General features: G+C 48.6%; 1 protein-coding gene across 5 annotated transcripts; it reads left to right on the plus strand.

Moving 5' to 3' along the window:
* The first annotated feature begins 1,142 nt into the window (after positions 1-1,142).
* Positions 1,143-44,675, plus strand: SLC22A1 (solute carrier family 22 member 1). 5 transcript variants are annotated; one of them, XR_009738625.1, is made up of 12 exons: positions 1,156-1,677; positions 8,243-8,346; positions 11,078-11,232; positions 14,227-14,395; positions 14,882-14,996; positions 15,244-15,350; positions 19,494-19,708; positions 24,156-24,264; positions 33,567-33,679; positions 35,399-35,498; positions 37,883-39,379; positions 39,645-44,675. XR_009738625.1 is itself a non-coding variant. In XM_061428475.1 (11 exons), the coding sequence occupies exons 1-11, from the start codon at positions 1,282-1,284 to the stop codon at positions 37,989-37,991; spliced, it is 1,692 nt and encodes a 563-aa protein (XP_061284459.1). In that variant the 5' UTR covers positions 1,152-1,281; the 3' UTR covers positions 37,992-44,675. The 5 variants fall into 5 exon arrangements, 4 of the variants coding, with proteins under 4 accessions (XP_061284460.1, XP_061284462.1, XP_061284459.1 ...); XM_061428475.1 differs by lacking the exon at positions 24,156-24,264 and adding an exon at positions 20,584-20,692 and having other exon boundaries at positions 1,152-1,677; positions 37,883-44,675; XM_061428474.1 differs by having other exon boundaries at positions 37,883-44,675.
* The last annotated feature ends 12,733 nt before the right edge of the window (positions 44,676-57,408 follow it).

The raw sequence follows: 57,408 nt of genomic DNA on the forward strand, positions 1-57,408 counted from the left end.
CCCTGCGTCGGCAGGCGGGCTCTTCACCAGCAGTGCCACCTGGGAAGACCCTAGCACACAACCATAGCTTGGTCTTACCCGTGACCAGGAGCCACCCATAAGCCCGCCCAGAGTCACCTCATGGAACAGAAGACACTCCTAGGAAGTGTCAAGGGTTTCAGGGGCCCTGTGCCAAGAACAGGGAGGGGTGATGGAGACACAGTTCTATTATCTCACTCAGGCAGGAAGGGCAGCACCTGGCCTGGGTGAGCTGATGCCTTGGGGAGGTTTGCCCCCCTCCCTGCCCTCTCCCCTCCCACAGCACCCCAGTCGGTGCTCAGCTCAAGTAGGGAAGTAGTTTGCACAGCTGCAGCCTCCTCCTGTCTCACCAGAGCAGCTGGTGCACCGCTGGGCTTGGGGCCAGCTCCCTGTGTCCACGGAACAGAGAGATGAGGGTCCCGGGAACAAGAGGGCACCCGGCACCCGTTCATCTGTTATCTGTCCCTCTTGCGTGCGTGGAGGGGGGACCCAGCCTTAATGTTCTGTGTCCTCCCAGGCTGAAGTGGGGGAGGGGGAGGTGTTCTCTGCCTGCGGCCCTTTGATCTTTTCTACCAGCAACTCTGCCCAGGAAACCCATCAGGATCTGTGCCTAGAGGGCCCCTGTGGCCCACTTTCCTGGGGATTCAGGGTGGGTGCATCATGGTCCAGCAGCCAGGAAACTGCCTGCGGACAGAGTGATGCCAGGAGAAGTCCTTTGTGGGTCCCGAAGAAGGCAGTCGTTCTACCCTGGGATAAGGATGTAGGGAAGTGAGTCAGTCTGGGGAGCTTGGCTCTCGCATCGCCCATGGCCAGACCCTCCATGCACACTGCTTGAGACACCCCATCGTGAGTAGCAGGTCAATAGCCTGGCAGCCCGTGTGCTGTTTTTGTTTATCTGGATGATAAAAAAGCTTTCAAGTAGAGGATCCCTCTGGAAGAGCCTGAAAGAGACTGCTGGGAGGGTCATGGCCACCTTTGCTCTCTCCCTTGGCTCTGGGAACCCCAGTGCCACAGAATCAGGTCCTCAGCCCAGGTGACTTCCCCCAGCCCAGCAGTCTGACCAATCATCCTCCTCCTATCCCTGCCTGAAACCTGCCCTGTGGGTGAAAGATTGTTTCCAGCTGGTTGGCTTCCAAGGCCAAGATGCTTAGACAGCATTTCGACTTCAGACCAGCCCATTGCAGAGAAACCCACATAAGACCCTGACCCCGGGCCCTGCGGCTGCTGTGGTCTGCTCAGAGCGATGCGCGTGGAGGCTCAGTCATGCTCACCGTTGATGATGTACTGAAGCAGGTTGGGGAGTTCGGCTGGTTCCAGAAGCAAACCTTCCTGATCCTGTGCCTGCTCTCGGCCGCCTTCGCCCCCATCTATGTGGGCATCGTCTTCCTGGCCTTCACCCCGGACCACCGCTGCCGGAGTCCCGGGGTGGCGGAGCTGAGCCGGCGATGTGGCTGGAGCCTGGTGGAGGAGCTCAACTACACGGTGCCAGGCCCGGGACCCGAGAGCCAGTGCCTCCGCTACGAGGTGGACTGGAACCAGAGCACCCTCAGCTGCCTGGACCCGCTGGCCAGCCTGGCTACCAACGGCAGTCCCCTGCCCCTGGGCCCCTGCGAGCAGGGCTGGGTGTATGACACGCCCGGCTCCTCCATCGTGACCGAGGTAAGAGCAGGCCTTCGCTGTGGGGATAACGATGTGGGTTTCAGGGCAGAGAGGAAACATGATGAATCCTACAGGCTTCCATCCCACATCAGCAAAGAGGGAGCGGGGTCGTGTTCTCTGAACTCTGGCGTATCAGACTCCGTACTGGGCACTGCCGTTCCTCCCTTGTTCAATCCTCCGCACACTCTGGGTGTTAGAGGAAGGAACTGGGGCTCAGAGACACCATCGCCTGCCAGGCTGAGCTGGACTGCTTGGATGGGGGGCCCCCAGGGAGACTGGCTTCCTCACCCTTCTGCCCCAGTGGCTTCTCCACGGGCCTGCAGAATCCACCTGGGGGCCAGCGGCCCCACCATCAGAGATGAGAGGCCCCCTCCCTCCATTCACAAGCCGTGGACATGTGACAGCTCAACGCTGGTCTCTGAGGCGGTGTGGAAGCTGCCCTGGAGTCTGACTGAGTCTCAGCCACGCCCTGAGTTGGCTGAGTGTCGCTGTGTAGGTTATTCAGCCTCTCTGAGCCTCAGTTCTCTCATCAGTAAACCAGTGATGACAATGACCTGCTTCCCAGGGTTCGGCCGAGGACCGTGAAGATGCTGATCAGACAAGCCAGAGAGTGGCTGGGTCAGCACCCCTGGGTGTCCAGCACCCAGCTGCCCTGAGTGTCTCCTCCATGGCCCACAGGAGAGCAGGATGGCGGCAGAGCACTTGCCTAGATAGGTTAGTGGGTTATCTGAGCGTTTGCTTTGAGAATATCTCACTGAGAAGCCAGCAGATTTCTTTCCTTCATGGACCCTTTGGAAAGTGCTATTCTGTGACAAGAGTAAGCACTTGGAAACTGATCTCAAGGTCACTTGGCGAAGTCACAGGAGAAGTTTAGACACATTAGTCGCTCAGTCGTGTTCAACTCTTTGCAACCCCATGGACTGTAGCCTGCGAGGCTCCTCTGTCCATGGGATTCTCCAGGCCAGAATACTGGAGTGGGTTGCCATTTCCTTCTCCAGGGGATCTTCCCGACCCAGGGATTGAACCCTGCATTGCAGGCAGATTCTTTACCATCTGAGCCACCAGGGAAGCCATTTGGTGAAGCCACAGACCAGAACTATGCAAAGTCTGTCTGTTAGCAAACTGCTCACCTGAAGCAAGGTAGCTGAGTGGCCTGAGCAGCGCACGTCTAGCTGGAGAAAAGCGCCGTGTCCGCCCTTCCGGCCCCACGGCCCACTGTCTTGGGGGACAGGGAGCAGGTGTGGGTGCCCTTGCTCAGACGTCTGGTCTCTGAAGTGTCCTCCAACCACAGATGTCCAGGTAGAGGATCGCCTCCCAGGGATGCTGAACTGGCCGCTCTTCTAGCTGGAAATCTAGAAACAGACCCAGATGGGGACGTATTGTTCTCTGTGGCTGAGGCATACTCTGCTTGGAAAGGATCAGCTAGGTGCAAGAATTCATCCATTCACCCCCCCGTCTATTCCCTCAGTAACCGTGTCCTGAGCTTTTCCTTTGTTCTGGCACTGGGTATGATGCCAGGAGGGACACAGAAGAAGCCCGTGAAGTTCAAGGAGTTTGCAGTCTCCAGGGAGCCAGGAAGGGGTGGTGACCGTGAGAACAAGATCAGTGTCCCAGACAGGGAGGGGGACCTTACTATTCAGCTGGCCGCTGGGGCCTTCCAGCAGGAGGTGGCAGACTTTCTACATTGGATGTAGTTGATTGACAGTGTTGTGTTAGTTTCAGGCAAGGGGATTCAGCTATGCCATCCCAGGCTAAGTCGCTTCAGTCGTGTCCGACTCTGCAACCTCATGGACTGCAGCCCACCAGGCTCCTCTCTGTCTGTGGGATTATCCAGGCAAGAACACTGGAGTGGGTTACTGTGCCACCTCCTTGACTCAGTTATATACATGTAGATATCTATTTTTTTTCAGATTCTTTTCCCTTCTAGGTTATTACAAAATATCAGATATAATTCCCTATGCTACACAGTAGGTCCTTAGGACGGAGTATTTGAATGGGACCCAGGGTGGTATTTTGAGCTGCTAGGACAGCAAACAGGGTGCGTTGGGGAGTGTGAACCAAAGCTCAGGGGAGGGGGGCAGGGACCACGTTCAGGGAGCAATGAGTTGGTGAAGTGACTGGAATCCAGTAGAGGAGTCATGGACAGAATGGTGGCGGCTCAGCTTTGGGCCAGAGGGCTGAGATCTTACATCAGGTCACCAGAAAAAATGCTGGACGCCCATTAAATTTGAATTTCAGGTAAACAATGAATATTTATTTAGGATAATTAGGTCCCAGGTATTGCATAACATTTGATACTGACAGCTGAGGCTGGGAATTCAGATACTGCTGAGGACATGATTGCACTAAAAAAAAAAGTGTTGCTTATCTGAAATTCCAGTTCGGAGGGGCACCCCATATTTTTTTTGCTCTAAAACTGGCAACCCTACCTTTGTGCCAAGTGGCAGTTCAGGCATAGCAAGAAGACAGTCCTCACTGGACCTTGGGAACGGTCCAGGTGCTGGTGGAGAGTGGAGGTGATGCTCCCCAGAGGTGGGGAGAGCTTGAAGAGGCCGACACGGGCCCTGGCAGGACTGTCAGCCAACTCGGCTGTCACATGATCAAAAAGGATTGATTTAAGAGACGCAGACCTGGCAGGGGCTGGGGAGGAGGAGGGGCCCGATTTGCCAGAGGGTCCTGGCCGGGGAGGCAGGCAGCTGAGACCTGAGCAGTGAGGCTGGAACACAGGGAAGTAGCAGCTCATTCATGTGGGGAGCCTGGCCTGGGCAGGGGCCCTGGGGAGGGGACACAGTCCCGACTGGCTGACGGTGGTAACTGGGAGCAGTCTTCCAGGTCCTCGGGGACCCGAGCACTCTGGGGAGGACTGGGGGAGACAGGGGAGGGGTTGTGGGCTAGGGCTCACCTGGGGGCACGCTAGTGTACTGGGGGTGGGATCCAGCTGGAGGTGAGGAGGCGATGAGACGCGGGGCCTCAGGAGTGGAGGACCGCTTCTCCTGGACGGAACGCGCCTCCTCTGACTCACCCTTCCCACTGCTTCACAACAACTTTTGCCTCCTGCCCTCAGCCTAAGCTGAAGCTTGTTTGGGGGAGAACCTCCCTAGTTATTCATTTCTGCAGAAATAATCTTTCACATGGCCTTGCCTTGGACGTTGGAATTGGCTGAAGGGAACGCGACGAGCTGACCTCTCTGAACACCCAGCTCCCCGTCCCTCCCCACCCTGAGGGCAGAGGTCAGGGTCCATTTGGGGTAGGAAGGTTTCCCAACTCACCTGATCCCCGGGATCACCTGGATTCTGACCCATGATCTGCGGAGACAGAACCCACGGGAACCTGGATTCTAACAAGGACGTTGGGTGACTGTGTGCCACGTGAGCTTGGCCAGCCTGCTGCTCTACAGGCCATGTCCACCACACAGCCTGGCCCCGGAGAAATCCCCAGTGAAGTCCCAGCAGGGAGAGGGACCGGGCCTAGGAGACCCCACCCCATCCCGTGCGCCCCCTGTACAAACTCCAGGCTTTCCATCTTCCTAGAGGCACAGAGGGTCCCTGGGGACAGTGGCTGGGTCTGGGATCGCAGAGGGCAGGCAGGTGTCTGCAGACAGAGCCCCTTGGCATAGCTGGGGGCAGAGTTCTTAAGGGAGGCAGCATCAGTAGGGAAGGCCAGGCCCCCCTTCCTCCAGTTCCATGAGCTCCCTGGCTTCTGCACGCCCCCAGAGCAGGATGGCACGCAGGACATTTCAGGGAGGGTGGCAGAGATATTGTACAAAGATGCTGATTGCAAAGAGTAGAACAAACACCCCAAAACCATTGCCCTGTGGCTTTGGGGGCGTCTAGTATGCACAGAACATCGTCCTGGGTGATGTAGGTGGGGGCTCCAGAGAGGCCGCTGGAGAGGCTGACCTGGGCCAGCGAGATAACAGCTCTCAGGAGCGGCCTCCCCCGAGTTCCACTGACAGGGCCCAGGGCCGCAGAGAAGCCGAACAGCGGCAGGAGAAACTCCCCAGGGCGGTGTGCTTCCAGCTGAATTTTCAAGGGAATAAACACCGGGAGTGAGAGTTGGACCATAAAGAAAGCTGAGCACCGAAGAATTGATGCTTTTGAACTGTGGTGTTGGAGAAGACTCTTGAGAGTTCCTTGGACTGCAAGGAGATCCAGTCAGTCCATCCTAAAGAAGATCAGTCCTGAATATTCATTGGAAGGACTGATGTTGAAGCTGAAACTCCAATACTTTGGCCACCTGATGCGAAGAAAAGATTGAAAAGACCCTGATGCTGGGAAAGATTGAAGGTGGGAGGAGAAGGGGATGACAGGATGAGACGGTTGGATGGCATCACCGACTCGATGGACATGAGTTTGAGCAAACTCCGAGAGCTGGTGATGAAACAGGGAAGCCTGTCCTGCAGTCCATGGAGTCACAAAGAGTAGGACATGACTGGGCAACTGAACTGAACTGAAACATCTGGATCAGCCAAGAATGGGGGAGATGCTGATTGCCTCCAAGAGCTGAGCTATTCACAGGAGCAGACGAGATCTGGGCATAAGGCAGGTGGTAGCATGAGCTGATTGTTAGGTTCTGAAAGTCAAACGATAGCAGGGAGTTTTACCTTTTTGTTTATTTTTTTAAAGTGCTCATGATTGACCACTGGGCCAGGACAAGGGCATGGCTCATACATGCAACTCTAAGTTTTTACAGGAGATGGGTAGCAAAGCCTCCCAGGTAATAAAACACACCTAGACAGCATATTCAAAAGCAGAGACATCACTTTGCCGAAAAAGGTTTGTCTACTGAGAGCTATGATTTTTCCGGTAGTCATGTACAGTTATGAGAGTTGGACTATAAAGAAGGCTGAGCTCGGAAAAACTGATGTTTTTGATCTATGGTGCTGAAGAACACTCTTGAGAGTCCTGTGGACTGCAAGGAGATCCAACCAGTCCATCCTAAAGGACATCAACCCTGAAAATTCATTGGAAGCAATCATGCTGAAGCTGAAACTCCAATACTTCAGTCACTTGATGAGAAGAGCCGACTCATTGGAAAAGACCCTGATGCTGGGAAAGACTGAAGGCAGGAGGAGAACGGGATGACAGAGGATGAGATGGTTGGATGGCATCACTGACTTGATGGCATCACTGACTCGATTGATATAAATTTGAGCAAATCCCAGGAGATAGTAAAGGACAAGAAAGCCTGGCATGCTGCAGTCCCTAGAGTCACAGAGTCAGACGTGACTGAGTGACTGAACAACAAAAACTAAAGCCTCATTTAAAAAGTTAAATGGTTCATTATTTACTAAACCATGGGCACATGGTTTCTCCCTGCAGCGCCCACAGTGGCTTCATGATGGTGACAGGAGCAGCTCCACACATACCTTCCAGACAGGAGACCGAGGCCCCCCTACTTTCTGCCCCTCTGCACTCCAAGCGGGGATGCTTCTGCACTCGGGCCTCCTAGAGCGCCCACGCATGTTGGCATCACCACGAATGTGCCAAACACGGAGGGGCGGTCCCTGAACCTCACTCCCAATAACGCCCAGGCAGATCGGCTCGTGTCTTTGCCTCTGTCCTTCTGCCTCGGTTCCTCCCAGGCACATGGGACCCTCCGCATCTCCTGCCGCCTCTGGGTTCCCCCTTCCCCCGCATGCAGGGCTGCTCCCCAGAAGCCCCCACCAGCTGGCCTCTGCTTCTTTGCTCAGAAATTCTCATGTTGATACTCACAGTTCCATCAGTCATGACAAATTTACACAATTATTGGGTAGAATTTATGGAATAAAACATGTGATTCAGTTCAGTTCAGTCACTCAGTCATGTCCAGCTCTTTGCGACCCCATGGACTACAGCACACCAGGCCTCCCTGTCCATAGCAACTCCTGGAGCTTGCTCAAACTCACGTGCATCGAGTCGGTGATGCCATCCAACCATCTCATCCTCTGTTGTCCCTTCTCCTCCTGCCCTCAATCTTTCCCAGCATCAGGGTCTTTTCCAGTGACTCAGTTCTTCGCATCAGGTGGCCAAAGTATTGGAGTTTCAGCTTTAGCATCAGTCCTTCCCAGGAATATCGAGGATTGATTACTTTAGGATGGGCTGGTTGAATCTCCTTGCAGTCCAAGGGACTCTCAAGAGTCTCCTCCAACACCACAGTTCAAAGCATCAATTCTTTGGTCCTCAGCTTTCTTAATTAAGGGTTTTTACCAATTCTGGGAAACACGTCATATTTATTTTACATCATTTTCGTTTTTGGAGAATTACTTTGCTGTATTTCCTTTAGAAACCTTACCGTTTGGCCACCCTGTCCTTTGACAACTATCAGGGGTACCTGACAACAGACTCTTTAATTAGTGTATATTGAGGGTAAACCCAAGATAAAGATATTAGGCGTGTAATGACACTGCCTGAGATTCCCCAGAAACCCTGCAGTTGTCTTATGAAAATGTGGTGAAAGGAAAGGATGTGAGGGGCCCTGGGATCCCACAGTTTTGTGTCATGCGTTGACATTTTCTGCAGGGAAAACGGTAGGCATAGTTTAACTTACAAACAGTCTTGTGTGTTTTGGCCCCTCCGACCCGCAGTTTAACCTGGTGTGTGATGACTCTTGGAAGGTGGACCTCTTTCAGTCCTGTGTGAACTTGGGCTTCTTCCTGGGCTCTCTGGGAGTCGGCTACATTGCAGACAGGTATGTAAAGGTGGATCCGACCAAGCACAGCGTCAACACCATGGGGAGAAGGGACTTGAGCAGACAGTGGTGGGAGAAGTGGCCAGAGGGGATCTTTGCAGAAGTTGAGACCCGACACGGTAGGGAGTGTGGGACGATTTGGGGCAAGACGACGGAAGGAAGGTGGGGATTTAGGGGGGATTTCAGAGCCAGGCAGGTTGTGTAGCTCGATGCGGGGCTCAGAGGAAGGGGGCACAAAGCCAAGGATTATGCTTCTGGAAGATGGGTGGAGGGGGCAGTGCCATTTTTTGAGACAGAGAGGGTTAAGAATACCCTTCTTTGCAGCTTTTAGGAGATGTGTTTCAGAGCAGCCTGTGAGACAGAGAAGAGTTGCCAAGTAGACAGTTGGGTACATAAGGTTCGGGCTGGAGTTAAATATTTGGGATTTGCCACCAGTAATTGGTATTTAAAGCGATAAACCAAGTTTGAGATAAGCTAGAAGAGGGTATGCAGAGAGAAGTTCAACATGTAGAAGTTGGTGAGCAAGGACAGTGTCAGTGGAAGGCTGAAGATGAGAGATGAGGAAGTGGATTTGTGTGTGTGGACAGCTGTTTTTCCCCCCGCAGTATTTCCCTAAAGCATGTTAATCATCTTTGCATGTGGGAAGAAGGTAGAGTGAATGGTTCCGTCACTAATATTTTTAGTATTTATCCATTTATGTATCTGTTTTCAGGAGTAGATAACTGTCATTTAGAAGCTATATTTGTTTTGTTTCTTAAGTCTTGCGTCTGAGGGAGGTCACATGGTGTTCGTTTTTCTCTGACTCTTTCACTCAGCGCTTTACCCTCCGTGTCCATCTGGACTGTCACAAATATGTTCTTTTTTATGGCTGAGCACTATTGCATTGTACACACACACACACACACACACACACACATATATATATATATATATAATATGGTGGTGTTCCCTGGTGGCTCAGAGGATAAAGCATCTGCCTGCCATGCGGGAGACCCTGGTTTATATATATATATATGTATATATACACATCTTTATTCATTCAACTATCGATGGACACTTAGGTTGCTTCCATATCAGTTCAGTTCAGTTCAGTCACTCAGTCAAGTCCGACTCTTTTCGACCCCATGGACCGCAGCACGCCAGGCCTCCCTGCTGCTGCCCCTGCTGCTGCTAAGTCACTGCAATCATGTCTGACTCTGTGCGACCCCATAGATGGCAGCCCACCAGGCTCCCCTGTCCCTGGAATTCTCCAGGCAAGAACACTGGAGTGGGTTGCCATTTCCTTCTCCAATGCATGAAATGAAAAGTGAAAGTGAAGTCATTCAGTTGTGTCCGACTCTTTGCGACCCCATGGACTGCAGCCCATCAGGCTCCTCCATCCATGGGATTTTCCAGGCAAGAGTACTGGAATGGGGTGCCTTCGCCTTCTCCACAGGCCTCCCTGCCCATCACCAACTTCCAGAGTCCACTCAAACTCATGTCCATTGAGTCGGTGATGCCATCCAACCATCTCATCCTCTGTCATTCCCTTCTCCCACCTTCAATCTTTCCCGGCATCAGGGTCTTTTCAAATGAGTCAGTTCTTCACATCAGGTGGCCAAACCAAGTATTGGAGCTTCAGCTTCAGGATCAGTCCTTCCATATATTGCTTATATTGGAATATATTCCATATATTGCTTTCATATATTGGCAATTTAGCTAATACTGCAGTAACCATAGGGGTGCAGATGTCTTTTTTAATTAGTGTTTTTGTTTCCTTTGGAGAAACATTCAGACCTGAAATGGCTGGACTGTACGGTGGTTTCGTTTTTAACTTTTTGAAGAACCTTTGTCTTGCTTCTTCTGTTTTCCATAATGGCTGCCTCAGTTTATATTCCCATCCACAGTGTCCTAAGCTCCCTTTTTTTCACATCCTTGCCAACACTTACTGTTTATTGTCTTTCTGATAATGGCCATTCTGATAAGTGTGAAGTGATATCTCATTGTAGTTTTTTAAATGTTTTTTAAGAATTATTTTTAATTGGAGGATAACTGCTTTAGAACACCGTGTCGGCTTCTGCCCTGCGCCAGTGTGAACGGACCACGCGCGGACGCGCGTCCCCTCCCCCAAACCTCCCCCTACCCCACCCCGCCCCGCCCCCTAGGATCTCACAGGGCGCCCCTGAGCTCCCTGTGTTTACGGCGACTTCCCGAGTGGCTCTGGTTCGCATTTCCCCAATGACTAGGGATGTTGAGCATCTCTTCATGTGTCTGTCGGCCCACTTTACTCATGGAAATAGAAAGGAAAGACACTTTTCAGTGGTTATACTATTAGAATTGAATATTTCCCCAGAAAACCCTTATGAGCGTTGATAAGGTTAAATATGTGGATGGGGGGCGGGGATCTGATTTCTGGTGCACCCTGTTAAGTCTGTGAATAGTCATGCAATCTGCTAAATACAAAGATGATGAGAGGGGATGAGTCAGAACTGGGTGGGTCACTGAGGGAGACCCCTGGTCCTTGACTGAGAGTGGTCAGGATTCCTCTTCAGAGTGACTTCATTAAACCTGCAAGAGTTGCCGGTCGCTGTCACAGAGGGGGGGACCAGGTCAGCCTTGGAGAAGGGGCCTCGATGTGTGATGGACCGCACGATGCCGCAGAGAAGCTGTCTTGTCTCCCAGGAGAGAGCCTGCTGTCCCTCCGTCGCTGTGAGCACTCAGCACTCACCTCGATGTCTGCTTGCCTCTGAAGGTTTGGCCGCAAGGTGTGCCTCTTGGCTACCACTCTCACCTGCGCCAGCTTGGGCGTCCTGACGGCTGTGGCTCCGGACTACACGTCCCTGCTGATCTTCCGCCTGCTGCAGGGGCTGGTCAGCAAGGGCAGCTGGACGGCTGGCTACACCCTGAGTAAGCATCTGCTGGCCCGAGGTTTCCGGGCACTTTGAGAAGCCCGGGAGGTCAGACAGTGGGGCAGAATGGGACGAAGCCGAACGTGGAGGCGGCTTTTTTTTGGAGGAAGCCTAGAGAAAGTGTGGCCTCGCTAGCTGTACCTGTGTCTGTGTGATTGGAACCGGGTGTGCTGTCAGAATGGCCTCTTTCTGTCTCTCTTTGTTTGAGAGATACTTATATAACCACTTATATGGATCCTTGTTTCCATATCAACTAATCTGTTTGGGAAAGGGAGATCACATGTGATGTGTTTACAGTGATGGGAGTTGTGTAGGAAGGGGAGACAGGTGGGAGAGTGTTTTAACATTTTAAATATGAACGAACCAGCCTCTTCCGAAAGAAATACAACAAACTCCACTGATTTGAAGGACACTCAAGAGTTAGGCTGCAATTCATGGGGTCGCGAAGAGTCGGACACGACTGAGCGACTCCACTTTCACTTTTCACTTTCATGCCTTGGAGAAGGAAGTGGCAACCCACTCCAGTGTTCTCGCCTGGAATCCCAGGGACGGTGGAGCCTGGTGGGCTGCCATCTATGGGGTCACACAGAATCGGACACGACTGAAGTGACTTAGCAGCAGCAGCAGCAAGAGTTAGGGGAGAAGATATAAGAGTAAATAAAAGAAGCTCTTATACTTTGGCCGATTCATTGGAAAAGACCCTGATGCTGGGAAAGACAGAAGACAGCAGGAGATGGTTAGACAGCATCACCCATGCAATGGACATGAACCTGGGCAAACTCTGGGAGATGGTGAGGGACAGGGAAGCCTGGCGTGCTGCTGTCCATGGGTCTCAAAGAGTCGGACATGGCAACTGAACAAGCAAATCAAAAAAGAAGAGATAGACACGATGACGAAAAAACTGAAGTGTAAAACAATGTAATTCTATATACTATTTTTTCTTTCAAGTTTTCTATGAAGAGTAAGAATAGAAAATGAAAAATACTTCTGTAGAAGAAAGCGTAATAGCTGTCTATGTATCTCTCAGCCTATGCATGGCTGGATGGGTACATCAGACAGCAAGCAGTGAGGATGGTCCAGGTTTTTGCCAGGTCTTGCCATCTTTGAAAACGATGTCTTATGGCTTGACATTCTAGGAAATAGTTCACTAGGGCCAAAAAAACACCATGTTCCTCCCCCAAGAAACCATGAACACACTAGTTAAGTTTAGTGAGTTCAGCACATATTAACTGCAACAGCCCAGCCATCTAGAGGCTGAACGTGCAGTATTTGGCACCTGGTGACAAGGATTAATTTAAGGTCAAATCTACACCCAAGTCTGACCAGCTGTGTGGTCCTGGGCACATTCCATAATCTCTCTCTGCCTCAGGATCCTCCACGTGGGGACCGCAGTGCCGTGAGGTTGATGAAGGGCTCCAGGGGGAGCCCAGAGCCATGCCTGCCCCTTCTCCTCCCTGCGGTGTGGCTGTTGCCCTGTGGCAGGCACAGGGGCAGGACTGGAGATGCCGAGATAGGTAAAGCCTCCCATCCTACTCTCAAGACACCAGTCAGTCCTGAAGGAAATCAACCCTGAATAGTCATTGGAAGGCCTGTTGCTGAAGCGAAAGCTCCAATACTTTGGCCACCTGATGCAAAGATCTGATTCACTGGAAAAGACCCTGATGCTGGGAAAGATGGAGTGCTGGAGGAGAAGGGGGTGAAAGAGGATGGGATGGTTGGATGGCATCACTGACTCAGTGGACATGAGTTTGAGCAAACTCTGGGAGAGAGTGGAGGACAGACGAGCCTGGTGGGCTATAGTCCTTGGGCTACCAACCAACCAATGAAGTTGCTCAGTCATGTCTGACTCTTTGCAACCCCGTGGGCTACAGGCCAGTGCAAAGAGTCGGAAACAGCTTAGCAACTGAACAACAACCTCCGTCAAGGAGCTCCCAGGCTAGAGAGAAAGGAAGACAAACCCGGAATGCTACCTGTCTGTGACGGAGTGTGTGCTACCCTGGCTTGCATCCTTCCCACGGCTCCCTGGCTTGCTTGGAGGTCCCATACTCCCTGGTCCTGCACCAGGGGCTCCCCTTCAGTCTGCATGACCAACTCCTCCTCTTTTCCCAGCCGGGGACGTCTTCCTCCCCCACCCCCAAGCCTGCTCTTCCTGTGCCCCTCTCCCCAGCCCCCCATCTGCTTTCCTCTCGGAATACCTCCAGCACCACAGCCCTCTCGCTCTTCTGCTGCTCCTGCCGGGCCCCACCACCACCACCGCTCCGCTCCACGCTGGTCCACCCCCGGGGCACCCACAGGCAGCAGCGTGGTGGGGGGGCCTCTAGCAGACGTAACATCGGCTCACCCCTGTGCTGCGGTGCCTCTGTGCCTCCCGCATTGAAGCCAGCGTTCTCCTCAAGCCTACGAGAGCCCCTCAGGAGGGCGCACGGCCCCCATGACCCGACCTCACCCAGCGGTCACCTGGGCTGCTGTCCCTCTGCCTGGAGCTTGCTTTCCCATTCCAGGTTCGGTTAACTACTGCTCCTCATGATGGCTCAAATTTCCTCCACGAGCTCTGCTCCACTGCTCTCTGAAAATCTGTGACCCCCGGAGACTCCCCCACCCTCCTGGCTGTTTATGCTTTCTTCCCACATGGCCCGCATCATGTCAAGACCGGGTGTGATGAACACGGTGTGTGTGTCTCATCCACCACCTCTCACGAGGCTGTGAGGTTAGGAGGGCGGGACTGTGCCCACAGAGCTGGAGATGCATCTGAACACCTGTGACAGGGCCAGGTCCCTGGGGTGCACTCAAAGATGTTGATGGTGTTAACGGGCTCTCCCTGGGGGCTCATGGGAAATCCTCCAGCTAATCCTGGGGCTGATGGGAGGAAGGTTCTGGGCAGGAGAGCCCCGTAGGTGGAATACGGCACTGTGCAAAGGCGGGGGGAGCTGCAGATAGCAAATGGGGATTTTAAAGCGGATGGGAGCCCGTGGGTGACGTTTCTCCGTTTCAGTCACGGAGTTCGTGGGCCTGGGCTACAGACGGACAGTGGCGATCCTCTACCAGATGGCCTTCACCGTGGGGCTGGTGCTGCTCTCCGGACTGGCCTACATCCTCCCGCACTGGCGCTGGCTGCAGCTGGCCGTCTCCCTGCCCATCTTCCTGCTCCTCTTCCGCTTCTGGTACTGTGTCCCTGTGGGGACCCGTCTTCCCAACAGCCAGGGCAGCCCTACCTGCAGGCCCGGGGCTTCCAGCCACCCATGCCATCTGGGGTGCTCCGTCACGGGGTAGCCCTCATTTCCGGGGCGAGCCACGCTCAGCCACCCTTTAAAGAAACGTACAGTTTCTTTAAATTCACATCACCCAGAGAGGGGCCTGAGATGCTAAAAGTCAGACAAAAGTTCACCTAGCCACAAAGTAGGCATTTGCTCTTTGGTGAGCCAGTGAAGGAGTAGATGAAGGAATGGAACCATCTCTGGGGAGTGTGCCCATCAGACAGGAACACTGGCAGACCAAAGGATGAGGAAGCTGTGGTACGTATACACGAGCAGTATTTCTCAGCTATAAAAAAGAATGCATTCAAGTCAGTTCCAGCGAGCTTCTCTTTTGATCTTAACCTCAGACGGGCACTGGGAGAGACGCCAAGTGGGGATGATCTGCGTCCGCAGGTTTGTGCCCGAGTCCCCCCGATGGCTGTTATCGCAAAAGAGAAACACTGAGGCGATAAAGATCATGGACCACATTGCACAAAAGAACGGGAAGCTGCCTCCTGCTGACCTGAAGGTGACTCACTCGAAAGGGCTTTCTCCCCTCACTGAATGCTGGGTCGGGTTTATGACTTAGCGCTTGCCTGTGGGACTTGCCTGGGGAAGCCGGAAGGTGCTGGAGCTTTTCAGGGTGAAGAGTATGATGACCGGCCTCGGGGTGGAGACTGGTGGGGGGCGGGGGGCAGGGCGGGGGAAGGGCTCTGATGGCGATTCCTGATCACGGTGGCAGCCTGGATGCGGCTGACGCCCTGACTCTCTCCTAGATGCTGTCTCTCGAGGAGGACGTCACTGAGAAGCTGAGCCCCTCATTCACAGACCTGTTCCGCACGCCCAACCTGAGGAAGTACACCTTCATCCTGATGTACCTGTGGTAAGGGGTCTTTCTGAGGCCCTGTGCACTTCCCTGCATGCCCGGGTACACATCAGAGACAGTGGGTCAACTTATGGGGGGGTGGAAAGAGAGGCATGAAAAGGCATTTCCAGATGGCTTTCCGCTCAAAGAGCTCTTAAAAAGACACCTGTATTTGTCCTTTGAGGACTGCCCAGTAGAGGAAAGGCCTCGTTTTAGTAAGAAGAAATCTCCACGTAGAAAAGTTAGCAGTGAGCCGGAGGGAGGTGACAGGGTTGCCAGAAACCCCCTGTGTCAGGAGCCAAGTGCTGACTTAGCCCCGGCAGGTAGATGAGATTTCAGGGATTCCCCAGGACATCAGTACTTCCCTGGTGGCTCAAACAGTAAAGCGTCTGCCTACAATGTGGGAGACACGGGTTCGATCCCTGGGTTGGGAGATCCCCTGGAGAAGGAAATGGCTACCCACTCCAGTACTCTTGTCTGAAAAATCCCATGGATGGAGGAGCCTGGTAGGCTACAGTTCATGGGGTCACAAAGAGTCGAACACGACTGAGCGACTTCATTTTCCGGGCTGTCAAGGAGGAAGAAGCCTTCCTCACGTCTGAGGACTTGACAGAGCCTGCAGAAAGCACATGTGTGCTTTTTTCACACCGATTAGGAAACGCCTGTCCACGCCCAGCACGCCTTGCACACCCTGGGGCAGCGTCACCCTCCCCTGTGGCTTCCTTGAGATGGAGTCTTCTCCCTATTCCCTTGGGGGGCTGGCTCAGCTCCCCACCTCAGCACTTGCTCCTCCACATCCTGGTGGCCCTTCAGTTACCCCTGGAAACCCCTGGGCTGAGTGGCTGGGTTCCCCTTCCACTGGGGTCACTCTGCCACCCTGCCCTTCTTTGCCCTTCCGTGAAATAAGGGTTCCAACTACGAGGGCAGCGCCTGGCACGTAGCAGCTGCTCCGTAAATATTTGCGGAAGCTTGAATGAGTAACTAGTGTTCCACAGAGTCCATCCCAAGTTCTCTAGATGCTGGGTTCTCTCCTGGTCCCTAGGCCCCATGACTGTGAGCTGGCCCCGGGAGCCCTGTGCCCGCCGTGTGAGGGGCCCAGGAACCCCTGCAAGCGTGCCAGGTGCCTGGCGCGTTTCTCTTGATTCTCAGCATCCGACTCCATGGTGCCTCTTGGGTTGGAGGCCCGGGACCCCGAAGACAGAAAGGCTTGCTCCCCTCCTGTATCAGTCCGGGTCCCATCTCCACCCCAAGCAATCCTGTCAAGGCGGTGATCCTGTCTCCTCAGCTCTCTCACACCCCTCTGCGCAAGCTTTCCACAAATCCCACTCTGTCTTGAAAATCTATCCGGAATCTGCCATTTCTCATCGCCTGTGCTCTCAGGTGTGAGGATTGCAATCTCCCGTCCAGCTCATCGCGGTAGCCTCCTCGCTGGCGGTCTGCTCCCACTCCTGTCCTCCCCTCCCCAGGGCACAGGTCACGGATCACATCACCTCCTTGTCCACATCCTCATAGCCTCCCTAATCCACTGAGAAGAAACCTAGCTTCCTTCTGCGGCCTGCAAGGCTTCATGCCATCTGGCCCTGGACACCTTCTCTTACTGTACACGCCCCCTGCCCCTGTCTGCTCCATTCATTACAGCGACTCGGGGCGGGGGGCCCATCACTTCCTGGCTGCGTGACCTTCAGGAAGCTTCGTGATCTCTGTGACTCAGTTTCCTCATAAGCCCAATGGAGGCAATGATAGAAGCATGTTGGAAGAATTAATGTGATAATGCGTGTGAAAGGCTTAGAACTTAGGAAACGCCCAACAACGACAGACTGCTATCCACTCCAGTATTCCTTCCTGGGAAATCCCATGGACAGAGGAGCCTGGCGGGCTACAGTCCATGGGGTCGCAAAGAGTCAGCCACTTGGCGAAAAAACCATCACCTCTACCCGTAGCAGTGCGCACATGCGGTTTGTGGGTTCTGCCAAAAGATGGCAGCATTGCACATTGTTGATTGTTTCCAGTTTGGTTGGTCAGTAGCTAAGTCCTGTCCAACTCTTTGGGACCCCATCGGACCCCATGGATGGCAGCACGCCAGGCTTCCCTGTTCTTCACCATCTTCCAGAGTTTGTTGTGATTTGGGGTTTTTGTTTATTTGTTTGTACAGGAAAATCAGGATTCTACATTCTTTTCTCTTGGGCTAGTCACTTTATGGGTAGAAGATGACTGTTCCCATTTAACCACTTAAGCCGGCATAGAGAAGCCCCCCTCGCCCCGCCAGGCTCATCTAAACTCACCGAGTTGCATTCAGTGTATTCTTATTCTCTTGACACTTTGGATCAAACAGGAATAATTTAGAACTAGAAACAAAAGCATACCAGACTCCCCTGGGTGCAGCGTTATAGAACCAGGGAGTGAGTGACTGAAGTGAGTGAAAGTCATTCAGTCGTGTCTGACTCTTTGCAACCCTATGAACTACAGCCCACCAGGCTCCTCTGTCCATGAGATCTTCCAGGAAAGAATACCGCAGTGGGTTGCCAGTAATCCCCTTCTTCAGGGGATTTTCCCGACACAGGGATCGAACTGGGGACTCCTGCATTGCAGGCAGATTCCTAACCATCTGAGCCATGAGAGCTGGACCTTATAAAACCGGGGGCGGGGGAGTGGTGTAGTAATGAGAAATGTCCCCTGTGATCTCAGTTTTGGAACTGACGGGCAATTTGCATTTCTATAAGAAAGTAATTTCTTATCCACCAAAATCTCTTCCCACAGTCAGTACTTCATATCTGCAGGTTCTGCATCTGGGGATTCAATCAACTGCAGATAAAAAATATTCAAAAAAATTCCAGACAGTCCCCCAAAGCAAAACTTGAATCTGCTGCATGCTGGCAAATACTGACACAACATTTATTTTATGTTAGGTGTTATAAGTAATCTAGCGATGGTGTCAGTCTTACGGGGCTTTGCACATCCTACACCAATTCATATGATTTACACGAGGGACTCGCGCATCCTCGGGTTCTGGTACCCTGGGGGGTCCTGGAACCAGTCCCCCATGGTAGTGAGGAACGACTGTACCAACACAGTCATTCAATGTTCCAAAATTGTGCAGTTTGCCCAAAAGTGACCCACGGGACTCTACGTTTTCCCCTGAGTCAGAATGACCGAGCTGTGTGCCATGTTCTATAACATGGGTGTTCTTTCCTCAGATATGGGTGAATGGGTCGTGTGCCGTGGGACATGGGGTGAAAGAGAGGAAGGGAATATTGCTGGTTCCAAGATGGTGTGATGTGCGCAGGGGGCCCCCACTGTGGAGCTGGGAAGACTTGGCCGACCCCTCCCCCCGGCGGTACTCTGGATCCTGGCCCTGGGAAAGACAACTGTGGCAGCAATAAAATCTGCTCTTCACTGAGTGCCCAACTACGCCCAGCCCTTCTGGTCCACGGCCTCAGTGAATTCTCAGGACAGAGTCACAGCTGAAGGAACTGAGGCACAGAGAGGCTGGTTAACTTACTGAAGACCACACGGCTCAGCCAGCAGTCTGAACGCTGACACTGCTCACTCCCCACTGCTGTCTCCTGCCCTCCTTCCCGTTGGAGGCTTGGGGCATCCGATGAGATAGGGCCCGTGCAGTGTTCAGAGCAGGGCTGCCCGCAGGGGCACAGTATGAAGTAAACGGTGGTCGCTACATCGTTTGCCATCTCTCGGGAAACACGGGTCTGTCCTGTAAGTCACAGGCTCACAAAAATTGTGGAAGGAGCTTCTCAACCAGGAGGGCCCCTCCTGGATTTTGATGTCCCCCTGGTCCCCACTGCCTCTTCTCATATTATGACTTCCCTGGTGGCTCAGATGGTAAATTGTCTGCCTACAATGCGGGAGACCCGGGTTCCATCCCCTGGGTCGGGAAGATCCCCCTGGAGAAGGAAATGGCAACCCACTCCAGTATTCTTGCCTGGAAAATCCCATGGACGGAGGAGCCTGGTGGGCTACGTACAGTCCATGGGGTCGCAAGGAGTCGGATGCGGCTGAGCGACCTCATTTACTTTCTTACTTCTCATATTGGTCTAGAACATTATACATCCAGCGATGGACGCTTCCTTCCAGCTTGCAGGAGCCTTTATCCTCCCGGCCAGTCTCCGGGATCTCACCTTTGACCCGCCTCTCCTGCCCGCCCAGGTTCACCAGCTCCGTGGTCTACCAGGGCCTCATCATGCACGTGGGCGCCACCGGCGGGAACCTCTACCTGGACTTCCTCTACTCCGCTCTGGTCGAGTTCCCCGCAGGCTTCATCATCCTCGTCACCATCGACCGCTTCGGCCGCCGCTACCCGCTGGCCACGTCCAACTTGGCGGCCGGGCTGGCCTGCTTCCTCATGATCTTTATCCCACACGGTGAGTGGTCCACGCCCATCATGTTCCGGGTCGTTGAACTGTGGGAAGAGTTGGAACAGGAACAAAGACAAGGTGTTTGCCTGAGTCTAGAATCACTTTTCAAAAAATTTTAAGTAGAGGTACAGCATACCGACAATGAGCCCTTTTTAAGTGTTCAAGCTGATGAATTTTTTACCTGTTTGTATGCCTGGGCACCGAGACCTACGCCAAGATAAAGAACATGTCCAGCACCTTGGAAGGTCCCTCACCCTCCTTGACCACCAACGCTCACCACCCCTGCCCGGGTCACCGCAGCTCTGGTCTCTGCCATCGCAGATTAATGTCGGCTGTTCTTAAACTTCATACATTTGAACCATACTGCACCTATGCTCGGAGAAGGCAATGGCACCCCACTCCAGTACTCTTGCCTGGAAAATCACATGGACGGAGGAGCCTGGTGGGCTGCAGTCCATGGGGTCGCAAAGAGTCGGACACAACTGAGCGACTTCACTTTCACTTTTCACTTTCATGCATTGGAGAAGGAAATGGCAACCCACTCCAGTGTTCTTGCCTGGAGAGTCCCAGGGACGGGGGAGCCTGGTGGGCTACCGTCTATGGGGTCACCCAGAGTCGGACAGGACTGAGGTGACGCAGCAGCAGCAGCAGCAGCTCTGCTTTGTAGCACTTTCATTCACTTACCGTGGTGTCTGCAAGGGTCACCCACGTTGTCCACGGGGGTGTCGCTTGCACTTTCTCACTGTTGGGCAGCCTCGCATTGTAGGAATCCCTCAGTTACATCCAGGCCTCTGTTGACTTCAGGCCTCCTAAGGTCACCCTGGACCGCCGTACAGAGAATTAAAGTCCCATCCCTCTTCCTCCTTCTCTTTTCCCTCTAGAACACAAGCTCCGAGAAGCGGAAACATTCTCTGCTTTGCTCACGGCTGAGCTCCTGGGGCAGAGACGCCACTCTAAGTACATAGAGGAGCTTCCCGGGCGGTGCTACTGGTAAAGAGCCTGACTGTCAGTGCAAGAGACGTAAGAGACACAGATTCAGTCCCTGGGTTGGGAAGATCTAAAGTCATCCAGTGTCTGCCCGTTTGGATTAAGGCTGCAGGGAACATTCCAACACATCTTTTCGGGGACACTCACTCCCCTTGTGGGGTCAGGGGGCGGGACACAGGTTTGTTTTAGTAGATATAGCCAGACAGCTTTTCAGTTCACGCTCCCACGGTGGTGCATCAGCTTTCCAGTGGTTCCACAGACTCACCAGCACTTGGCATCATTAGTCTTTTCAACACCAGCCATCTTGGTGCCTGTTTGCTTGAGTCCATAATTCTTAGCAATCCAAGATAAGCCAAAGCAGAATCATTTGGGCAGTTTTAATTTGAGTACATACATTGCCTTTCTCATTTGTTACTTTTAGAAATGTTAAAAAAAATAGAGCAGATTTGCTATTTTCTCAGTTTTTATTGCTTGTGCTCTGCAGTTGTTGGTTTAATGAGTCATTTTGGCAGGCTTTGGGGGCAGGATATTATGAGAAACATCCCATGAAATCCCTATTCTCAAGAATTAGACTTTACAGAGCAGGCTGGAAATTTTAAGAGGTAGCAAAAGGTAGCTCAGGTTTTTTCCTCCCTCCTTTCATGAGTGAGTGAGTGAAGTCGCTCAGTCGTGTCCGACTCTTTGCGACCCCATGGACTGTAGCCCACCAGCTCCTCCATCCATGGAATTTTCCAGGCGAGAATGCTGGAGTGGGTAGCCGTTTCCTTCTCCAGGGGATCTTCCCGACCCAGGGATTGAACCGGGTCTCCCACAGTGCAAGCAGGCACTACACTGTCTGGGCCACCGGGGACAAAGAAGGCAGGAAAAGGGGCTGAGCGTGTGAAATCGGTTTCCCCCGTTTCCCCCATCTCCCTGTTTCTAGAATCCTGGTAAAGCTGAATGAACGAGTAGAGGTTTTCGTTGTTGCTGTTTTTTAAGTAACAGCGCCAAGTACCGAGAGGGAACCTGGGATCTGAGACCATTTGATTATCCCCTGGAAGAAGCTTGGGTACTGCGTCCTCTGTCCCACATCCTCCCAGGACCCTCTCCCGGCTCCCACTCTCGCCACTTCCCTTTACTAGTCCTCATCGCATTCGATGACGAGCCTTCATCTCCTGCTCCAGAAACTATTTCAAGTGCCTTCCATGTACTTGCGTGAGTGCATGCTAAGTTGCTTTAGTTGTGTCTGATTCTTTGTGACCCTCTGGAGCAAAGACGCTTTGGAGCCCACCAGGCTCCTCTCTCCATGGGATTCTCCAGGCAAGAATACTGGAGTGGGTTGCCATGCCCTCCTCTAGGGAATCTTCCCAACCCAGGGGTTGAACCTGCATCTCATGTCTCTTGCGTTGGCAGTTGGGCTCTTTACCAGTAGCACCACCTGGGAAGCTCCTCTGTGTACTTGACAGAGTGGCGTCTCTGCCCCAGGATCTCAGCCACAAGCAAAGCAGAGAATGATTCCACTTCTTGGAGCTTAAGTTCTAGAGGGAAAAGAGAAGGAGGAAGAGGGATGGGGCATTAATTCTTCGTATGGTGGTCCAGGGTGACCTTAGGAGACCTAAGTGAAGAGGGGATGAGCCATTTAAACAGCCGGGCAAGGAGGTTTCCAGGAAAGGGAACAGCAAGAGCAAGGACCCTGAAGATGGGGAGAGCTGGGCGCTAGAGGAGCAGCCGGACCCGCGTGAGCAGGAGACAGGGAGAGATGCCAGCGTGGGTTTTATCCCAAGCATGGCAGGAAGCCACGCGGCAGGACTGCAGTTGTAAGTGGTCCCTCCAACTGCTGGGGAGAGTGACCTGGGCCCAGAGGAGGCAGGGCGGTTCTCTGAGGGCAAGGATGCCATGCATGTCCAGTAGAGCATCTTGCCAAATCCATCAAAGCTGCGGAATTTGTGACCAATGCCCTCCTCCAGGTGTTCGAGTGAACTCCCTTGTCTTGTATCTCATAGGAGCCTTAACTGAAGGCTCTGCTTGGGCTCTCCTCCAGGCACAGGGCAGCCAAGACCTGGAGAGGCTGCACTGGCTGTGGGCAAATTCCGCCCCAAGGTCACTGGGTCTGCTCTCCCCAGAGCCTCCCGCTGGCAAGGGGATGGAAGCCTGTCTTCCTTGAGTAGCCAGCTCATGGGGATGAGGGTGAGATGACATGCTGTCTGTGACCCTGGAGGCTCTGTTAGTGAGCCGGCCTGACTCAGGAGCCACTTGTGGTTTGGGGTCTGGGTGAACACCCAACATCCAGGTGAAGCAGATGATGGTGCCTAATGGTTTGATGACTCCCCAGGAAGGAGAAGCCTTCTGGACCTGCTGCTAACTAAGATGCAGAGCCATCTGCTAGGAGGAGATGAGGGTTTGCATCCCTCATCCTCTCAGACCAGTGAAAGATGCTTGGGTTAAAAAATGTGTTCCTCTGAGGACTTCCCTGGTGGTCCAGGGGTTAAGAATCCAGCTGCCACTGCAGGGGACACTGCAGATCCCTGCTCTGGCAAGATTCCATATGCCGCGGGGCCATTAAGTCCAGGTGTCAGACTACTGAGCCCAAGTCATAGAGCCCACAAGCTGTAACTCCTGAAGCCCTCAGTATCAGACCTAGAGAGTGGCCCCTGCTCATACAACTAGAGAAAGCCCTTGCACAGCAGCGAAGGCTCGGTGCCATCAAAAATAAATAAATAAAACATAAAAAAAATGTGTTGGGAAATGAGTGCTGAGGATGAGAAATCTGGTCCACCAGCTCTAGGACTTCTGCCTGAGGGAACCACGTTGTTGAGGACCTACTGTGTTTCAGGAGCTGTGTCAGCAAGGACACTATTGCAAGATAATGAAAAGCCAGGACTGGTGGAGTGGTCATGATGCACAGTTGACATGTGTTATCTCTAAATCTCACCACCACCTTTAAGTTGGCTAAGATTATTCCCATTTCATAGCTGAGGAGACTGAGGCAGGCAGAAGTAAGCCATTTGCCTTGTCACTCTGCTGACAGGAGGCACAGCTGAGATTCAAAAAAGCACATTCTTTCCTCTGTACAGTGAAGTCTTCCCTCAAGTGTCATCAAGTCCCCAAATCTCTCAGGACTCAGTTTAGTGGGTGTTAGTAGTGGTCGCTGAGTCATGTCCGACTCTTTGGGACGCTATGGACTGTAGCCCGCCAGGCTCCTCTGTCCACAGGATTCTCCAGGCAAGAACACTGGGGTGGGTTGCCATTTCCTCCTCCAGGGGATCTTCCCAACCCAGGGATCAAACCCAGGTGTCCCGCATTGCAAGCAGATTCTTTACCATCTGAACCACCAGGCTCAGTTTACTGATCCAAATCTGGAGGGGTTGGCTAAGACAGCCTTTCGGGCCCTCCAGCTCTAAAGTCCAAGCTCCCAGTCACGGTGTCTCCTGGCACATCTGTGGGTACAGCCCTCTAGCGCTCAGATCTGCTGTCTGTCTCCTCCCAGATCTGCCCTGGTTGAATATCATGGTAGCTTGTGTCGGCCGAATGGGGATCACCATCGTGTTCCAGATGGTGTGCCTGGTCAACGCCGAGCTGTTCCCGACCTTCATCCGGTGAGTGTGTCCGGGGGACAGGGTGGCTAGCTGCTGACCTGGCTGTGGGCCAGCGGGCTCACTGAGGACCACTGCTGAAGATGCCCCCCCCAGGGTGGATGGGTTGGCATTGAGATGGGGGTTGGGCATCAAAGACAGAGCCCACACCTGATGCAGTAGAGAAGGTGAGATGGACAGTCTGAAGTGGACTCAGGGTCGCGTCGTGCCCCTTACGGAGGGCCAACGCAAGAGAAAAGACATCTGGTTAAGGGCAGTTTCTATTTGGACCGTGACAATCAGAGCATTGCCACACGCAGCATGCAGGTCATCCTGTAGAATCGTTGTTATCCGCCTTTCCGTGTGAGCAGGCCGAGGTTTACAAAGGGAAGGCGAGCTTCCCAGAGTCACTCAGCTAGAAAGCGACAGGGTCCAGGTAAGAACACGCTGCTTCGCCCCTCTTATTTTTTTTTCAATTGGAGTACGGTTGATTTACAATGCTGTGTGTGAATTTCTGCTGCACAGCCAAGAGATTCAGTTACACGTATCCATATTAATACATTCTTTTTCATGTTCTTTTCCACTGTGGCTTGTCACAGGGTAGTGAGTGCCATCTGCTTTGTTCTACAGTAGGACCTGGCTGTTTGTCTGTCCTGTTTGCACTCGTTTGCATCTGCTAGGCCCAACCTCCCACTCCATCCCTCCCCCCCACTTCCCTCTTGGCAACCAAGAACACACTTTTTTCTGCCCTTGGAGCTGGTATTTCCCTACAGTGACACAATACTTTGTACGAATACCGATGGGCCCAGATCATTCATTGTTTCAAGTCAGGTTTATTGAGGCAGAATTTTCTTAGAGCAAGATTCACCCTCAAAGGCACAGTTTGACGAGTTTTGACTCATTCATTTCACCAGCACCACGATCAAGGTGACACAGACACGTCTCCATCATATGCAAATGCGTCCTCCTGTCCCTCTGTGATCCGCTTTCTCCCCTCCCACCCCCAGCACCGGGCAACCCCCGATCTGGTTTCTCTCCCTATGGCTTTGCCTTCTCTTGAATGCTACATACATGAAGTGACCTGGAGTGCAGGCTTTTGTGTTTGGCTTCTTTCGCTTGACATCAGGGGACCCATCCACGCCGTGGCTTGTAATGCTCCATTCCTTCTTATTGCTGAGTGTGGTTTCCATGCGTGGAGGATGGACCACGGTGTGTTTCTCTGTTTCTCCGTTCGTGGAGGTTTGGGCTTTTCCCAGTGATTACGACACAGGTGCCAATAAGTATTCACTTACGGGTTTATGGGCTTCCTTGTGACTCAGCTGGTAAAGGCTCTGCCTGCAATGCAGGAGACCCCGGATCTATTCCCGGGTCGGGAAGATGCACTGGAGAAAGGATAGGCTACCCACTCCAGTGTTCTTACGTTTTTAGTGGCTCAGCTGGTAAAGAATCTGCCTGCAATGCGGGAGACCTGGGTTTGATCCCTGGGTTGGGAAGATCCCCTGGAGAAGGGAAAGGCTGCCTACTCCAGTATTCTGGCCTGGAGAATTCCATGGACTGCATATAGTCCATGGGGCTGCAAAAAGTCGGACACAACTGAGCAACTTTTGCTTCACTATGGGTCTTTGTGTGGACACACGTCTCCATTTCTCTTAGGTAAAAACTGAGGGATGGGTCATATAGTAGTTGTGTGTTTAAACTCATGAGAAACTATCAAAACGTTTTCCAAACTGGCCACACCATTTTCCATCCCACCAGCTATGTGAGACACAGGTGATTGCTCTGCATCCTCCCCGTCCTTGGTGTTGGAGGTGGTGGTGTTATCGTGACTTCGATTCACGTTGTCCTAACTACTGATAATGTTGATCACCTTTGCATGTCCTTATTACCATCTGTATCTTAGAAGGCTTAGTCTAAATGAAGAGTATTTTTATTGCAAAGGATTAACCCCCTTAAAGTTTAAATTCTGACCTTTGTTAGAGTTTGGCGCATTTCTGCAAACTCTTTTTTTTCCCCCACTTTATAAATTCTTTCTTCTCCACATATCATCAGACCAATGATGTCTAAGAACTATTCCAGCTCCCCATCCTTCTCTTACACCTGGGCAGCCCTCAGAACCCCTTCGTGAGCCAGAAGACACAGGTAACTCTGATTCACTCTTTGCTGCACATCCCTCATTAAAAGGCTCTGTCTCATCTGGAAAAGATTATTCAGAATGGGTACAGAGAGATAAAGGCAAATGAAGGAGAAAAATCTACAATTGGCAGTTCTGAGCCCAGAGTCTAAAACAGCTGGGCCAAACAATTCCATTGTCATGGCCACTGGACCCAGGGGACTGACTCAGAGTGTAAACTGCCAGAGGTCCTGAGTGCCTGGTCCAAGGCGGAGGAAGGCCAAGTGGCCCATCCTCAAGGGGCATAGCATCCATTTGATGAGGATTCTCAAGAACCAGGAAGGAAAGCCAGAGGTTCAGAAATAACTTTAAACTTGATGCATAGACATCACATGCCAAAGTAAGACAGTCATGAAAGTTTGGGTCTTTTCAATCAATTGAATCAAATCTAAATTGGAAAAAAAGGATCATTTCTGTTCCTTTATTACTTTATAATCGCTTCAGGTTGACACAGTTTCTATTTGGACCATTTTGACCCTGCTTCTTACCCACAGGAGGCTTTAGAGTTGAACAGCTTCCTCCTTCTAACTGTCTGCAACATACACTGTCAAGACCCACGTGTCACTTGTGCTAAAGAACCTGCCTGCCAGTGCAGGAGACACAAGAGACGTGGGTTTGATTCCTGGGTTGGGAAGACCCCCTGGAGGAGGGCATGGCAACCCGCTCCAGTATTCTTGCCTGGAGGATCCCATGAACAGAGGAGCTTGGTGGGCTACAGTTCTTAGGGTCGCACGGAGTCAGACACGACTGAGGCGACATGGCACGCACGCACGCATGCATGCTCGCTCTGCCTTGTATTGAAAACCATCCACCCGTTTTTACCTCTTCTCTGTATTATGCGCTCCTGGAACACAGAGACTACGTAGGGCTCTTGTCTGCGCCTCCCGAGACTGCTCTGTAGCCATACTAACCGGGCACCTGGCGCTTGCAGAATGAATGAATGAAGTGTCCCAGAGACCCGAATTTTCTTAATTTTATTTTTTAAGATGTTTATTGTTTTAAATTAGTTTTGGCTGCACTGGGTCTTCACTGTTGCATGTAGGCTTTCTCTAGTTGCGGCGAGTGGGGCTACTCTCCAGCTGCAACACACGAGCTTCTTGTTGCTGTGGCTTCTCTTGTTGCAGAGCCTGGTGGACTCTAGAGCACACTCAGTAGTTGTGGCGCACGGGCTTAGCTGCTCTGTGGCCTGGGGGATCTTCCTGGGCCTAGGATGAGACCGTGTCCCCTGCATTGCAAGGCGGATTCTGAACCACTGGGCCACCAGGGAAGCCCTATGAGTTTTAAAGATGGAAACCAGTTTCTCACTTCTTTTAGCTTCCGTGTGCTTATAAAATCTGTCTCTTTTTTAAGACTTATTCTCTTAAAATTATTTAAAAAATGGTGATTTTTTTTCCTCCTCTTGGAAACCACACTAAAGCCATTAGAAGAATGAGAAGAATATATGAGGGCATGTCTTTATTATTTACTACTACTGTGTGAGAATCTACATTTTTATCAATGAAAATTTCAACAAAAATAATTTAATACCAACAAAAAAGAAGGAGATGCAGGAAAAAAAAAAAAAAAACACAGCAAATGCCATCTTTGAAAGTAGGATGACCTTGAAAGAATGTGTAAGAAGAAGGGCTGCCTAGTACAGTGAATGTAAAAGGGTCTAGAAGACTCCAGGGAGGTCCACTGGGGCAGCAAATTTGAGACAAGGCCAGAGGTTTCCCAAGGTAGGAAGGGAGCTTGAAGGACATGACCCACAATCCCTTGCTGGAGGAATAAGATGGGCGCAGGGGCTGGAGGTACGTGTTTCCTTCTTTGGATGCTGTGTGGCTGGAGGGGAGGAGGGGCGGGCGAGCTGCGGGAGACACTCAGGAGCCTTGAGGGAGCACTGCGCTGCGGGCAGGATGGAGGGGAGAGGCCCTGCAGGGCGAGCGGTTCCACACTGTCTACGTCCTTTGTTCGGTCTCTCAGTCGTGTCCGACTCTGCGACCCCATGAACTGCAGCACACCAAGCTTCCCTGTCCTTCCCTCTCTCTCATGTCCACTGAGTCAGTGATGCTATCTAACCATCTCATCCTCTGCTGCCCGCTTCTCCTTTTGCCTTCAGTCTTTCCCAGCATCAGAGTCTTTTCCAATGAGTTGGTTCTTCTTATCAGGTGGCCAAAATATAGGAGCTTCAGCTTCAGCATCAGTCCTTCCAATGAATATTCAGGACTGATTTCCTTTAGGATGGATTGGTTTGATCTCCTTGCAGTCCAAGGGACTCTCAAGAATCTTCTCTAGCACCACAATTTGAAAGCATCAATTCTTTGGCACTCAGCCTTCTTCATGGGCCAACTCACACATCCGTACATGACTATTGGAAAAACCATAGCTTCGACTAGATGGACTTTTATGGCAAAGTGACGCCTCTGCTTTTTCATATGCTGTCTAGGTTTGTCATAGTATTCCTTCCAAGGAGCAAGCGTCTTTTAATGTCATGAGTAGGGATAACAGAGTCAAAGCATCTAATCATAGACAGCCCTGGCCAGAAAGAGAATTTCTAATAGCTTAAAACATGCCCTGGTCCCTGTCCACAAATCCTTCTAAAATAGCTGCTACAGGAAGAAATAATAGTGTTGAATGCTGAATCACAATTAAAAAAGTAACTTTCCCAGGAGCTACACAGATATATCATGAGATAAAAAGGAGAAAGGAAGAGGAAAAGCAAGTGACAAATGAAGAAAATGCATAGGGAAAATATTATCAGAAAGCAAATGAAGAGTATAGCCAAGTGTGCAATGACCAGGTGCAAAACAGTAATGAATTAGCCGTCTCTGTAAAAGAAGAGTGTAAAGCAGAGAATGCAAGTTCTTGGGAGAATGTGTGATAAGACAAGAGATGGAGTCAGCTCAGCCTAAAAAAATAAAAAGAAATATTAAAATATTTCACAAATGAAAACCACTTTGAAAGCAGTACAAGGGAGAATTGATAAAGAAAAGGTAAGATAGAACTAAGAATTGCAAAATAAGATTGAAATAAGCAAAGAGTTTAAAAGGCTTAGAGATTATACTTATAATGTCCCAAAGAAGATCATTGAAATAATGAAACCAAAGAACAAAGAACTTAAAAGAACTTCTGGAAATAAAAGAATGCTTGGATCTATGATTTGAAGGGGCATACAGTGAGAGTTACAGGAAAACTTGATTCTGAGCAATATTAGCAAATATTCCAGTTAAGTTACTGTGCTTCAGAGATAAAGAAAGACTTATGAGGTACCGAGGCTGAACGTGTAAGTCACATGTATCAGGAGAAAATCAAACTGATACCATTTGATGAAGATGGTGAAACTTGCTGCAATGATCCCAAGGAGAGGAAATGTACTCAAAGAATTTTATCCAAAATCTCATTCCCAGATAAAAACAACATCCAATTATTTTGTTCCTTAAAAATATGGTTATTATAAACTTTTTCCAAAAAAGCTATTAGAGAAAAAATTCTCAGTAAACACAGTAAGTGGAGTAATGCTTCAAAATTATTGATGGTGATCACTGAATCTGAGATTAAACCCCTCAGTTTCTGTTTTGATTACAGAATATAAATTGACAATACAGAAATGCTATAACTAAAATTGGACTGTAGCTTTCCAGGCTCCTCTGTCCATGGAATTCTCCAGGCAAAGATGCTGGAGTAATTTCCTTTTCCAGGGGATATTCCCGACCCAGGGATAGAGCCCAGGTCTCCTGCATGGCAGGCAAATTCTTTACTATCTGAGCCACCAGGGAAGCCCAATAACTTAAAACAGTTGGAAAGGAAAGAGAGAATGTTGGAGATGGTGTGATACACTGATTTTCTCAATACTTTTTCCAGGAAAAAATATATCACTAAAAGCTAATAAATTAAGTAGTTTTTAGGCATATTTTAAGAGATGAAGGCAAACAGTAAAAACAATGATATTATTAACTACAGCCAGTGCATGCAGGGATGATTTGAGGAGAAAGTAAAAATACACTAATTTTAAAGTTTTTCGTAATAGTTAACCAATACTATTTAAAGAAATAGAGTATTAAGTATATTCTCAAACCTTCCAAATTATCAGAAAAAATACACATAACCAACACAAATTGAGAAATAAAAGACACAGAAAACAATAAAAAACATGGCATGTGTTGAAATATTTATAAAATATTAATAAACAGTTAATGACAGAATTAAGAACAAACATTTCTGATATTTAAATAAATATAAAAAGACAACTCCTTTATTGAAAAACAAAAAGGCTCTAATTTCATTATAAAGCAAAATCCAACAATTTGCTGCATAGTTGCAGTATAACTTTTCCTCAGAAATGTTGAGAAGCAAGAAATGCACAAAAGCAGGGGGTTCCTCAGTGGCTCAGTGGTAAAAAACCCACTTGCAATGCAGGAGACTCCGGAGACATGAGTTTGATCCCTGGGTCGGGAAGATCACCTGGAGGAGGAAATGGCAACCCGCTCCAGTGTTCTTGCCTGGAGAATCCCATGGATGGAGGAGTCTGGCAGGCTGCAGTCCTTGGGGCCGCAAAGAGTCAGACACGACTGAGCGCACAGCACACACCTACTGGCTAAATGGAAACAAAAATGTAGCAAGAATCATGATTCTATCAGACAAAGTTGAATTTATGCAAAAATGTATTAAGACAAAGAAGACCCTAAATCGTAGTTAAGAGAGAATCCACAATGGTTTCACAGGATAGTTTTACAAAATATTTAATTAATAGAAAATGTCAGTGATCCACAGTTCTAGAGTATAGGAAAAGAAGGAAGTTTTAAAAAAAATTGTTTATAAAGCTCTCATGATGGTGGTGTCAAATAGCAACAAAAATAAAGGAAACGAAAACTACAAACATTATTTATGAATGATAAATTCAAATCCTAAACAATGTATTATCAAGCAGAAGAGTGGAGCACATTAAAATAATAATACATCATATCTAAGATGGGTTATTCCAGGAATACAAAGATAGCTTAATATTAGAAAATCATAGTATAGTTCATGCTAATAAATCAAAAGAGAAAATTGTACTCTTCTCTCCACAGATAAAAGAGGCATTCAATAAAAGTCAACACCTATTTTTGTTTTTTAAATCTCTCAATAAACATGGATAGATAATTTTTCATATAGTTTTCTCAGTATGTTTTCCAGCTAAAAATAAAGATATTATTGAAAGCTGATGAATCAAGTAAATTACAAAGCGTATTTAATGATTATAATGGCAAAACTAAATAAATAGCTAAGCTGAGGTCATAGAGAGAGACTTTGGGAAGGGAAGAAAAATGTTCTAATGTTATAATTACTCATTTTAGGGAGTAAGAAATTGTGCAAATGGATGTAATAGAAGAAGCTTAAAAGGATAAAACTTTTCTTGATTTATTGTTCCTGATTTAACCATGCCTTCGACCCAAAGCTCAAGATTATTTACAGGAATACCCTGAAGTAGCTATATTCATATAAGACAGAATGATTGAAAACTATTGTCAGGGATAAAGAGATCATTTCAAGTAGACAGTTTCCTCCCTAGCTTTCTTTGTCCTTTATTTCTTAATCTCCTCTCTTTATCCTTCCCCGTCCCTCTATGTAAAAGCAAAAACTCTATTCAGACCAACCAGTTCTCCAAATCTCCAGACCATTGTTATAATCCAATTCTGACATTCAGTTCAGTTCAGTCATTCAGTCCTGTCCGACTCTTTGTGACCCCATGGACTGCAGCATGCCAGGCTTCCCTGTCCATCACCAACTCCCAGAGCTTGCTCAAACTCGATGGTATCATCGAGTTGGTGATGCCATACACCCATCTCATCCTCTGTTGTTCCCGTCTCCTTGTGCCTTCAATTTTTCCCAGCATCAGGGTCTTTTCCAATGAGTCAGTTCTTCACATCAGGTGGCCAAAGTATTGGAGTTTCAGCTTCAACATCAGTCCTTCCAGTAAATATTCAGGACTGATTTCCTTTAGGATTGACTGATTTGATCTCCCTGCAGTCCGAGGGAGTCTCAAGAGTCTCCTCCAACACCACAGTTCAAAAGCATCAATTCTTTGGCACTCAGCTTTCTTTATGGTCCAATTCTCACATCCACACATGACTACTGGAAAAACCAGAGCTTTGACTAGACAGGCCTTTGTTGGCAAAGTGATGTCTCTGCTTTTTAATATGCTATCTAGGTTGGTCATAGCTTTTCTTCCAATGAGCAAGCGTCTTAATTTCATGGCTGTAGTCACCATCTGCAGTGATTTTAGAGCCCAAGAAAATAAAGTCTGTCACTGTTTCCACTGTTTCCCCATCTATTTGCCATGAAGTGATGGGACTGGATGCCATGATCTTAGTTTTCTGAATGTTGAGTTTTAAGCCAACTTTCTCACTCTCCTCCTTCACTTTCATCAAGAGACTCTTTAGTTCTTCTTTGCTTTCTGCTGTAAGGGTGGTGTCATCTGCGTATCTGAGGTTATGGGTATTTCTCCTGGCCATCTTGATCCCAGTTTGTGCTTCATCCAGCCTGGCATTTCCCAAATTAGCAACCTCCCTCCTGGAGTTCATTCATTTGCTATAAGGCCCATAGAACTCAGGGAAGCACTTACACTTTCTCATTTGTTATAAAGGTTATAAACAGGCAACCAGAGGAAGAGATTCACAGGCAAGGCTAGCAGAGTCCCAGCACAGGCACTTCTGTCCCCCTGGAGCTGGGACGTGCCTTTCTTTTAGCACGTTATGTAGGCGCCGTTGATGAAATAATCAGTGATTTTTTTTTTTAAAGAATATGTATTTATTTATTTTTGGCTGTGCTGGGTCTTCGTGGCTGTGCTCGGGCTTTCTCCAGTTGCCGTGAGCAGGGGCTACTCTTCCTTCAGGACCACGGGCTTCAGGAGTTGCAGCACACAGACTCAGTATTGTGGCGTACGAGCTTGGTTGCTCCACGGCATATGGAATCTTCCCGGACCAGGGATCGAACCCATGTCCCCTGCATTGGCAGGTGGATTTCTATCCACTGTGCCACCAGGAAAGTCCAGTCCTCAGAGATTAATCCCATCTCCAGCCCCTCTCCCCTCCCTGGAGGTTGGGGAATGGGCGGTGTAATTGCTGTAGCGTAAGTTTACCATTTGGAACACTGATTCACAGAAATGTCATCTTTTTCGGTCTCTGTATTTTACCAGGAACCTTGGCATGATGGTGTGTTCCTCCCTGTGTGATTTGGGTGGGGTTCTCACCCCGTTCCTGGTCTTCAGGCTGATGGAGGTTTGGCAAGGCTCGCCGCTCATTTTGTTTGGTAAGACTTCATGACACGTTTATTACTTCTTATTCACAGCCCAGTGTGAATAGTCGGTAACTACTGGATGAGTGAATGGTACCCCCAGCGAGTGTACAGAAGGGAAGGATGGTGCCTGCCCTTTCATTGTCTCCTGGCTCCTCTGTCTTGCTTCACGGGAAAGATAAGATGCTGTTCTTATAACATGGGCCAGAGGTTTATGTCCTGTGGCTCTGGAGTCCAATAATTCCTTCTACAGAATAGAACAGGAGAGCGTTTTTGACGTAGCCTGTGTCCTGTGAATGTGACTCCCAACTTAGGTGAACTTAACATGTGAAGATGCTAGGCTGTCACTCTTCTGCTTCCAGATCTTAACAATCGACAACAGGCACACAGGCACAGTGGGAATCCAAGTTAGTACCTGGTTTGTTACTGATTATGTTAGATTAGAGGAGGAGGAGGGAACTCATCCACTTCTCCCCAGACCTGCCACTCAGCGGAGGGCAAAACCACTGCGCACGTGTGGAGAGCTGCCATGTCTGGGCCAGGTGAGCCCATCAGGGGAGGGTGGGGCGGGAGTGGATGCGTAGCGAGAGAGGCCCACACTGCCCACATCCGCATCAGCTGGGCTCCATGTCGTATGTGTGTAGTAGCTGTAATATACACTGTATAGGTTATATATGGGCGCCCCAGGCGGCGCAGTGGTGAAGAATCTGCCTGCCAGTGCAGGAGATGTGGGTTCAATCCCTGGATTAGGAAGATCCTTTGGAGGAGGAAATGGAAACCCACTCCAATATTCTTGCCTGGAAAATCCCATGGATAAAGGAGCCTGGAAGCCTGCAGTCCATGGGGCCACAAAGAGCCAGATATAACTGAGTGAGCATGCATGCATAGTTTATATTATACAATTATATAATATATCATATTACATTATATTATATATATAAATATAATAAGGGCTTCCTAGGTGGTGCTAGCGGTAAGGAACCTGCCTGCCAAGGCAGGAGACATAAGAGATGTGGGTTTGATCTCTGGGTTGGGAAGAACCCCTGGAGGAGGGTGTGGCAATCAATTCCAGTATGCTTACCTGGAGAATCCCATGGACAGAGGAGCCTGGTGGGCTACAGTTCATGGAGTCTCAAAGTGTCGGACAAGACTGAAGTGACTTATCCTGCATGCACGCGTGTATATAATATTTGCTACATATATACTTTATACATAGTTACGAGTCAAAATTAAGTTTCCTATCATTCCCAAGGTACCTGAATCGATAACCCCCCTAATATTTAAACATCAGTTGCTCTAGAACTGTATTCTTAGGTAGATGTACTTTGAGGCTTTCTGGGTAGCTCAGCTGGTACAGAATCTGCCTGCAACGCAGGAGACCTGGGTTGGATCCCTGGGTTGGAGGAGGGCATGGTAAGTAACTACTCCAGTATTCTTGCCTGGAGAACTCCATGGACAGAGAAGCCTGGTGGGCTACAGTCCAAGGGATCACAAAGAGTCAGACACGACTGAGCAACTAAGCACAGCACAGGTGTACAAGGAGGGAAGTGTTTCCTTTCTTACTCTGCCATTTCCCCCGTTATCGTATCACTTTTAATTTTCTAGACAACGCTGACTTTTTGAAGTGGCCCTGGCTCATGTATTGCCTACGCATCTCTTTAGTTAGCTGTCATCATCTGTAAAAGGTGTTGGCCATGCTCTAACGGCTCCATGTTGAATCTGTCTCGTTTGAAGCGGCCTTGGGGCTGGTTGCCGGGGGAATGACGCTGCTTCTTCCGGAGACCAAGGGGGTCACTTTGCCAGAGACCATCGAGGATGCCGAGAACCTGCAGAGGTGAGCGCCGGCCACTGAGGGACCCAGAGCCCCATGTTAGACTTGCCCTCCCGGTTATGAACACTCTCCATTTCCTGTCTCCTGGGAGAGCTTTACAGGTCTTGTGCGGCCTGTTATCACCCCCAGAGCTGCTACAGACAGAAACACAACGCAGTGACTATTGGCTAAAAAGGAAAGCAGGGAGAGCCGGAGTGTATGTTTTTGGTTGGCAGTCACCTGCTCTAAACCGCGAGATGCAAGGTTTTGTTTGTGATGCTGACCATGTGGAGCACCACGGCCCCTAGCTCACTCCAGAGTTGCTGGGAGCTATTTTTAAATCAATCTTCTGTCTTTTTTGTGACTGTTGGTTCAAATTCCTTAGTGACTTTCTTCACAAAGAAGAATGACTTAAAACCTTCACTCCTGTAACAGGGACAAGGGCTTCATTGGAGTCTCAGGTCCTACTCTTAGAGGCACCAAACAGGAAAGGGAGAAAAAGTGTCCGATGATGTAGTCATTACAGGCTTGGCTCTTGGATTCTATGTAAGGACCCACGTGTCCCTGGGAAGTAGAGCGAAGAGACTCTGGGGACTCGTTAAAGCTTAGCTTCAGTCCAGGGGCAGCCACCTACTCGGCCATGTGACCTTGGGAATATCATTGAACCCTCTAACCTTCATTTCCTTGCCTGAAAAATAGCCACAATAATACTTAGTTGAGAGGTGTGCTGTGAAAATTCAATGAGGTTAAGTAGGTGACAACGACTTATCCACAGCCCGGCACATAGTAGGTGTCCAACAAACCTTGGATTCTTGCCATTCTTCATGCATATTGTGTGATTTCCTCGGTGATTCTCAAATTTACTCTGCAGAGGAGTCACAAATGGAGCTTGCTAAAATGCAGATTCCTAGGCCTTTTAGGTTTTGGACTTCATAATTGAATGGGGGAACCTGATCTTTTCATGACGATCAATACCCGTCAGCGCGCCTCACTTTGAGAAATACTTCATCTCTCAGTACTGATAAGGGACACACGCTCTATGTGAACTGTAAGCACATTTTGTCGTCTGTGTAGCAGACACACACAGCTACACGTTTGTCCTTGATAACAATGTCTTCCTCTGGCCCCAAGGAGTAGACACATATAGCTAAGGCTAACTACCTGATTTTGAAAAGTTTCGTTATAATTTGTAAATAGACACTTGGTCATCTTTTATGATGCTGTGTTTGTCCCTTCACTCCATCATCAGAGCTATTCCTGCCCGGCCAGGGGAGGCCAGGGCTTCTGCTTGGAGCTCCATGCCGCCATGGACACCCTCTGTTCTCGATAATGCCCTTCACTATGTATAATCACCACTTATTTCATTATCTGTCTTCTCTGCTATACGAATTTCATAAATAGAGAGATCATTTCAACTGATACCTTCTTGGGACTTCCCAGGTGGTCCAGTGGCTAAGACACCACGCTCCCAGAACAGGGGGCCCGGGTTCAATCTATGGTCAGAGAACTAGATTCTGCAACCAAGATCCCTTGTAGCCAAATCAATGATTTATTTAAAAAATGACACGTTCTTCCCTACTTTCTAGGAAACAAGGTCAGGGATTGGGAGTGATGGGAGCTCTGGCTAATAGATGTCACACTGCGTCAACTTCACTGAGTTTCAGGTGCCCATCCTCGCAAAACCCTGTGAGGCAGCTGTTGTCATTAGCTACAGATAAAGGAAATTGTGCTAGATACCCCCGAGCCCCAGCTTCAAAATGGAATGCTGACTCTCAGGGGATGCTGTGAGACAGAGACACAACAGATGCTCTGTGGAAGGGCCAGCAAACTCTTTCTGTAAAGGACCAAGGAGTAAGTACTTCCGGCTTTGGGGACGTGCAGTCTTTGTCCCTAGGTTCTGTCCTTTCAGAACGAAAGCGGTCACAGTTCATAAATGAATGGGCGTGGCTGGGTTCCAGCACAACTTTATGTATGGAAGTTGACATTGAGATTTCATCCAATTTTCAAATGTCAAGAAATAATATTTAACATTTGACTTTCAAGAACTATTTAAAAATGTAAGAAACCATAGCAAAACAGGCAGAGGACCAGAAACTATCCACCCAAGGTCTCTGCTGAGCCTGTTCTTCTTCATCACCTGCTATGCACATTCTCACCTTCGGAGACTTATTCCCAGATGAAACTTTGCAACAGATTCTTAAAAAGCCATTATTGATATTAACTTAAAAACTAGAAAAGAGATATTTATTTCTTTGGCTGCATCGGGTCTTAGCTGTGGCAGGCAGGATCTAGTTCCCTGACCAGGGATCGAACCTGGGGCCGCCTGCTTTGGGAGTGTGGAATCTTAGCCACCAGACCACCAAGGAAGTCCCTATTGTAACTAAAATTTTTCTTTTTGGTCACTACAGGAAAGCAAAACCCAAAGAAAACAAGATTTACCTTCAGGTTCAAACATCAGAACTCAACACACAGGCAGCCGAGAGAGATGCTTTGCAGGGGACCGCGCAGCAGAAGTGAAGACCGAGTTCTCACCCTTTCAGAAGCCCTGAACACTTCCTCCCACCTGCCTGCCCTCAAATCAATATCAGTTCTAGAGAATGCTAACTGTGCTTTGCTCTATTTTGTTTTCTTGAAGTCTCGCAAAGCTCTGGCTATCTTTTATCTACTTATCTTCTTTAGTGAGAGCTATTGGTGGTTAGCAAGTACTTACTTATCCAAAGTATTTTGAAAGCCCAGTAGCATTTAAATACTGTTAGACAAGAGGCCTCTGTCATTGGCTTCCTAGAATAAGTATTGTTTCATTCACTCTCTGAAAGAAAACGTCTTTGTAGGCATCATGTTGGCAAAAGTATTTTAGCATGTAGGCTCCTTGGAGGACTACTGGTTTATGAATATGGTGACTCTTCCAGCCAACTCTACCCTAAGCATGCTTATACACTCGTGATGGCACAAAACAGGCTCCTTATTCCAAGACCAGAAGGTCTATAAGAATTTTGGGGGAAAGAGTTTCGGCGACCCGCATTTTAGGAATGCCTCATTCTATTTCACTCTTGCTTTTAGTTCTTTTTGGTGATTCTAGAAGGTGACCTCATACGCCAACAATGGAATATCACAGTGAACATACAAAAAAGGAGTTCAGCTTACTTTTTATAATTTTTTAAAGAAATGTTTTGACTTCACTGCATGGCATGTGGGATCTTAATTCCCTGATCACGGATTGAACCCATGTCCCCTGCATTGGAAGCGTGGAGTTAACCCACTGGACCACTGAGGAAGTCCCAAGTTCAATTTACTCTGAGTTAGTAGTAACTGGCGGAGAAGGCAATGGCACCTCACTCCAGTACTCTTGCCTGAAAATCCATGGATGGAGGAGCCTGGTAGGCTGTAGTCCACGGGATTGCTAAGAGTCAGCATGACTGAGCGACTTCACTTTCACTTTTTACTTTCATGCATTGGAGAAGGAAATGGTAAGCCACTCCAGTATTCTTGCCTGGAGAATCCCAGGGATGGGGAAGCCTGGTGGGCTGCCGTCTATGGGGTCGCACAGAGTCGGACACGACTGAAGTGACTTAGCAGCAGCAATAGTAACTGGTTCAAGTTCTAGTTCAAGAAGTGATTTCAGTTCTTAGAGAAAACAGAAACTTTGTTTATTTTAAAAGTTCTTTATTCGTGAGACAAACCACAAATGAGGACCCTTCAGAACACACTGTGGGAGAAAAGATTCGAATGCAAATTGGAGGCGTGATTGAAGACATGTGGTATTGCCTTATAAACACTCCTGGCCAGATTGGCTGAGCCAAGGGACGGCCTCGTGGACTCATGATGTTGGGATTTCGTTCTGGGCAGCACTGATCTTCCTTTGAGAGTGAACATGAGCTAATTGGAAACCTGAAACTCTGCCATTGGTAAAACAACAAAAACAAAAAAATCAACTAGATTCGAATTTTTAAAATTATAAATAAATAAATAACTAAAACAAAACCACATCTGGGGCGCATGGAGGGGACCTAGTGCTCCACTTCAGCTTCTCCCAAGCAAAGCCCCAATTCTGAGTCTTCTCTTTCTGACTGTCACAGTTATACTCTTTACTGGTAGCAAATACGTTCATTGCAGGCTTTGAATCAGTTTTTCAAATGTGTATTAAAAAATACCCTCTCTAATTTTCCTTAGAATCTTGGGCAAAGCTCCTGAAGAAGGCTTTAGACGGAGAGGTTGCTGTTTTTTCAGTCTCTAAGTTGCGTCTGACTCCCGGCAACCTCATGGACTGCAGCATACCAGGCTTCCCTGGCCTTCACTATCTCCTGGAACTTGCTCAAACTCATGTCCATCAAGTCGATGATGCCATCCAACCCTCTCATCCTCTGTCACCCCCTTCTCCTCCCGCCTTCAATCTTTCCCAGCATCAGGGTCTTTTCCAATGAGTCAGCTCTTTGCATCAGGTGGCCAAAGTATTGGAGCTGGGTTATTGTTAAAAACAACAGTCAAACCTCTGATTTTCTTTCTGCTTAGAAGACATGTCTGGACAAAGTAGACACGTGGTTCTGGGAGAGAAGCAGGTCACCCTTGAACATCACAAGGGTTTGGATCAGAGTGAAGCCTGTCTGAACCGTGAAGTAGTGCTTCTCTGGCATCCTGGGAGCAGCTTCTCCAGGGCACAGGAGGAAAGCCGTGTGTCAGGAGGGGACATTGGGCCCCTGACTCCTCGCTGTAGCTACAACAGAGCCAGAGTCATTCCTTCAGGGGTCGGTGGGTGGGGGTGGGCCACAGAAGGCAGGCGAACACTTAGAGTGCCTGGGAGGTGTGACTCAGGCCTCAGGAAGCAGGCAGCTCCTGGAAAGGGCGTGGCAGCCAAGCATCCCCAGGCCTCCCCGGAAGAAGTCTTGTTCCTTCAGCATGCTTCTACTGAGCACCTGCTGTATGCATGCCTCTGTCATCTTGGCCCCTTAGAGAACCGGAAGGAAGCTATAGATGTGCTGGGACCAATGCCCACATGAGGACTCACAGTAGAAATGAAGCCTTTGTGAGGTCATTTCAGTCATCCTGTTGGACGTGGAGGAGCAGCACAGCCAACCTCAAAGGAAGTGGAGGGATGGGAGGGTCTCGACATCAGCTCCCCAGCATGCCCCAGTTTCCTGCAGTGTCTAGAGCCCCACGTTTAGAGATTCTCCCTGCAGGTCTTGAAAGCTAACCACTGATGAGACAGAGGAAGCAATGGGGGCGGGGCTGCCTGCCTGGTCGGACCCAATGGGGACAGGTGGGCGGGGCCAGTGTCTACAGAGGGCGGGTGATTGCAGGACAGGAAGCGTGCTCCCTGGGACACAGCGTGGCCCTAAAGTGGCAACGTTATGTCACAGAAGGGGACCCAACCCTGGAATGAGCCGAATTTGACTCCCATGCCTCCTCCACCATCTGCTGATGTTATGGCCTCGTCCCAGCTCCAGTCCACCTGGTCCCCACATCTGCATGGCCCAGGGGACCTTCCGAGCTCCAGCTGGAGAAACCACTGAGCCATCCGACACTGCAGTCCCTGCACTGGTTGCTAAGGGCAACGTGTCCTATTTCCACCCCACTATGTCTGCTCTCTGCGGGTGAAGGTCCAAAATCTGATATTTCGAGACATTGGTAGACTTCCCTGGGGGTGCGTTAGTCTAATGCAGTGGTTTAAATTTGCCTGTAACTGAAATCTCCCAAACATCTGAAGCTTAAACAAGATAAGAGTTCTTGCTCACATTGAAGAAATTCGAGGCTGTGTGTCCGGCACTAGTTGATGGCTTGGGGACTGGTTCCGGTGCCACCATCTCCTTGCTCTGCTGGACAGGGCTCCCCAGGACCCAGGTGGCTGCTGGGGCACACCCACTGTACCCACACCCACTGCTGGGGATGGAGCCAGGCCCCACTGCAGGGGACAGGGCACAGCGGGGAGGACACTTCCTGGAAGAATGAGGACTTCAGATAAAAACTAAGTCTGAGAAACACAAGATTGCATTTCTCACACATTGGAATTTCGTGGCCTGAGAATTTGTGAAGTGATGCCATAGACATCGGTCTGCAAGTTAACTTTCTTCCATTACAGCCACGTGGGTCTGATTCTTTGTCATGACTGTACAGTGATGCATTGAGCAAGAGAATTTATTCAACCACTACAGTTCCTAGAATTTGGTTGCCTTCACTGGAAATCAGATGACAGTGTTTTTGTTGTTGTTGTTGACTCTCCTTCCCCATCCTGCTTTGCCACATTCTCTCTGCATGGCCTGACTATCCTTGGAGTGGCCAGGCTTTCCCTCCTGGACAGTCCACAATCTAGTCCTACCCTATCAAGCATTTTGTTAGCTAAACACATTTTTCTTGCTGATCCAAATTCTGTTTGTCTCATCTTACCAATTCACTTTGTTCTCTCTCTCTTTCTCACACATTTCACATGGCATATTATGTTACATATGAAAATCACCCCAAACATACAAGACTGCATGTAAAATTTCTTAGCAGGTACATTTTCCAAAATTCTCCAAGCGAGGATTCAACAGTATGTGAACTGAGAACTTCCAGATGTTCAAGCTGGATTTAGAAATGGCAAAGAAACCAGAGATCAAATTGCCAACATTTGCTGGATCATAGAAAAAGCAAGAGAACTCCAGAAAAACATCTACTTCTGCTTTACTGACTACACCAAAGCCTTTGACTGTGCAGATCATAACAAACTGGAAAATTCTTAAAGAGATGGGAATACCAAACCATCTTACCTGCCTCCTGAAAAATCTGTATGCAGGTCAAGAAGTAACAATTAGAACCGGCCATGGAACAACAGACTGGTTCCAATCTGGGAAAGGAGTACATCAAGACTGTATATTGTCACCTTGGTTATTTAATTTATATGCAGAATACATCATGCAACATGCTGGACTGGATGAAGCACAAGCTGGAATCAAGATTTCAGGGAGAAATATCAGTAGCCTCAGATATGCAGAATATACCACCCTTATGGGAGAAAGCAAAGAAAAGAGCCTCTTGATGAAGGTGAAATAGGAGAGTGAAAAAGCAGGCTTAAAACTCAACATTCAGAAAACTAAGATTGTGGCATTTGGTCCCATCACTTCATGGCAGATAGATGGGGAAACAATGGAAACAGTGACAGACTTTATTTTCTTGGGCTCTAAAATCACTGCAGATGGTGACTGCAGTCATGAAATTAAAAGATGCTTGCTCCTTGGAAGAAAAGCTGTGACAAATCTAGACAGCATATTAAAAAGCTGAGACATTACTTTGCCAACAAAGGTCCATCTAGTCAAAGCTGTGGTTCTTCCAGTAGTTATGAATGAGTGTGAGAGTTGGACTATAAAGAAAGCTCTCTGAATTGATGGTTTTCAACTGTGGGTTTGGAGAAGACTCTTGAGAGCCCCTTGGACTGCAAGGAGATCCAACTAGTCAATCCTAAAGGAAATCAGTCCTGAATATTCATTGGAAGGACTGATGATGAAGCTGAAATTCCAATACTTGGCCACCTGATGTGAAGAACTAAGTCACTGGCAAAGACCCTGATGCTGGGAAAGATTGAAGGCAGGAGGAGAAGGGGATGACAGAGGATGAGATGATTGGATGGCATCACCAACTTAATGGAAATGAGTTTAAGTAAGCTCCAGGTGTGGGTGATGGACAGGGAGGCCTGGTGTGCTGCAGTCCATGGGGTTGCAAAGAGTCGGACACGACTGACCAACTGAACCAAACTGACATTTTCCAAACATCTCAGTTAAAATTTTTGCTCTGTCTTAGCTAAATAACTCCCCTCCCACTAGGTACTTCATTGTTCTTGTTTAATCCTTAAGTCTTGTCTGACTCTTTTGTGACCCCAAGGACTGTAGCCCACCAGGCTTCTCTGTCCATGAGATTCTCCAGGCAAGAATACTGAAGTGGGTTGCCATTTCCTCCTCCAGGGGATCTTCCTAACCCAAGGATTGAACCTGTGACTCCTGCATTGGCGGGCAGATTCTTTTCCGCTGAGCCACCAGGGAAGCCCACTAGGAACTATACTTCCCTCCCAAATGCAAACAAGTGTGTTCTGACCTTCTGCCCTTCGAGGGATGTGGAAGGAGGCTGCTGTCCCCTTGGGAAGTGACCTTGTAGATCCCAGGAACCACGTGGCCTTTTCTTTAGCAGATATACCTCCCTAGGTCCTTTTGGGAATGAAAGGTGAGTTGGGAAGGTGATAAGAAAACAAAGAGATGGCTAACCTGTAACTTGTAAAACTGGAAGCTCAAAGCTGCCTTCTAGGGTAAAAATGGAGGGACAAAGGGCGTCTTTAGAAGAAGGGAAGAAAGTTAGAACAAAGATGTGGAGTATAGGGCACATCTGAGCACGTGAGCCCCGCAGAAGTCAGGCAGTTCCCATGTCCCACCCACCACCTCCTTAACTTGCCAAGAGAGAAGCACGGACACAAAAGACGGCTGTGTGTCCTTCAGCTCATTCTCAGTTATGACAATGACAGGGTGAGGTCTGTCGTATGCCTCCTCTCATCCCACCCGCAACACGCTCCACCGTTTTCCCCCCAGCAGCCTGAGAACAGAAAGGATGCAGTTGCCAAGTGGCCCTGGAGGTACACAGCACCTGCTTTTCACCACCCTGACTGCTGATGTCCGGTGGAGTCTCTCCTGGCTCCAGGGGGATATCATGGGGTATTTCAAGAGCTAACGAACAGCTGAGATGAGAACTTGGTGATGCATGGGCCTTTCTTTAAGTCTGATTCTAGTTTTGTTTGCACGTAATCCTGGAAGGAGGGTCTGGACTTTTAGAGGATCACACCTGGTCATTCAGTTAGCCTCGTTCAAAGAAACCCCAGTGTCCATCTGTTAAGGAAACCACTAACTGAAGCTGCCCACCCTGGCCAGGCACCATAGTAAACCCCTTACATGAGTTATCTTAAACAGGAGGTCCTGGTGAGGAAAGTGGAACCAACAAGCGACCACCGACGGGAAGAATTCGGGAAGGGTTCAAAGGAGACACCAGTCCAAAAGTCCTACCAATCCATCTTGGTGCCACCAGGAAGGACCCTGAGTCAGAACAATTGGCCAGAGACAACCCGGAAACTAATCCTGTCACCATAAAACCCAAGGCTGTGAGCCACATAGTGGAGCGGTCCTCCTGGGTTCCCTTGCCCTCCTGCTCTCTACTCAGGTGCCCCTTTCCAATAAAGTCTTTGTTTTATTGGCCTGTGTGTCTCCTCAGACAATCCATTTCTGAACGTTAGACAAGAGCTCACTCTCAAGCCCTGGAAGGAGTCCTCCTTCCGGTAGCACGTCTATGCTTTGGGGACCCTCTCATTGTACTAAAATGTTCCTCCCCTTCCTGGGAGGATTTCAGGCCCTTCAGCCTCCATCTCTATGACTTCTCCTCCAAGTGCTGACGTCCCCTCTGATTCCAGACACCAGTGCCCATGATCCACCCTTTGCAACTTACTGTCCAGCCCAAACTCCTGACCTCTCTCTATCTGTTCGGAGAAAGTTTGGTTTTTATCTGCTTTGTTATCATAGTCCCAGACATTAATATTAGTGATAAAATCTAGAATTGCTCATCATTAAAAACCAAAGCAATATTGTAAAGCAATTACCCTTCAATTAAAAATAAATTAAAAAAGAAAAAAACACCCCAAAGAATCACAAGGAAAAATCAGAGTAATTCATTGCACCAAAAATGAAATCTCTAAAAAAAAAAAACCCATATAACATTTGAAAGGCAAAAAAAAGTAAGTGTTCTTTAAACATTTGCTAATTGATCTGTGAACGGCAAGCTTTTGTGGCCTAATCTTGGTCTCAGTCCAAATTTGAACTTTTGAGTAGTTGTCTTCAAAAGATTTGTAATTTCACTCAGAGCTGAGGCTCCCTCTGAGGCCTCTCTGCTGCTGTCAAAACCCGTCGGCCCATCTCATGTGCACTCGAGGAACCCAGATTTTGGTCTCCTATACAGTTTGTCTAAAAGAAATTAAGATCCCGGGAAGAGCTGCTTGGCTACACCTAGAGACAAGGAAAATCCAGACTTCAGAAGTGGGAGGAAACGTTTTTGCCAAACAACAAAGACTGTCAGAGATGGTTAAGGTCGTGTTCAAAAGACAAAGATGCCTACAGTATGGAGGGCTCCTCACGGCCCAGCAGGGACAGTTTCAACATCATCAAATTGTAGTAATTATAGTCTGTTGAAACCAGCTGAGACTATAAAAAGAGTCACAAGTCCACGATAATAATTAAAAGGAACACACAGGAATTGTGCCAATTCCTAATAAAGTTTATAAGGCATTCTGTTAATTGTTCAACACAAATAATATGAATTTGCTACTCAAAGTTAGATTAACACCAAGGTTAACAACCATAAATAAGAAACAGATATAGAAGGAAAGAAAGCATGCTTAAAATATACAATGTCTATGATTTGATTGTTTTATTTCATTTTTATTACATTGATTTGCGGATATTGAAGAATCCTTGCATCCCTGGGATAAAACCCACTTGGTCATGGTGTATGATCTTTTTAATGTGTTGTTGGATTCTGATTGCTAGAATTTTGTTAAGGATTTTTGCATCTATGTTCATCAGTGATATTCATTTTTAATATTAATTCTTCTGAACCATGATCATAGTGAAAGTTTGTGGCTGAGAGCCGTGAATGACAGCAGGATTCGTAGCCCCCAGAGGAGAGGAACTCCATCTGGAGCCAGAGATGAGGCTTGATCACTCGGAGCTTTTGGGTAGCAGAGTTTTATTAAAGTATAAAAAGAGATAGATAAAGCTTCTGACATAGACATCAGAAGGGGACAGAAAGAGTGCCCCCTTTCATATCAGTTAGCAAGCTGCTAATCAGATAAAAGAAACACCTCAAGACTGAAAGGGTCACACCAGGCCCCTCTCCCACAATGTGCATTTTGAGATAGAATGGCACAAGGGGAGTCATCTCCAGCCATAAAACAATCACGTGACTCTTGAAGAAAGGCAGCTGCAGCTGCTGCTGCTGCTAAGTCGCTTCAGTCGTGTCTGACTCTGTGCGATCCCATAGACGGCAGCCTACCAGGCTCCCCCGTCCCTGGGATTCTCCAGGCAAGAACACTGGAGTGGGTTGCCATTTCATTCTCCAATGCATGAAAGTGAAAGGTGAAAGTGAAGTCGCTCAGTCGTGTCTGACTCTTAGCGACCCCATGGACTGCAGCCTACCAGGCTCCTCCGTCCATGGGATTTTCCAGGCAAGAGTACTGGAGTGGGGTGCCATTGCCTTCTCTGGAAGGTAGGCAGATTTCCAAGCAAATACAGTTTCATTAACATAGTTTGAGAAAACATTTCCAAGAGTAAAATGTACTGGTTTGCTGAGACATGATCAGCACAAGGTTTGGGAAATAGATTAGTTTTACACAGAACAGATTTGAAGAAGGGCAGATTCCAAAGCAAATCAGTTCAGTTCAGTTCAGTCGCTCAGTTGTGTCTGACTTTTGCGACCCCATGGACTGTAGCACACCGGGCCTCCCTGTCCATTACGCACACCTGGAGCTTACTCAAACTCATGTCCATCAAGTCAGTGATGCCATCCAACCAACTCATCTTCTGTTGTCCCTTCTCCTCCTGCCTTCAATCTTTCCCAGGATCTTTTCCAGTGAGTCAGTTTTTCACATCAAATGGCCAGAGTATTGGAGCTTCAGCTTCATCATCAGTCCTTCCAATGAAAATTCAGGACTGATTTCCTTTAGATTGACTGATTGGATCTCCTTGCAGTCCAAGGGGCTCTCAAGAATCTTCTCCAACATCATAGTTCAAAAACATCAATTCTTCAGAGCTCAGCTTTCTTTATGATCCAACACTCTCACCTATATATGACTACTGGATAAACCATAGCTTTGACTAGGCAGACATTTGTAGGCAAAGTAATGTCTCAGCTTTTTAATATGCTGTCTAGGTTGGTCATAGTTTTTCTTCCAAGGAGCAAACATCTTTTAATTTCATGGCTGCAGTCACCATCTGCAGTGATTTTAGAGCCCAAGAAAATTAAGTCTGTTACTGTTTCCATTGTTTCCCCATCTATTTGCCATGAAGTGATGAGACTGGATGCCATGGTTTTAGTTTTTGAATGTTGATTTTTAAGCCAACTTTTTCAATCTCCTCTTTCACTTTCACCAAAAGGCTCTTTAGTTCTTTGCTTTCTGCCATAAGGATGGTGTCATTTTTCAGTTCAGTTCAGTTGCTCAGTCATGTCCAGCTCTTTTTGCAACCCCATGGACTGCAGCACACCAGGCCTCCCTGTCCATCACCAACTCCCAGAGTTTACCCAAACTCATGTCCATTGAGTTAGTGGTGCCATCCAGCCATCTCATCCTCTGTCGTCCCCTTCTCCTCGTACCCTCAATCTTTCCCAGCATCAGGGTCTTTTCAAATGAGTCAACTCTTCACATCAGGTGACCAAAGTATTGGAGTTTCAGCTTCAACATCAGTCCTTCCAATGAACACCCAGGACTGATCTCCTTTAGGATGGACTGGTTGGATCTCCTTACAGTCCAAGGGATTCTCAAGAGTCTTCTCCAACACCATAGTTCAAAAGCATCAATTCTTTGGCGTTCAGCTTTCTTCACAGTCCAACTCTCACATCCATACATGACTACTGGAAAAACCATAGCCTTGACTAGATGGACCTTTGTTGGCAAAGTAATGTCTCTGCTTTTTAACATGCTGTCTAGGTTGGTCATAACTTTCCTTAAGCATCTTTTAATTTCATGGCTGCAGTCACCATCTGCAGTGATTTTGGAGCCCCCAAAAATAAAATCTGACACTCTTTCCACTGTTTCCCCATCTATTTCCCATAAAGTGATGGGACCAGATGCCATGATCATTTTCTGAATGTTGAGTTTTAAGCCAACTTTTTCACTCTCCTCTTTCACTTTCATCAAGAGGCTCTTGAGTTCTTAACTTTCTGCCATAAATGTGGTGTCATCTGCATATCTGAGGTTATTGATATTTCTCCCACAAGATTCCAGATTGTGCTTCTTCCAGCCCAACATGTCTCATGATGTACTCTGCATATAAGTTAAATAAGTAGGGTCACAATATACAGCCTTGATGTACTCCTTTTCCTATTTGGAACCAGTCTGTTGTTCCATGTTTAGTTCTAACTGTTGCTTCCTGACCCGCATACAGGTTTCTCAAGAGGCAGATCAGGTGGTCTGGTATTCCCACCTCTTTCAGAATTTTCCACAGTTTATTGTGATCCACACAGTCAAAGGCTTTGGCATAGTCAGTAAAGCAGAAATAGATGTTTTTTGGAACTCTCTTGCTTTTTCCATGATCCAGTGGATGTTGGCAATTTGATCTCTGGTTCCTCTGCCTTTTCTGAAACCAGCTTGAACATCAGGAAGTTCATGGTTCATGTATTGCTGAAGCCTGGCTTGGAGAATTTTGAACATTACTTTACTAGCGTGTGAGATGAGTGCAATTGTGTGGTAGTTTGAGCATTCTTTGGCATTGCCTTTCTTTGGGGTTGGAATGAAAACTGACCTTTTCCAGTCCTGTGGCCACTGCTGAGTTTTCAAAATTTTTTGGCATATTGAGTGCAGCACTTTCACAGCATCATCTTTCAGGATTTGAAATAGCTCAACTGGAATTCCATCACCTCCATTAGCTTTGTTTGTAGTGATGATTCCTAAGACCCACTTGACTTTGCACTCCAGGATGTCTGGCTCTAGGTGAGTGATCACATCATCATGGGTATCTGGGTCATTAAGATCTTTTTTGTACAGTTCTTCTAGGTATCCTTGCCACCTCTTCTTAATATCTTCTGCTTCTGTTAGGTCCATAATGTTTCTGTCCTTTATTGTGCTCATCTTTGCATGAAATGTTCCCTTGGTATCTCTCATTTTCTTGAAGAGATCTCTAGTCTTTCCCAGTCTATTGTTTTCCTCTATTTCTTTGCACTGATCACTTCCAAAGCAAATGCATAGTTTCATTAACATGGCTTAAGAAAAACATTTCCATAAGAAAACTGCACTGGTTAGCTCAAGGTTTGAGAAAACTTAAGTTCAGGTGGCACCAGGTGTCATCATGCCAATGCAGGAATAAGAGAAAAGAAGAAAGAAATGCCTGCCACTTGCAGTTCATTTCCTTGTGCCACTTGGGGACCCCTAGCCTTCCTGACTGTTAACCCTCTCAATAGTGTGTCTTTCTCTTATTATTTTTTAAAATGCATTTTATTTTATTTATTTCTGGCTCTGCTGGGTCTTCGTTGCTGCTCTTGGGCTTTCTCTGGTCACAGTGCATGGGCTTCTATTTCGGTGGTTTCTCATGTTGCAGAGCTTGGGCTCTAGGTGTGAGGGCTTCAGTAGCTGTGACACTCAGGCTTAGTTGCTACTCAGCATGTGAAATCTTCCCAGATCAGGGATCAAACTCACGTCCCCTCTTAAGGTGAACTCTTAACCACTGGATCACCAGAAAAGTCCAGTTTGGTCGTTTTAAATTGAAACCTGTTGGTCATCCAGAAGTAAACTCATCTGAAAGTGAAAGTATTAGTCGCTCAGTTGTGTCTGACACTTTATGATCCCATGGACTGTGGCCAGCCAGGCTCCTCCATCCATGGATACCAGGCAAGAGTACTGGAGTGGGTACCCATTCTCTTTTCTAGGACATCTTTCCAACTCAGGGATTAAACCCAGGGCTCCTGCAGTGCAGGCAGAATCTTTACTGTCTGAGCCACCAGGAAGGCCTGAAAATCAGGGCAGGTGACCCCCAAATCCTTCCTTTCCCAGTGAATACACCCCTTTGTTTGTAGCCCCTCGGAACCGGCTTGCTAAAGAAACCCGGGGCAGCAGCTCCTCACCTGCTTGCCGCTCTCCCTCTCAGAGCGTATTCTTGCTGAAATAAACTCTCACTTAACTTTCTTAAACTCCCTGCTTCCTTTCTGAGTTCTTTCATGATGAAGAAAGAACCTTACCATTCAGCAGAAGCAGCTTCGGGCTTCCCCTGAGTCCCACAGACAGCAGAGGAGTGCTTTGCTCAGGATGGAATGGGGGTGGGGTTGGGGGGGTCCTGGGAGGGTGGAAAGAGGAAGTGGGGAGGGGAGCCCTCCTTTCACAGCAAAGGTGTGGTAACGCCCAGAGTTACTGGGTCAAGACAGAGACCTCCATTTCAATCGCACCAAAGGTACCTCTCGAGTAGGGAGGCAGCCCATTTTGTTTTTCTTTTTGGTAAAAAAGAATTCTATACGTGAAAAATTTCCCCCACCCACCCAAAACCCCTAAAAGGCCAGAGGCCAACTCTAAGACACAAACTGAAGATTCTATGCCAAAGTGTTACTATTCCTAATATACAAAAGGCTCTTACCTGTTAATAAGGAAAAGCAGACGATTTCGGAGAGAAAATGGGCAAAGGGCAAAAATAGTCATGTCACAGCAAAAAGAAAATTGCCAAGAAATTTGAAAACACGTTCAGCTTCACCGCTCAAAGAAGCACGGGTGAAACAGCCTTGCAGTGTGATCTTTGGCGGATCCACTCGGCAAGACTGCGCAGCGGTGGTGCGTGTGTGTGCGGGTGTGAGAGCGTGAGCGAGTGCGTGAGAGAGAAGCTGTTGGGGGGACGACGGCATGAAAAAGCAGGCTCTCCTCTGGTGTGTCGGTGCAATTAATTTCTAACACCTTCTGGAGGACAATTTGATACTTGCAGCAGAAGTCTGTAAACGTGCGTCACATGGCTAGTAAACGGGGCAATCCGTCTCGATGCCGGGTCAGCCCTGACCCCCTCTGCCTCTTGCCTCAGCAGTTGCAGACGCAAAGTGGCAGCAGGAAAGACAAGTCAAACCTGTCTCTCAAGGCCTTCCTCGCTTCTCTCTGACGCTGTCTTCCCTCTTCGTCTTCTGCTGTCCATTCACCTTTGCCTGGTTTGATCTATTGGAGAACCCTGTTTAATCGGTTTCATGGGACTTCCTTTCATTCCAGACATTGGCTCTTAATGAATCCCCCCTTCTCTGGATGCTTTAGAAAGAATGGCTCACTAGTTGAACTTGGCCAAGTTCTCTGGAGCCACACTTGGAAGAAGGGAGAGGGAATCTCTTCTTTAGACTTCCCCCTTTGTCCTCCCGTTAACTTCATTACCACGCCCACCGCACTTAGCAGTCTCTTGCCTTTGGAAGAGAGAAATCCGTGATTTTAAGATGTGTTTGAGCTGAGACAGTGATGCGTCAGTGTCTGACCCTGGGTGGTCACTTCTAACAGACAGCCGGGCGTGGCTTTAGAGGAGTCCCCGGACAGCATCAGGGGCTGCTCTCCTTTGAAGACCCAGGAATAGACGTTTTCCTGGCCTCCCAACTCAGCATGTCTCCGAGAAGAAAACAACCCACGGCTGTGAGAAAACATTGCTGTGCCCTTTGTGTGATAAGGGGGTTAAACAGAGCCTGAGAGAGGGGGTGGAGCTTTGGGACTTTCTCCCGGTTGAAGGTCCCACCAGGAGATAGGAAGCCTGGGGCAGGGATGCGGGGATGTATGGAACAGCCTCTCAGATCAGAATCGGCCAACGTGCTAGATATCTGTGACGGCTGAGGCTCAGAGTCTAAATGGTCATTCGGGACAGGGAATTAGAAAAAGAACTGCAGGATAAACCCAAAGTAAGAAAAGTGAAGATGAAGATAAAAGCAAAAAGTAATAAAAATATAAAACAAAGCTGAAAATAGAGGCTGAAATTAACTGTATTTCAGTAACATTTACAAAATATATTAAAAATAACTTGATAGCATTAAAATAAGACCACAGGCCCCAAAAGGATTCACTTGTACTACATCAGGCCACCGAATCAGGACTTAATACCTAACTTAACTGAAGCTCAGACTCCCCCAGAAATACAGCCTTAACCTTTCGGTCAGATACTTTCCGGTCAGCACCTTCTCCATCCCCCAAAGGAAGGTGAGGTGGTGCCTGAAAGACCCCTTTTCCCCCGAAGAAAGATGATCTGAATCTGAAACAATTTTGTTTCCATGTTTATGACTTCCTTGTCCTGCCTTTGGGGCTTCCCTGGTGGCTCAGTGGTAAAGAATCCACCGGCCAATGCAGGAGACGTGGGTTCCATCCCTGGGTCGGGAAGATCCCCTGGAGAAGGAAATGGCAACCCACTCCAGTGTTGTTGCCTGGAGAATCTCATGGACATAGGAACCTGGCAGGCTACAGTCCATGAGCTTGCAAAAGAGCTGTACACGACTTAGCCAATGAGCACACACGCACTCTCTCATATCCATCCTGTCTTTAGAAAATTTCCCTTTCTGTCACCCTTTGAGGCTTCCTTCCACACAATGCATGGGATGCTGCCCGATGCCTGAATTGTTCAATAAAGTCAATTAGATCTTTAAAATATTCTCAGTGGAATTTTTGTTTTTTAACAGGATGCATACACACATTTGTGTGTGTGTGTGTGTGTGTGTGTGTGTTGTACACTCAAAACAAGGAAATTGGAGAGACAAAATCTGGAATAGTTGTTACCTTTGGTGTGATGGAGGCTAGACCAGGAATGAATTCAGAAAGGAAATCTTTAACGGTGACCCATCTATCACGCGTATTTTTATAGGCACCATATCCTGCCTAACACATGTTTTTTTGTTTTTTAAATATATGCATTGCAGAAAATTGAGGAAATGCCAAAGTTATGAAGAATAAAATGTAAAACTACCCTTCCTCTCAGTCTTAATGTTATTTCTCTTTGAACCATTTTGGATGAAAGTGTTCCTAAAATGTCTTTTTTCTTTCTTTCTGAGAGTACTTGAGAATACTTGAACCTGTTTTTGTGATTTCTGGTTGCCTTGTGGACAAAAATTCCTGTGTGATGCTCTAGACACTGATGGCCTCAGGACCTCTGAACCTGGTCCTGGAATTGTCCCCAGGCTGTCGAGCTTGTGAAGCTAGTGTCTAGTGTGTTTGTTATGGGATAAATCTCATTGCTATGCTCTTCTTAAATGCCCCTTTAGCCTCTGGCTCCACAGCTAATGGTCATCCTTTTTCTTTTCTCCCTTAATCTCCTTCATCTGTCTGCTTCTCTTGGCTCCGTGCCTCCTGCTGCCCATCCCATCTCTCCCTGCCCAGCTCTCTGCCCACAAGGTCAAGGTTGGGCAGCCCTGGCCACTCTGCCTGCCTCTCCACCTCCTGCACACACTGAAGCTCAGCCTCTCGGGGTATTGTCTCCAAACTCCAAATTGTCCTCCAGGTATTCTCCTTTGTCTGTGAACTCCTAGAACTGTACTAAGTATCGGCTCCCCAGGGAGAGCTGTCCCCGCTCAAGAAGCAAAACCAGCTTGACTTTGGGGATCTGGCACTTCCCTCTTGGTCCCCAGGCTGGCTCCACATCGCGCTGTCATCTCTAGGGTATTCCCCAACCGGCCTGCGGCCTCAAAGCCCACACCCATCTTGTTCATCTTGTCCTGGTGAACAGCATTCCCGAGTAGAGGAGACCCTCGCACTTTGTACCGTGGTTAGTAGTCTGAGGTTGCTTCTCTAGTGATGAGGGACACCCCAGACAGGGTTCTGGTTACAGTTCCTGTTTGTTGTGTTTGAGCTGGGCCCCTGAGGGGTTGTGAGCTCTAGGGGCACAGGCACTGGGTGGCCTCTACTGCCTCTGTGGTTTCTGACCCTAGTATTTCTGCCTGACGGGAAAATCCTCACCGAACATCTGTTCTGGGGGTAAAATATCTGTAACATTCCACAAGATTTCCTGGGGATGACAGATGGCTTAGAAAATGTGCAAGAAAGATCTGAATATGGACCTCTACAGAGTTCTTCCTCTTTTCAAAATCTGAAGACGATAAACTTTTTTGTCATTGGCAGTAAAATCTCAGTGAGAAATGCTGGTTACCGGAACCCTCATGCTAAGCAGCTTCAGTTGCGTCTGACTCTGCGGCCCTGTGGACTGTAGCCCGCCAGGCTCCTCTGTCCATGGGATTCTTCAGGCGAGAACACTGGAGTGGGTTGCCATGTCTTCCTCCAGGGGATCTTCCCGACGCAGGGTTCGAACCTGCATCTCTTATGTCTCCTGCCTTGGCAGGTGGGTTCTTTATCACTAGCCCCACCTGGGAGACCCACGGGAACCCTCCGCATGTCTAAACAGAGATGTCTGGATCTGGGAAGAGTGCTCTGGGCTAGAATCTCTGACCTGGGGATCCAAGCCAGCACTAGTTATGAGTCATTGTTTGTAGGAGTTTCTGGGCATCTAAGCACTGAAATGATTGAACTCTGGGATGGAGACTGCTAGTTCCCACAACCCAGCAGAACTGGTTTCCAGAATTAACACTCTCTGCCCTACAGGTCGCTCCCCAGCTGAGCCCTAAGATTCTGGGGCATGGAGCGGATCTTTTTTGATGAGGGGCCACAGGGGAGATTGGCTTACTTGCTTAGTCGCTCAGTTGTATCCAACTCTTTTGTGACCCCATGGATTGTAGCCCTCTAGGCTGCTCTGTCCATGGAATTTTTCAGGCAAGACTACTGGAGCGGGTTTCTTCCTCCAGGGGATCTTCCTGATCCGGGGATTGACCCTGTGTCTCCTGGATTGCAGGCAGATTCTTTACCTGCTGAGCCATTGGTGTCAAAGGGCCCTGGTGTGGCCAGGGAGGGTGGGCGTGGGGAGGAGGATAGGCAGGGACAAGGGGACCTGGAACACAGACAACTCAATTTTGCCAGGCCCAGTCATGATTGAGGTGGTGTCCTTGGGTGCCTTATGCTTGAGGGCAAGCACTCCTGAGGCAAGATGCGCTGGGCTCTCGGCAGGGAAATGCAGATTGAGGGCACGTGGAAATCACACAGACCCCCAAATTACAGCAGCCAGAGAGTGATGGACGTGGTCCCCTCTCACTCCACATCTTCCTGCCTTAGAGAAATCGTTGCTGGAGACATCTGAAAGTGAACCTGAGCCCGAGACCCGCTTGCCTGATGGTGTAAGCATAGAGTCAGACTGTTTTGGGAGAGAAGTCTTTGCCAAGTCAGTTTTGATTTCAGAACTTTCATGGGGGTCACCCAAGTTCACAGCTACAGAGTTCTGGTTAACCGAGGATGCTGTGCTAAGACCTGCCAAACGGGGAAAAGGGAAGACAGCTTTACTCTTGGGGTTTGATCAGGGTCCTGGTGTTTTAGATGTATTGTCCTATTTGTCAAGTTTGCATGAGTGAAACAAGGCGAGTTCTATGTTTTGTTTACCAGAGCGGCATTGGGCTTAGAAGGAGCTCTTGAGACCAGCCTCCAGTGAACTGGTTTACAGAGTGACCCCCACCCCCATGAACGTGAAATCTGTGTCCTGATGAAGCAGGATGCCTGAGTGTGTCTGTGAGGGTGTTTCAGGATGAGATCGGCATTGGAAGCGAAGCGGTGGACTCAGCAAAAGTGGATGCTCCCTGCCGCCAACAACCTGGGTGGGCATCGTCCAATCCACGGACTGAGCAGAACAAGAAGGAGAGGAGGGAGTGCTATCCCTGCCTGCCATCCTCCCTTCCTGCTGCTGTGAGCGGGGCATCTGTCTTCTGCCCTGGGACCGGGAGTTACAGCATCATGCGCCCCTGGTCTTTATAGCTGGTTTCCCTGGGTCTCTGGCTTGTAGACAGTAGATCGTGGGACTTCTCAGCCTTCACAATCAACGTAAGCCAAAGTTTCCTTTCACGTATGTGTATATGTACATCGTGCGTTGGTTCTGTTTTCTCTGGGGAACCCCGCTGGGCACACCTTCTCTCTGTGAATCTGTAACAGATCAGAACCCCGTGGGACCTTCCTGGGGCAGACCCCTCCCCCATATCCTCTGCTGTAGCTCCTCCCTGAAGCACCCAGATCACGGTATTTCATGCTTATTTCCTGAGTTTTTCAGAGGCTACCACCAGAGGGAAGAAATTAACTGCTTGATGCTGAGCACTGTAACCCCCAGACCTACTGGAGCCTAAGGATTGCTTAGGTTTACCCCTGTGACACGGCCATGTCACCTTCCCATCAGCCAGTCAGAAACAACGCAGGAACTGATCACAAACCCTGACATCCTTCCCACCCCCATCTTTAAAAATGCTTTGCTGAGCTCCTTCAGGGAGTTGATGGGTTTTGGGGGCATGAGACACGCATTCTCCTGGCATGATTCTAGGGGTTGCAATAAACCTTTCTCGGCTCCAAACTCTGACATTTAGGTTTGCTTGGCTTTGCTGTGTGTCGGGCACACAGACTTGCATTGGGTAGCAAAACCAGCTGGCGAACCCTCAGCTCGGCTTGGTGGCCACGTTCTAATGTGACACCCATCTGTGTCTCTTAGTTGAGTTACAGGAGGACCAGGGATCAGTTAGATTTGCTCCTAAATCTGTTTTTTCTCTTTGAACTGTATATTGTGATTACCTAATTTGATGACATCATGTAATCTGATGAAATAGAAAGGTAAAAATGCATTTTTAATACACAATTAAAGTAAGTTAAATCAGCAGTTCCCTACACTGGGCACCAGTGACTGGTTTCATGGAAGACAGTGTTGCCACTGGCCTGGCTGGGATTATAGTTTTGGTTTTGCCTGCCCAATCCTCACCTCCTGCTGTGTATCCCAGTTTCTAACAGGCTACAGTCTGTAGCCTGGGGGTTGGGGACCCCTGAGTTAAATGCTTTCTCAATATTCAGTAGAGTGAGTCACTAAAAATGTCATGTAAATGTGGACAAGTCAAATATTAAAGAAGAAAAGTATGGTAAAAATCTGGAATTTTTGATCCAGGTTGTTTCAAAGTGTTTTGAGTTTTGGTTCTACTTTAAAGAGACTCAAATTGCAAATGATCAACAGTGCGTCAGGAACGTGGCTTATGCCAGAAAAAGCGGAAGAACTCCTAACAGGAGACATATTCTTAGAGAAAAGACGTTCCTCTTTCATTGAAGAAATAAAAATACATTCTTTTTGCTTTAGGTTAAATGAAAATAATAGTCTTTGATGAGTGGAACTTTTTAGACAATGGG

This window comes from Bos javanicus, chromosome 9 (genome assembly GCF_032452875.1).
Source record: "Bos javanicus breed banteng chromosome 9, ARS-OSU_banteng_1.0, whole genome shotgun sequence".
NCBI classification, from domain to species: Eukaryota; Metazoa; Chordata; class Mammalia; order Artiodactyla; family Bovidae; genus Bos; species Bos javanicus.

What these genes read in the sequence shown, in the direction of transcription:
- SLC22A1 (XM_061428475.1), top strand. Translation starts at nt 1,282, where the DNA reads ATGCTCACCGTTGATGATGTACTGAAGCAGGTTGGGGAGTTCGGCTGG. An exon ending in CTGCTCCTCTTCCGCTTCTG is followed by an intron (nt 14,396 to 14,881) that starts GTACTGTGTCCC and finishes CTGCGTCCGCAG; the next exon opens with GTTTGTGCCCGAGTCCCCCC. An exon ending in TTCATCCTGATGTACCTGTG is followed by an intron (nt 15,351 to 19,493) that starts GTAAGGGGTCTT and finishes CTGCCCGCCCAG; the next exon opens with GTTCACCAGCTCCGTGGTCT.